At 36.8% G+C, this 72,089-nt stretch overlaps 1 long non-coding RNA gene across 2 annotated transcripts; it reads left to right on the forward strand.

The window, feature by feature from the left end:
• Positions 1–2,937: 2,937 nt before the first annotated feature.
• Positions 2,938–37,647, forward strand: LOC120099834 (uncharacterized). 2 transcript variants are annotated; one of them, XR_005499145.2, is made up of 4 exons: positions 2,938–3,000; positions 19,536–19,594; positions 34,796–34,888; positions 36,881–37,647. It is a non-coding gene; the product is annotated as an uncharacterized LOC120099834 (long non-coding RNA). The 2 variants fall into 2 exon arrangements; XR_010060335.1 differs by having other exon boundaries at positions 34,796–34,854.
• The last annotated feature ends 34,442 nt before the right edge of the window (positions 37,648–72,089 follow it).

Here is a 72,089-nt window from a genome sequence, read left to right on the forward strand (position 1 = left end):
CCATAATATCTGATGATGTAGCATAAAAACCTAGTTTTCTCCATGCTGATTAGGAATCTAGGTAGGCCCCAAGCGTTTCTTCAATGAACTTCCCTTCCTAGCCATCCATTCCTGTAAAATGTTTTTAATCCTTGATTCATCCTAAGTAAGATATAAGCAATCACCCTTGCCATAAATAAGGCAGATTGGATGAGCAAGACTATCTCCTTCAAGGATGACTGTGGAGGAGTGGGGGTGAGAGGGTGTGGGAAGGCCTGTCCTCAGAAACAGCCACACCTAATTCTCCCTGAGAAGACTGTATCTCTTTCAGCCCATCTTTATTCATTCGCTGGGAACCAGACACAATTCTGCCCTGACCTAGAGTCAGCAATCTCCTTACTGCCTGCTTATGGGAGGAGAGATACCTTGACCATTGTTCTCAACTCCTTTGTTCCCCAGCAGCGTTTGGGTACACAGGATTTTGAGAATCAGAGCACCACTCCCTGAACACTCTGTTTCTCTCCCGTGGAGAAACAGGCTGGGACCCCCTATCTTGGACTTTGTTCTACCTTGTCTGAGTCGCAAGGGTGCACTCTGGCATACCAGCAGAGAGGCAGACATGCAGTTTGACTTAATTTACTACTTTTGATTCTTAAAAATGCAATACATGCAATCCACTTTCCCCTCCCTCCATCACTGTTAGGTCTTGTCCCTCTACTTGCTATCGAGAAAGGAGCTGGCTTCCATTTCCATGAGATAGAAGCTATACCTCACAGTGCAAATATACACTAGAGCCTGAGTCTAATAGGTAAAATACCTAGGTAAAAACAAAGCAAAACTAACAAAAAAAATCAAAACGTCTTATTCTGATAAAAAGTAAAACTAAATAATCCTAATTACATATTATTTTATTCATAAATATGTGCATAACCTGAACCTCATCAGAGGTATTCTGCTTGCACTACATGGGAAATAGAGAAAGAGATGTTCCTTTGGATTGTGTGTAGAAAGTGAGACTGTAAAGTACTAGGTCCTAAGTGTGATGCGATCATCCAACTTTCCACGCAAACCTCATATATCTATATTACAAAGTAGGTAGAAAGATTGTAAAGGGCCTGAAGTGGTCAATATGTCCAATGAAAATATTTATCAAATATTCCTTCCTAGTAGTATAGGTACTCACAGAGACTGTGGCAACAAACATGAGATCTAAGGAAAGTGGTTCAAAATAGACAGAAATACCAGCACTGAGGAGGGAAATTAGACAAATTTGTCATCCCTAAGAAGAAGTTATATACAGTTGATAACTGCCGAATGTCACAGGTTACAACAACCACACTACAAAGTAGTACATATTTGCAGAGACAAAAGTCCATACATTTTCTTCCATGTTTTGTGTATACGTGTGAGTGGTTAGAATTTTATTTTATTTTGGAGTTCATAAATAACTGCTTTATTGTTAAATAAAAGAGTTAATGTTGTGGTGGTGGTAGTGGTGGTGGTGGTATTTTTCCTCCTCTCTTTCTTTATTTCCTTTTTTCTTTAACTCGTTTCTTCTTTCTTTTTATTTTTTTTATTGTTCTGGGAAGGTATACATACAGAGAGTGGGAGAAAGGGTCTTTGCAGAAAAGTAGAAGTATATCAGGGAGTTAGCTAGGCTGAAAAAGGAAAAAAAATTGATGAAAATATTTATTTGAAAATGGTGCAATACATGCACATGTGAAGTAATATATATATATATATATATATATATATACATATATGTATATGTATATGAGACATCCATATATGAGACATATGTATATAGGAGAGGAAAACACTATTTATATAGAATGCTTTTAAATTATGATGAAGCAAATATGTCCTTTATGTTCAGGATTAGTTTTATTTTAACATATATAAAGAGTCCATGTCATTAACTATATGAATACAAGGAACGACAAATCTACTATATTGTCTCCTTTTTTAGTGAAAATAGGTTCTTCTATCATACAATTCATCTAAACCATGTTCTCCTCACTCCACTCCTCTTAGCTCCATCTGCAAATTCCCTTCTCCTCCTGTTTCACTACCCATCAATTTCCTGTTCAGAAAGGGGCAGGCCACCAAAGACCAACAGGATACACGATCATCTCAAAGTACAAAGGAAAAATCTCTAAGAATTTTTAACTACTTTTGGTTTGAGGAAAATTATTGAAGAATTTCTCACAAAAATGAATTCCCATAGTGTTAAGTGGAAATACTGCATATGTAGTTTTTAAATGATTCACTATGCCTGTAATAAAAAAAAAACTAAAGGGTATCAGTTGTTGGTTTTATTGTTTATTTTTTGTTTTGATTGTCTGTTTTTCTTTTCTTTGTACATTGTCCTAGAAGTCATCCTCTGGGCATTCATTAAGGAAAGTGAATAAGTGGAATTTTTATTTCTTTTTATGTTATACAAAGTGTCAATTTATTTTTCAATTAATTGTATCATATATATTGAAAAAAACTACAATGCAGAGATGGTGGGCATATGTGTGGATAACTTTCTGCTTTGTTTGAAATGTGTGGATCCACTTCTAATATGAAATATTGAGGTATGGATACAGACATTTGATCTGGATCTTGAGGCATGAAGACATATGTCTTTAATTCATATATGGAAGTAGGAAGTTACAAACCATTATTCTGGATCTAGAGTTGAGAAGAGATGCCCTTAATCTAAATCATGCATTCTGCTGGAAGCTTATGTGGTAACACAGAAGAAGGAAGCACTTTGCCTACTTGGAATCACTTGATCATGGCTTGAATATGCTTTACTCAGGGAGTGGTAAAATTTAGAGCTGTGGCCTTGTTGGGATAAGTGTGACACTGTGAGCACAGGCTTTAAGACCTGATCCTAGCTCCCTGGAATTCAGAATTCTGCTAGCAGTATTCATATGACAATGTAGAACTTTCAGATCCTCTTTCACCATGAGTGCCTGGACACTGCCAATCTCCCACTGTGAAGATAATGGACTGAACCTCTGAACCTATAAGGTAGTCCAATTAAATGTTTTCCTTTCAAGAATTCTCTTGGCCATGGCATCTGTTCTCAGCAGTAAAACACTAACTAAGACAGCTTGCTAGCACATCCATTCATTCACTCTCATTAGGTCCTGTTTGGGAATACAGCTTATACAGAAGAACAGTTACGACTCACAGAATTATGGTACTGAGCAACCCCTAAATAACTGAACTTTCCATTCAAAGCCAGCCTTTTTTGGATCAATAGGAATTAGTAGCAGTTTATAAGAAAATCCAATAAATTCCATTTACACACACATAGAAACACAGACATATATTTGTGTATATACACTCATGTACATATGTTATATGCATATTCGCATGCACAGACACACACATATACATATACATATATGTAGTATGCATATATATATATATATTACATATTAATATGTAAATTCAAGAAATAAATTGGAAAGGATAATATCTGCAAGACAAACTTTTGATGTCTAATCTAACTCATCCAGTCTTTCTTAGTGTAACCTTAAAATAATCATGATAAAGTTTAATATACCATGAGGGTAATACTTCTACTTACTGTATGGAATCATCTCTGCTTACTTCCTAGCTTGATGCTTTCTTAAGTGTTTCTCCCATTTCCACTATTGTTTCTTGACTTAAATATTAGGAAATGCACAAGTGTCTGTGCTATTCTTCTGTCATCTCTAAACTTGTAGTGGAATAATACTTACATAGAAGTCTGTTGCTGAAGGACAGATACATGGCTACATCAGATATCATAAACACTCTCTTTCTCACTTTCTGATAGCTTTATAGAAAATGAATGGTCTATAGCAAATGTAGGAAGAATGTGACATCCAGTCAGAGAGAAAGCAAGAGCGAGATCGAGAGCTAAAGCAAGAGCGAGAGCGAAAGCGAGAGCGAGAGAGAGAGAGAGAGAGGGGGGGGATAGAGAGAGAGATGGAGAGAGAGAGAGAGGGAGGGTGGGAGGGAGGGAGGAAGGAGAGAGGGAGGGAGGGAGAGAGGAAGGAAGAGAGGCATAGGAGATTAGCCACTGAGATGCAGAAGTCAGACTATGAAACTATAGAGAGGTAACCAGCCATGTGGCAGACAAATAAAATATAAATGGGTTGAGTTATAGGCTAGACCAGTAAGGAATCTAGGTTAAGGCCTAGTCCATAATTCATTAATAAATAAGCATATAATCTGGAAATGAGGTAGACATAAAAATGTTGGTTATGTGCAACACTTTTTCTTTTGTTTATTTTGATATCAAACTAGCACCATGATTTGTCATATTTTCACATAATTTTGAACATGTATGACCTACTACCTCCTACTTGTTGCAGACATATTCTCTTTCTTCTCCTAATTTACTTGTGGTTCATTTCTGACATTCTATGTAACCATACTTTGTTGTGAAGTATCTAATGTAAGAACTCATTCAGGCTGTTTGTTATAGTAAGCTTCATAAGCATTAATAAGAGGTTAATGGAATGGTGTACTTCTTATAGAGTATTAACATACTTTTTACAGAGTAGAATTATCTTGTTCCTTTATATTACCTAGACTTTCCTTCACCTGTGTAGAACACCCTTCCAATTATTATCTTCATATTCATAATCAGGGGTCGAATTGTTTGTTTTTTTATGTGCTAGTCAATAGCTACCTAACTTCCTATGTTAGTGGTCTTTTCTTTTGCCATTTTTTAAAGTACAAAACTTACTCTCAACATTTCCTTTTGCATGCTTTTCAACTAGCAATAGAAATATTCCTGCCTGGGAGTAACACAGAGTAAATAGCTGCAATAAGTGCTTAGTACAGTCCCTATAATATCTCAGATTTACAAGTTAATTAATGATGAAAGAGGGAGATACAGCTATGACTGGAAATTTAAAAGCAAAGTATGCACATGTCACACTAATGCATAAAGGTCACAAAAGTTACCTACTGTGGATATTGACAATCGTGGAAATATAGTTCTGAAAATTGTCCGTTGAATTTGTACTAAAATAGAAGGATGGTTTTCTGAAATTTTTAAAATTCAGTTTGGACTATAAGGGCATTAAAATAGCAATGTATTCCTGCATGTATTCCCAGTTATAAGGACATCATTATATACAAGGAAATATATTCTACCTGCCAGCTTGATCACTATTATTTACATCACCACTGTTCTGTGGTCCCTAGAACATAGGGTATTCATTAATGCTAGGAATAACGTGTGTGGAATGTATCCAGTGATTTGACATCATCCAAACAAGGGTACTAGCTCTGTAGATAGTAGTGGTCTACAGAGTGAAACCTCATGGATTTCAACCTTTCTCTGTTAACATGGTTCCTGGCTATGTACTGCCCAACAGGCAGCACTGAGTGCAAACAGAACCTATATGATTACAGTGACAGGTCCACATAGTTGCTTTGTCCTCTAATCATCTGGTTTACATGAGTCAATCCTTTAGTTACTCTGTGCTTAGTTCCTTCAGTTCTGCCTCTATAAATGCGGTTGCTTTATGTCTGTGTCCTTATTTCTTTCCTCATTAAAGGATCTCTTTATACACCAATGGATTCTAAATCATTATATTCATTAATCTATTAAATCCATGGTATCTAAATGTTCATACACCATATTGTTACTGATATATGATATGAGCATGATTACATGTTAAGATACTAAGTATTATTTTTTCAGGAAAATCATCTAGCTTTTCATCAATGCAATATATTTTTCACACAGATTTAATCTCGAAAAATATAGCGAAGGATTTATAATATGGTACAAAAGGGTCTACAACTAAGTCTAGATTAAAATACTGACTTGCAGCATAATTATTTTTAAAAGTCAATTAAAGCTCTGATACCTTAATACATGTGTGTGAATGTTTACTCTATTGCCTCTATCGCTGTATGTGTGTATGTGTGTTTTCCCATGTATACAAGGTATTTTGTATATATGTATGATTAGAGTTGAAATTCTCAAAGCATGCTAAATATTCTGCAGTTTTATCTGATATTAACAGCACATACTATGACCGCTTATACTAGATATGTTCACCTACAGGATCACTGATTTTATTCCATGCCATGAACAAAAATTGAACATATTCTCATGCAAAGACTGAAATTCAGAGATTATTTTTGGGGCTGTGGATCCTTCTGTTCCCCTTATTATTAGAGTTTGGATTCCAGCCTCAAGCCTAGTATTTTCTCCTTGCAAACCATTATAGTTACTTCTTCAGAAGTCAGATATCATTTGCCTCATTTAGCTGTGTGGCCTTCTATTTGTCTTTATTTTCTTCTCAGAGATCAAAATTAATAGTTATGGGAGAGAAGAGTAACTTATCTGGCTAAATTGTTATCAGAGTGGACAGAACATAGGAGTTACAAATGAGAAGATGTGGAAAATGGGAAAAAAGAAAGGCTTTAACTGTAGAAAATGAAAAGATATATATATATATATATATATATATATATATATATATATATATATATTAGAAAAAGTGGTTCATTTAAACAATGGAATACTATTCAGTTATTAAGAACAAGGACATCATGGGTTTTGCAGGCAAAGAGATGGGACTAAAAATATCATTCGTAGTAAGGCAACTCACACTCAAAGAAGATGCATTGTATGTACTCACGAATATGTGGAGAGTAGCCAAAAATAAACAGAATAGCCAGGACAAAATCCACAGAACTCAAGAAGGTTAACAAGCTGAACGGCTCAAGTGAGAATGCTTCAATCCCACTTGTGAGGGAGAAGTAAGCAATCATGGGGTGCTGAGGCAAGGAAGGACCTGGGAAGGAGAATACAGGAACAGGGTAAAAGGGGAACATGACCAGGTAATGGCAGGGGTCAGGACAGAAGCACTGAAGACAAGCAGAATTAATGGGGACAGGCAACCTCAGGATGTAGGAGGTGAAGGCTCTCTAGAGGGTACTAGAGACTGAGGAGGTGAGAGGCTCTCAGGAATCAAAGAGCAGGACATTAGATGAAATGCCCATCCATCGGGAGAGGGAATTTGTAGAAAATCGACCTACAGTAGAAAGCCAGAGCATCTCATTGGCAAATGTCATTCTAGGAAAGTCCCTTATTTGTGTTATAACACTCATTTGAATGTCTAATCCATACTTTAAAAGTGCATAGCTTATATAAATTGCTATTATATACTTTTCCTTTTGCTGTTTAGATCCTGTCTTAGTTATAACTTATTCTCATTGTGAGAGATTAACTCTCATATTACTGTTGTCTTTTGAAAGTTTCTAATGTTAGGTAAATGTGTGTATAAGAGTGGTTATACTCAATTATGTGAAGTATTGAGTGAGAAATCCAATTTTCATATGCTCTCCACTTGTCTGCTGATTGTGGAAAAGACTTCTGTCTATGAGAAATATGATGTTTTTGAACACACACACACACACACACACACACACACACACACACACACACGGTAAGTCTCCTTTTGACCGAGTCAATATATTCTTTAATTGTACTGAAATTTCTACTATTACAGAGTGAAACAGAACTTAATCTATTCAGTCAATTTTTCTAACACTGAACAATATCCTGGGTCCCTAGAAATATTTTTTCTTACATTTTTCACTTCTCATGTGTAATAATATGTTAATCTTGGACCTCATATAGTTGACAAGATCAGCAGAGTACTATCTGCTCATTCATAGTAGTCATCCTTCTTGAGTTTTATGTGCAGAACTTTCTCTAACTAATAACTCAATCCACACCCTATTGAATTCTAGCCCCGTGTCACTTTGAACTTAAAGCAAAATTGCTATTATTTATTTTCAGTATTTCAGAGAACTTTGGGACTACTTCAGGCTGGAGGGCCTGAAATGTGAAGAGAAAGAGTGAATGAAAGTGACACAGATAACTGTGTGCAGACATGAAATCTCTATGGTTGTGTTCATTTTTAACATCTTTGTTTTTATTATAAAATTTATATAATTAGGCGTATGCTTTAAAATCTTTTAGTTTATTCTAATAAACATGAAATATGATGGCACCATCACCTCTTAACAAATTTTACAACAGGATATGAGCCAATTGAATCCAAGTTAACAGGAGAGAAAAAAAAAGATGTGCTACAATGGTCATGAGAAAATCAAGCAGGTTTGTTACAGCAATGCACAGATACAGAGGAATGGCCAAAACCGCTGCTATTGAAACGTAAATAAGGAAATGGCCATCACTTACCTGAAATAAAGTTGTCCTCTCAATCTGATCTAAGGCCAGCTTGCCTACTACATAGCTACACAGATTTTAGAGAGAATAAAATCTGAGCATATATTTGAAGAAGTAATCACCCTAGAAGAATGTTGTTCTCTGCCAAGTGGTCTCTTCCTATTTTTATAAAATATAATTTTGTATTATATAACCCTTTCTGAAAAATAATGAACATTTTGTTTGAATTTACCACAGCTCCCTAAGGTTGACCAAATCTATGAGGATTTCAGAAAGGGTACTATGGGTTAAGGAATGGTTTTCTTTCTCTCTCTCTCTCTTTCTTTCTTTCTTTCTTTCTTTCTTTCTTCCTTCCTTCCTTCCTTCCTTCCTTTCCTTCCTTCCTTCCTTCCTTCCTTCCTTCTTTCTTTCTTTTACTAAAATCACTTTGTTGACATCTATTGCTTCAGTTTGACCATTTGAAATTATATATTCAGACTTCAATCTTATTCTCATACTAGCACAGATGCCTTCAAATTCTGCTTGGACTGTTAACTTGATTCCCATGTAATACGTTCAGATGGTTTATTGTTTCTTTTTCTTAAGTTTGAGCTTCAGAGGGGCAGACATGCCTAGGAAACCAAATGAGACTACTCTCTCCCCGACACTCTTTCCTCTGATTCTAAAGGAAAATGCCTAGTGCCATCTGGCCCCCCTGCTCACAGGGATCCAGGAGAAGGAGGGGCAGGCCCTTCTGGTTGCTGCCCCCACAGAGCAGAAACCCAGCCCCAAGAAACAACCTCAGTTCTGAGACCAGAGGTAAGACCAACTTTTCTGCTCCAAGTGACCTGCCTGGTGGACTCAGGGCATACAAGGGCAAAATTCTTCTGGGACCTGACACTTCCAGTTTCTAGCTGGTTCCTGAACCTCGCTGATCCAGGCCCACAACTCCCTGTTCCCAAACCCCATGGGAGAGAGAGAGCTCATCGCCCAGACATGTGACCAATGGAGACTGCAGGGCAGGAGAGACTGCCACTTTTGCATACCTTGGCCCACATACCTGGCCAAAGAGGAAACTGTATAAGGAGTCTAGGCACAGGAAGATAGGGGCAGTAAAGCTGCAGGAGGCCTTTGGTCCAGACTGCACCTGGATACGAAGGGAATCGTTCAAACAGCTCCCTGCAACCAAATCCTGTGGGAGGGAGAGTTAGACGTTCAGAGGGGCAGATACGCCTGGGAAACCAGAGGAGACTACTCTCTGCCTACATTCTGACTCTAGAGGAAAACAGCTAGTACCATCAAGGGTACCTGTACACAGGGACCCAGAAGAAGGGGCTGGCCCTTCTGGTTGCTGCCCTCACAAAGAGCAGAAAACTAGCCTAGAGGAGGGACTTCAGGCCTGAGACCAGAGATAAAACCAACTTTTCTGCTCCAAGTGTCCTGTAAGGGGGACTTAGGACACATGCCCACAGGAATAGCTGAAAGGCATTGGACAGGAATGAGAACCCAAAAGCAGAACACTCTGTTCCTATAACTGGCTGAAAGAAAACAGGAAAACAGGTCTACACCACTCCTGACACAGAGGCCTATAGGATGGTCAAGACACTGTCAGAAATAGCTAAACAAGGTAACACCAGAGACAACCTGATGGTGAGAAGCAAGCGCAGGAAACCAAGCAATAGGAACCAAGACTACATGGCATCATCAGAGCCCAATTCTCCCACCAAAGAAAATACTGGATATCCAAACACAACAGAAAAGCAAGATTTCTATTTAAAATCACATTTTTGATAATAATGGAGAACTTTAAGAAAGACATAAAGAACTCCCTTAAAGAAATGCAGGAAAACACAAGTAAACAAGTAGAAGCCCTTAGAGAGGAAACACAAAAATCCCCCCAAAAATTACAGGAAAACACAATCAAACAGGTGAAGGAATTGAAAATTGAATTCGAAACAATAAAGAGATAGGAGAGAGAATCTCAGGAGCAGAAGATTCCATAGAAAGCATTGACACAACTGTCAAAGATAATGTAAAACAGAAAAAGCTACTGGTACAAAACCTACAGGAAATCCAGGAAACAACAAGAAGATCAAACCTAAGGATAATAGGTATAGAAGACAGTGAAGTTTCCCAACTCAAAGGACCAGTAAATATCTTCAACAAAATCATAGAAGAACACTTCTCTATACTAAAGGAAGAGATGCCCATAAACATCCAAGAAGCCTACAGAACTCCAAATAGATTGGACCAGAAAAGAAACTCCTCTTGTCACATAATAGTCAAAACACCAAATGCACAAAACAAAGAAAGAATATTAAAAGCAGTAAGGGAAAAAGGTCAAGTAACATATAAAGGCAGACCTATCAGAATCACACCAGACTTCTCACCAGAGACTATGAAGGCCAGAAGATCCTGGACTGATGTCATACAGACACTAAGAGAACACAAATGCCAGCCCAGGTTACTGTATCCAGCAAAACTCTCAATTAACACAGATGGAGAAACCAAGATTTTCCATGACAAAACCAAATTTACACAATATCTTTCTACAAATCCAGCCATACAAAGGATAATAAATGGTAAATCCCAATACAAGTAGGCAAGCTACAGCCTAGAAAAAGCAAGAAACTAATCGTTTTGCAACAAAAAAAAGAGAGAGAAGACAAGCACACAAACATACTCTCACCTCCAAAAACCAAGATAACAGGTATCAACAATCACTATTCCTTAATATTTCTCAACATCTATGGACTCAATTCCCCAATAAAAAGACACAGATTAACAAACTCAGGAAAGGGAATAGCATTTGAAATGTAAAAATGAAATGCCCAATTTATATAAAGATGGAAAAAGACAAACATTTTTATGAATTTTAATTTTATGTATATGTTTGTGTTTTTTATGTTTTGTTTTGTTTTGTTTTGTTTTGTATATAGGTAGGTTTGTGTACCTCATGTATTTTGTGACTGAATAGGTTATAAAAAGACAATAGAACTTTTTCATCCTGAGAAAAGATGGCTTTTTTTATTCAGATCAAGCTCTCAAACTTTATTTCTGGGAAGTGGCTTACAAAGACAAGCAAGCAAGTGGGAAGGACATGCAGAGCCCAAGACCAATTTCATGATGGTCAGCATCACCCCAACCTCCGTCATTGTTTTTTGGTTCCTGTAACCCTAAACCATAAATTGCAGGTTTACTGATGAGAACAGATAACTTGCTAGGTTTCTCAGAGTGTGTAAGTCGACTTGACATTCCTGAAACATACCTGAAACAGAGGGTATATAAGTGGGGTTGGCTCCTGACATATGTATCCAAAGTTTTTAGACCCAAGGATTTCAAAGACATGAATTAGTGCATATAGCATCTGCAAATTATATCCTCCATTTGGTGTCAGACATACATGGGCAATTGCCAGCCTTTGTTACTGTTAGTCTAACACTAACTGGTAGATTAAGCTAGACCCAGGGTGTCACAAATGGCTCCTGGAGTTCAGGTGTACTCAGTCCCTTAGCTGATTTGATTTAAACAAAATACTGAATTTCGAGAATCTATGTCTAATACATTTTGTATTTGTATTCTCTACATTTCATGGTTTTTAGTTATTTTCTAATTAAGATGGAAATTTCACTTCACCCTAAAGTTAATGAAGTTCAGATGTAAATTAGTTGTTACCTAAAATACAACCTACACTTTGGTCAGCCTTGATGATAGGACTGTCGTGACAGCTTGCTGCTAAGGCCTGAGCAAGATTTATATGAGCAAGTGAATAGCGTAATATTTTTCTCCAGGGAATAGCTGAGGTTTTGGGCTTGAACAACAGAAAGTTATGGGGTATTTATGTACAGAAAGATAATCTGCAATGTATGTTTACAACCATCCTAGTAGCCACATAAATTCACAGGCTTACAATATCAAAAGTGAAGTTTGAGCTTTTGTCCTCTTCAGTTTGGTGCTATTATTTCATACGGAAAGAAAACATTTTTTCCTTTTGATTCCCTCAGTGTTTTATCACACAGCATTATCTCATATGGAGTTCCCACAGACTGCTGTACTGTCTAGGGCACAGTGCACACAGATGGCATGTAAATGCTCCTTAGCTTAGTTTGACACACATCTCAGCCTTCATGCCTCTCTCTTCATGAAAAGTAAATTGTAGAATGTGGGATTTGTATCTAAAACATCACCAGAAACCTTTCTGAGAGTTGGGGCACTATTGACTGTGTGCCGAAGCCTCCTAAGTTGTCTAACTGGGCATAGTGGGTATCCACATCTTTGCATCCCCCATTCTTAAAACATGAAATAAGCCACAAAGGAAGTTTTTACACCATGGAAATTTGCAAATTCTACCAACAAGGCTTTCAAAGACTTTCCCCTCAAACCATTGATTGTTAAAGATTTGTAATACATACTTTTTCTCCATCTTTACTAAATTGGGTATTTCTTATTTATATTTCAATTGTTATTAACTTTCCCGTTTTCCAGGCAAACATCCCTCTAACCCCTACCCCTCCCCTACTACATGGGTGTACCACTCCCCATCCTCTTCCCATTACCGCCCTCCCCACAACAAACCCTTTCACTTGGGGTTCAGTCTTGGCAAGACCATGGGCTTCCCCTTCCACTGGTGCACTTACTAGGCTATTCATTGCTACCTATGCAGCTGGAGCCCAGGGTCAGTCCATGTATTATCTTTGTGTAGTGGCTTAGTCCCTGGAAGCTCTGAATGTTGGCATTGTTGTTCATATGGGGTCTCAAGCCCCTTCAAGCTCTTTCAGGCCTTTCTCTGATTCCTTCAACGGGTGTCCCTTTCTCAGGTCAGTGGTTTGCTACTGGCATCACCTATGTATTTGCCATATTCTGGCTATGTCTCTCAGAGGAGATCTACATCCGATACCTGTCAGCCTGCACTTCTTTGCTTCATCAATCTAGATTTGTGGCTGGATATGTTTGGGACACATGTGGGGCAGGCTCTGAATGGGTGTTCCTTCAGCCTCTGTTCTAATCTTTGCCTCCCTATTCCCTCCCAAGGATATTCTTGTTCCCCTTTTTTTAGACAGAGTGAAGCAATCACATTTCGGTCATCCTTCTTGAGTTTCATGTGCTCTGTCCATCTAGGATAATGTAAGCATTTGGACTAATATCCATTTATCAATGAATGCATACCATTGGTGTTTTTCTGTGATTGGGTTACCTCACTCAGGATGATATTTTCCAGTTCCATCCATTTGTTTATGAATTTCATAAAGTCATTGTTTTTGATAGTGAAGTAGTATTCCATTGTGTAGATGTACCATATTTTCTGCATCCATTCCTCTGTTGAAGGGCATCTGGGTTCTTTCCAGCTTCTGGCTATTATAAATAAGGCTGCTATGAACATAGTGGAGCATGTGTCTTTGTTATATGTTGGAGCATCTTTTGGGTATATGCCCCAAAGAGGTATACCTGGGTCCTCAAGTAGTGCAATGTCCAATTTTCTGAGGAACCTCGAGACTGATTTCCAGAATGGTTGTACCAGTCTGCAATCCCACCAACAATGGAGGAGTGTTCCTCTTTCTCCACATCCTCGCCAGCATCTGCTGTTGCCAGAGTTTTTGATTTTAACCATTCTGACTGGTGTGAGGTGGATTCTCAGGGTTGTTAGGATTGGCTTTTCTGTTATTACCAAAGATGTTTAACATTTCTTTAGGTGCTTCTCAGGCATATGGCATTGCTCAGCTGTGAATTAAAAGATGGCTTTTAAATTATCATACATGTATATGGAATTGATCCTGGAAATTTTAAGTGTTCTTAGTTGCTGAGCCACATCTCCAACAATTGCCTTTTTTTGTTTGTTTGTTTGTTTTATCTTTTACTTCTATTTATTTTTTATTTTTTCTTTAAAACTATTTATTAATTTATTTACATACATCTTAGAGTATTTACTACATCCTAAATTTTCCCACTCCAAGTCATCCCCTTACAGAGTCCATCCCCCATTCAACCTTCTCCTCTGAGAGTGTGGGGTATCTCTCTAATGTAGCAAATCAAATTTCTGCAAGATTAGACACATTCTTGCCCACTATGGAAAGACAAGGGAGCCCTGTTGGATAATGTGCCACAGTCAGGATACAGTTTTAGAGAGACCCTGTATTCCTGTTGTTGAGAGAACAATATGGAGACTGAGCTGTATGTTTGATCCATATGGGACAGGGGCCTTTTTCCAGCTGGTGTATGTACTTTGGTCGGGGGCTCAGTCTCTGAGAGCTCCCTGGGGTTAGATAAATGCGGGTGGGAGGAATTTGGTGTGGGGAGAAACAGATGAGAAGCACAGAGGGCCAATGAAATAAGTGGAAATCAATAGCAGCCAGGATGATAGTGTGTGGATAATCTCTAGGAAGTCCCAGAGACCTGGGATGGGTAAAGCTCCCAGGAGTAAACGCAGTGACCTTACTCAAAATGCCCAATATTGGGGATATTGAACCTGAAGTGGCAACCTTCTATAACCAGGCAGGATCTCCAGTAGAGAGGTAAGGACACTAACCCATCCATAAATGATTGGACCCAAAAGTTTTTTTTTTTCTGTCTAAAAGAAATGCAGAGACAAAAATGGAACAAAGACTGAAGGAATGTTGAACCAATAACCAGCCCAACTTGAAACACATCCCATGGGTAAACACTATTCCCTAACCTTATTAGTGATATCCTGTTAAGCTTACAGAAGGCAGCCTAGCATAACTACACTCAGAGGTTCTACCTAGCAGCTGACTTAAACAGATGCAAATACCCACAGACAAACATTGAAATGGTCCAGAGACCATTATGGTAGTGTTGGGGGAAGATTTGAAAGCCCTGTATAGGAAGAGAACACAAGAAGAAGAAGAATATAGTCAACTAACCTGTTTCCCTGGAAGTGAAAAGTTTTTATAGGAGATTAAAACTCTGTTTTAAGATCAGTCAGTTTCTTTTTTTTTCTTTCATCTTTATTAACTTGAGTATTTCTTATTTACATATCAATTGTGATTCCCTTTCCCGGTTTCCTATCCAACATCCCCCTAACAACTCCCGCTCCCCTTCTCTTTGGTTGTTCCCTTCCCTATCCTCCCCATATTACTGCCCTCCACGCCAAAGTCATGTTCACTGGGGGTTCCGTCTTGTTAGGACCAAGTGCTTCCCCTTCCATTTTTGCTCTTAGTAGGCTATTCATTGCTACCTATGAGGTTAGAGTCCAGGGTCAGTATATGTATAGTCTTTGGGTAGTTCCTTAGTCCCTGGAAGATCTGGTTGATTGGCATTGTTGTTAATATGGGGTCTCAAGCCCCTTCAAGCTCTTTAAGTCCTTTCTCTTTATCCTTCAATGGGGGTCCTGTTCTCAGTTCAATGGTTTGCTGCTGGCATTCGCTTCTGTATTTGCTGTATTCTGGCTGTGTCTTTCAGGAGAGATCTACATCTTGTTCTTGACAACCTGCACTTCTTTGTTTCTATTTAGATTGGTGGCTGTATATGTATGGGCCACATGTGGGGCAGGTTCTGAATGGGTGTTCCTTCTGCCTTTGTTCTAAATTTTGCCTCCCTATTCCCTCTCAAGTGTATTCTTTTCCCCTTTTAAAGAAGGAATAAAGCATTTGCATTTTGGTCATCCTTCTTGAGTTTCATGTGTTCTGTACATTTAGGGTAATTTGAGCATTTGAGCTAATATCTACTTATCAATGAGTGCATACCATGTGTGTTTTTCTGTGATTGGGTTACCTCACTCAGGATGATATTTTCCAGTTCTCTCCATTTGCCTACAATTTTCACATAGTCATTGTTTTTGTTACCTGTATAATATTCCATTGTGTATATGTACCACATTTTCTCTATCCATTCCTCTGTTGAAGGGCATCTGTGTCCTTTCCCGCTTTCTAGCTATTATAAATAAGGCTGCCATGAACATAGGGGAGCATGTGTCTTTTTTATATGTTGGGACATCATTTGTTTATATGCCCAAGATAGGTATAGTTGGGTCCTCAGTTAGTTCAATATCCAATTTTCTGAGGAACCTCCAGATTGATTTCCAGAATGATTGTAGTAGTCTGCAATCTCACCAATAATGGAGGAGAATTTCTCTTTCTACACAGCCTTGCCAGCATTTGCTGTCACCTGAGTTTGATCTTAGCCATTCTCTTTGGTGTGAGGTGAAATCTCAGGGTTCGTTTTTTTGCATTTCCCTTATGACTAAAGATGTTGAACATTTCTTTAGGTGTTTCTCAGCCATTTGGAATTCCTCAGCTGTGAATTCTTTGTTTAGTTCTGAACCCCATTTTTGTTTGGTTATTTATCTCCCTTCAGTCTAACTTCTTGTGTTCATCAGCCAGTTTCTTTGGCAATCTTTTTTCAAACATTTTTATTCTTGAAGATAACTGTTTTCAGACACAGCTTTCCTATTATCTCCCTTTTACAGTAACCATTCTTCTATATTACAGAAACAATACAGACTCAAGGAGTAGATTTTTTAAAAAAAACTATAGTGCAGATCAAAACCAAGAATTCTCAATAAGGAAACATCAAAATCTGATAAACATTTAAAGAAATGTTTAATACACTTTGAAATCAGGTAAAGCAAAAGAAAACTAGTTTGTGGTTTCATTTTCCATGTTGAGAATGGCTAAGAACAAAAAAGTGAAATCACATTCTACCTGTGATGTAGAGTAAGAAAATCTCTCATACATTGTGTGTGGGAATGCAAACTTGCATTGCTACTATGAAAATCAGTGTGGCAGTTCATCAGGAAGAAAAAACTCAGTCTTTATGCTCCAGGTTAAACCAGCTTAGCAAGAAATCCAAATTGTGATTCATCCCACCACACAGACAACTTGATCAACTATGTCCATTGTTTCTCTCTTCCTAAGAGACATAAAGGCAATCAAGATGACACCTCAACTGAAAATTGATAAATTCACTACAATAAAAATTGCATATTACTCAGCCATTAAAAGCAATAGAATCATAAAATTTGCAGGCAAATTTATTGATCCTGGAAAATATTTTCATACAGGAAACTCAGATTCTGACAAAAAATATGGTATGCAACTTCTATTATGTGATTCTTAGATTGCAGTCCATGTTAACCAAGCCACAATCAAGAGAACGATGGAGGATTAATGCTTTTTGTAACCATCATCAAAGAAGTTTCCAGCTGCAGCAGATAAGAACAAATAAAGAGACCCACTGGAAGACAAGACACAAAAAGCAAAAGAGAGAAACACTAAGGTCTAAATAGGATGTGTCCATTAAAATCTACCAGGAGAGTTCAGACTAAAGGAAGCTCCAAGAATCTCAGAGATGGAGATGGAGGACACTCTGAAATCATAATCAACAAGAGCAAAGTTCATAGGAACTCACAGACCCACTGAAGTCAAATGAACTGGGCTTGTTCCTGCATGCACTAGGTTCTCTGTGCTTATATTTAGACTTACTCTGGGTATCCCCACTGCCACGTATCAAGTTTGCAAGATTATGTGCATCCTCTCCCACTGAGGCCAGTCAGGGCAGTCCTCAGATACATATATATGCTTATGGGAGTGGGGATGGGGGTAGGGGATAGGCTTCTCATTGGCCATTTAGTCTCTGCTCCGTATTTTTCTGTACATTTATTTTAGAAAGGAACAATTTTGGGTCCAAGTTTTATAGGTAGGTTGGTGTCCCCATTCTTCCAATGGAGGCAGTCTCTGTTTGCTGGAGGTGATTTCTTCAGTTTCGCTGTCCCCATATCGACTACAGCCGTGCACATCAACCCTGATATTTCTTCCTACACCAATCAGAATTGCAAGGTAAAAATTTCAAACAACAATACAAGCATGTAGAAAAAGAGCAACACTCTTCCACTGCTGTTGCAGCCTCAAACTTGTACAACCACTATGGAAATCAATCTGGCACTTTATCAGAAAATTGGGAAATGTGCTCCCTGAAGACCTAGCTATACTACTTCTGAGCATATACCCAAAAGATGTTCCACTATATCACAAGGGTGTATGATCCACTATGTTCCTTGCAGCTTTATTGCTGGAAAATTACTTTATTAGCCGGAAAATAAAAGTGATCCAAACACCCCCCAACTGAAAAATGCATACAGAAGATACGGTTCATTAACACTACAGTATACCATTCAGATGTTAAAAGAAAGGGAATCATCAATTTTGCTGGCAAATTGATTGAACTGAAAAATATCATCCTGCATGAGGTAACCCAGACCCAAAGGGACAAGTATTGTGTGTATCCAGTGATAATTAGATATTATCCAAAAGTACAGAATATCGATAATACACCTCACAAAACCAAAAGAGGTAAAGAAGAGGGAACGTCCAAGTAAGGATGCTTAAATCGAAATTAGAAAGGGAATCAAATTATTGTGGGTGTCAGAAAGAAGGAGGGAGCTGGGTTGGAGAGAAGAGTAGAAGGAGGATAGAAGGCAGGATCAGCTGTGTGGAGGGACAGGAGTGAGGCTCAGAGCACTAGGAGAATGAATGGAAATAATCACCTGCCAGTGTTGGTGATGGATGGTTGAGAGTGTTTAGGAATTCACAGAGACCTGGGATATGGGAGGTCTCCAGGAGTCAAATTGATTTTTTGATTTGATCCATTTGTCCTAGTGCTTAATTCCATGAAACACATAGCAATTCCAAGTTAGTCGTCATGAGAACTGGATTTGTGTTTTCCTTGCCCAAATCTATTAGAAACCAGTCTTTGAATAAGGAAATGTATAATGATAAAGATGATCTGTCTCCCCTCCCTATTTTCGTCTATTGTCTGTTTCTATCTATCTCATTTTGATCTCAATGTTTACACATATCTCAACACAGCAAGAACTTCGTCATATTTTTCTTTAAAATATCATTCTGTTAGGTATGCAAACTTCTTCCTCTGATGATTCTCAGTGATTTAATACCTGTATAACTGCTTGTGCTTTCTTTTTTACTTGATTCTATGGAATCTATGCTTATTATCACTTCTGACCCTAAATTGTTTGGCTCTCAGATTTCCACAAAAAGGGAAACTTCAAAAGAATATAACTTCATAGGACATGGAAGTCCTCCAGATAATAAGTGATATATACAATTGAGGAAAGATTTGTGCTGTTGCTTCAGTCTTTCTGAGCACATATTATCCCAGCTTGTATGATACAGTGGGCCTCCCTGAGTCTTCTCCAGGTCCTTGTATATATCTTAGGTGTTAATTTGTGTTTTTTGTGGGATTCCTGAGCATATCAGGTGTGTCTCTTACTCTTTTGGCTGATCTTGGAAATCATTTTCTCCTATTGGCTTGTCATGTTTAGCATATATATGAAGGCCTTTTTCTTTTGTTTTTATGATGTGTCTTGTTTATTGTGTTTGGTTGTTGTCTTTTGTAGGTGTTCTCTTTCCTGAAGTGAAATGAAGAGGTGGTAGATGAGTGGGAAGAGGTGGAGATGTGAGTAGAGAAAGAAGATAAGTCTATGTTCATGTTCATTATGTGAAAGAATTTATTTTCCATTAAGAATGGCAAGAAACATTTTTAGTTAAAAGGAGCAACTCAGACCAAACAGTACATCTGTATAAAAAGATATGACATGCCATAGAGAAGTGAGTGTTAGGAATAAAATCATGAAGGAAAAGGGTCAGGCAGTGTAGGAAACATTGTTGAAGCACGTTACAAAAATGCAGTGGTTAAATTTCTTGCAATAGTGAGATGAAATATTAGTCCAACACTACAGAGAAACAATGTTCCAAGATTCTCATCACTTGCCTGACCTCATAGAAAGGAACTGGTATACATAAAAGATAAAACACCCCATATGAACTATTATTTCCCAAGGCAAGATGACTATAAAATATGGATTGGAAAGTTAGCATTTGAAACCCTTGATGGCATAACTATGATAACAAGGAAGAGAGTCAATGTTAGACTTCATTGATACTGGTTCCCAAATCAAATTATATTCTTGTATCTAAATCTATATGATGTATAGGATCTAAAACTGAGGCAGGGCTGAAGATTTTAAATCAGAAGCAGTACTTTAGAAGCAGGAAAACATTACTTGCTCAGTAAATACAAGGAGGTATCTCAAAGAAGTAGCATAGGGGATACTTGCAAGTACCTGCCTATGCTGGGATTTCATTAGCTTTGTCACCTGCAGGATTCGAGAGAAGTCCTTCTCTGGAACATCATATTGTCAGGCTTTGGCTAGATCCACTTGAGAGCTGGACTCTAGTCAAGAGACTGGTTGTTAAAATACTGCCTTCAGAAACCTTTATAAGTTCATGTTGCCTCTGATTTGACAGTTATGTGCATTCCAATAGGGAATGGAAAAAGAATCATTCAAAAACAGAGATCTCGCACTTCGATATTAAAAATAAAAGTCTGTGGTAAGTTTGGAGATCTCTGAGGGAGCTATTGATACATATGTCACTCCATCAACCCATATTGCAGGAAAGGCAGAAGAAAGTTTGAAAGGGGAAGACAGAAGGAAATGTAATTTACTCTAGACATAGATACAAACTGATAGTAAAAAAAGCCAGGCAGTGGTCCCTCGGGGCTCACAAGCATATACCTGTTTGACTCTAGACCCTAGCTACATAGAAAAATGCCTTCATTTCTGCATGCTCTTATGACTGTGACTCTGGGCTCCAAAATTAAGCAATCTCCTAATTTACTGTTATGTGTCTGTGGCATGGTTCTTTAGTGCTATTTATAGATGCCTGAATTATAGTACATAATAATAATGTCTAGTAGACTATTGTAACTTTGATGTAACAAAGAAATGTTACCTTTAAGCCACCACACACACTGTATAGTAGAAATGGCAATTTTCTTAGAATGACACTAGAAGTTTGCTATAGTGCCTGCTAGTGTTATATGAAGAGTATCTCAACAGAGAATGTGGGCCTAAATATGGAGAGTAATCATGGACTAATAGTAAAATATAGATTTGATTCTTGGAAAATTAAGACATTTGTGAGGGGGGATCCAATATAAAACTATTGTACTCCAGCATTCTTGCATAGAAGAAATTACAGAGAACATAGAAAATCATTATAATTGTTACTTCAACCATACCCAATGCAACCATTTCAGTAACCTAAAATTAACAGGCAAATAAAAATTGCAAACATATTTAATTTCTTGAATACATTTAAAAGAAAATTTATGTGAATAGATGTTGTACATACTTACTAAATTTACGATGAGTTGCATTGGAAGGTTTACTGAGTGTATATCAATAACCACCAGATCTATTGTATTAAACAAATAATATATAAGTGGCCTATATGTAGTGCAGGGGATGTAATCTTTGGGAAAGTTGATACAGTCTTATGTGAAGGTCTTGTTCTGAATATTCTGTTTTGCCAGATATTTACTTGTTATTATCTCCATCAACATTAACTGGTGGTGATTTTAGGTGAAGAAAAACACCAGAGCAATCTAAGTCTTACTCACTAATAATAAACATACACAACAAAGTTTTCTATATTAAAATAAAGCTTCAATTCATGTACCCTAAGCTTCTGTGTATGTTTGAGTAACTGAGAACATGGACCTGTGTTCTTCTGTTGAAAGGGAGAGTAATATATGTATATATTAAATATACAGGCACGGAATATAAATAAAAAGAGATGAAATTAATTTTAAGTTAATAGAAGTGAAATTTAGTAAAAGTTGCAGAGAATAAAGAGAAGCATGAAAATCAATATATTACTGTATGAAAGATAAAATAAAATATTACTTCTGTTAAACTAGAGAGATTCAGTTCCTATATAGATAAAGATTGCCAATTATAAACATCATTGTTAAAATCATAATTAATTAATAATTGTTATAGTTAGAGGTGTTCCTATGTAAGTCATAAATAAAAATTATTATGTAATAGCAACTGAAAGTCAAATGTTAAGTGGATATAAGTAATTGTAGATTGTATTAAGACTGCTGGTGATGGTGTGATCTCTATCTTGAGAACCACGTGGTAAAAAGAGGTCACTGATTCCATAACATTAACTCTAAATTTCACAGGCAGATAAACAAAAATACAGAAGTAAAAAGGTGAAAGAATTTGGAATGAATACAGGAGCAATGAGGAGAGAGAGAAGGAAAGCTTATGGTAAAGGTATATGAGAAGGCTGACATGTAAGTGATTAACATGACCAATCAACTGCTTTCTAAAGAACATAGGGTTATTTCAATAAAACTAGTTCCTTGAAATATTTTTCCAATACTGGAAACATAAATGATTTTTCTTGAGATGAAAATTCAGACTAGTAATTCTACCACAATTAACTTTTCCTATAATTTTAACTACTTTTCTGGTTCTCTATAATTAGCTGGGTACGATAAAACAAATGACATATAAATTCAGGTTATGATGAATGAATAAATGTCACAGCAAAATATTACTAAAGGTATTGGATGATACTAGCACTGGATACAAATGTTCTATTTAGAATACTTAATTGACAAGGTGGTAGCTTTTAGTTCACACTGTAACTTCACTTACATGTTTACAATAGATCCTTTTTGGGCTTCTCAGAGTACACACAAACTCTGAGAAATAATCGTATGAGAGGCAGTTAGCAGATCATGTTAAATTCTACCTTCCAGCTAATGCCAATATTATGTGTAAGTAGACAACATTCATCACCTGGTCCTGAGCTCCCCATATACTAATATTTATTAATATCTTCTGTCTTTCACTACACCAGAACACTCTGAGCCATGACATGATTTTCTTCCATTCATATTACATGACATATTTTAAGATTTTCTAATAGTCTGCTTTCTTTGGTGTAATAATCACTTTGACCAAAATTAACATGAAGATTGATACATTTATTTTCCAAACAACCATATTGGTTTTCAAAAGGGACAGCCATGTCAGAGATGTATCACAGACACCTATGAGCAGTAATTAGAAAATAGGCATAGGTAATAATGCTGCTTAGTGGCTTGCTGACAGTGGATCAGCAATTTTAAATATTATTCGGGTACACTCATCTTGGAGGAAGACTGTCAAAGTAGGCTTAATACTCTCTTTAATCATAAAACAGAGAACACAGTTTGATCAATGCATCAAGTTGAAGATACAAACATAAATCAACAGATATACAGTAACCTAGTATTTAATACTATATCTACTTTTTACATGCTACATGAAGGAGTTGGTGGGTAGATGGGATGGGATAAATCTGTGAGATATGCCGGGTTCAGAAAGACTATATATATATATATATATATATATATATATATATAGATAGATAGATAGATAGATAGATAGATAGATAGATAGATAGATATAGATAGATATAGATATATAGATACATATAGATATAGACATAGATATAGATATTATCTGCAAAGTCAAGCATAATTAATATACTGCCAAGAGAAACACAAATGATAAATATAGTTAAGTGACTAGACACAAGAGAGAGATTATGTTAGAGAACGGAAAGAAAACTGTTATAGAGTTATGGATATATAAGGAACCTGTGAATGGAGGAATAAATTGGAATCGGGTGGGAGGAAAATAATTGAAGTAATAAATAGCTAAAATTAAGTGGCATTTGAGGAGTAGTGTAGAACCCTAATTCAGTGTAATCACCTGTATATATATATATATATATATATATATATATATATATATATACATATATATATACATATATATATATACATATGTATATATATATATATATATATATGAAATATTCCAAATGATCCAAATGGTCCCAAAAGGTCATCTCTAGTAACCAAATGAAGCTTTCACTCCTGGGACTTGGTATTTTTATTGACTGTTCGCTTAAAGATAAAATAGGTAAAATACTTCTCAAAAGATCAGTAAGAAGGGAAGAATTACATAACAAAATAAAATCAACTTCCAAACTCACATGACATACATATTTTGTTTTGCATTTAGGAGTATTTAATGTGTGTGTGTGTGTGTGTGTGTGTGTGTGTGTGTGTAATGATCATTAAAGGAAATTGTGTATTTAAACTCATATTTAAAAAATGAGTTGAACAGAAAATAGATAATCAATATAACTAAATATATAATAAAATTGATTTGTTTTAATTTCCTAAGGCTACAGGTGCTAGATGATAGAAAAGAGACAGCCTGCTATAATATGTAACTGAGAAATTCAATTATAGAAAAGAAAGGATCTCAGTGGTTGCTTGGCCACTACAGTAATTTTGGAAACAGTACTTTCTGTACCAAATCTCTAGAATCTGAAATATTGTATTCAAGGTTAACAAAAGAATACAGGGGTAGATATATTGAGAGATAAATTATCGCTTCATACATAAAGTTTCCTGACAGGAATACATTGCTTTGTTGAATAATTTGCTAATGTGGAACTCTATTACCTGACTGAAACACCACAAACCATACACAAATATATCATTAAATCTGAATTACCTGATGTTAAGCTAAAATTACTGAAGAAACTATATGTTCATATTATTGAATGGGAAAAACCAGTCTGTTGTCCAAACAGAAGTTTTCCCATTATAGACTGTGCATGAAGGTATGCTGCATGTTATTTGAGTAGGGAAAAATAACAAGATCAAATGCTACAAACTGGCACAAATATGATAGGCTGTAACACCTACATTTATTGGATATATGCTTTCCTCCATGGAAGGAAAGCTCTACTGGACACTACAAAAGTAATTAATAACCATAGATTAGATAGGTCACAGGCTAAAAACACACTTCTACCATTATGTAAAGGCAACATCAAAATAAATGACTCTTGATGACAAAATACTACACCTATATATCTTTCCTTAAACCATGTCAAAGATGCTTCTTGCACTACATGAGAAATAATAGAAGGATATTCAGTGGGGTATGTGTACTGAAAGAGAGACCTTGGAGTACTAAATCCTTACTGTAATCCTTTTGGCAAATATCTCCCTTCAAGTTTCATTTATTTGTGTGGGAATAGAGGAAGAAAGACTGTAAAGATTCTGAGGTGGTGGATAACTCCAAGGAACGAATGTTTTCTTTATACAATGCTAGAGGTACATGTAGGTAATCACAGAGAATGGATAAGCACATATAAGATTTGCATAGGTTCAAACCAAACTACTTTTGAGAAGAGAAAGCCAAAATTAGGCACCTAATAATTTAAAAAAAGTTTAATTATACACATAAATTTTATTAATTGGTTATATTAAAGAAAACAAAATATTCTCAGATTCAAAATTGATCTAAAATAAAGCACTGAGAAAAATATGTAAGAAGTGAATATTTTAATCCTAATAACGAAAATTCTCACATATCATTTTGTCTGCAAAGGGCCAGTTTTCAAGATTGAAGAAAAAAATGATGTGAATTCCTTTCACATTTCTATTTAATATCTGTTCTAAGTCTACTGTCAGGTGTACTAGGTGAGGTAATAATAAAAGAAATCTTTTACTTATTGTAGACCTTAATTAATGATACATGTATCATAGTACACCTTTGTGAAAATGATACAACCTCTTAAATATAAAAATCCTAAGAATCTCACAAACCTCTTTTTACACTATAAGGCATGCTTGACACTGCTTTGATGCATATAATCAAAGAATATATTCAGATGTATTTCTACATAAAAGGTATCACAACTATTAAATTAAAATGAAAATATGCTAAAAGAATTATCTGTCAAACTTGGTGATATCTTTTATTTGCAACTTAGAATAGCCTGAAACAGAAGGTTTATATGAGAGTTTCAGATGAAGATCTCCCTGTTCAACATAGAGACATTCAGTGACTGCTGTAGAAATTTCAATAAATTTTAACTTAAAATAATTTAATACTCATGGAATACTGGTAAGTAACAATTTATAAACTATGCCTGGGAATATATTCATGCTGTTTGTCTTTTCTGGAAGATGCACAATGAGGACTCTGTTTGTCCTATATAGGATGTAATGTCAGATCAGAAAGTAAAAAGGGTACATAATATCCATGCTTGTGAAACAATAGTTAAGGGGTTATTTATTGAATCATGGGCAAGTGTGTATGACACAAGCTCAGCTGGATTATCTAAACGCCTACAGGAATATGGGAGAAATCACCTGAGAACTGCAGACTTACACCTCCTTAACCATTGTGAAGATAGCTAAATCACCTAATTGTCTGTGGCTACTTAATGATTTACTATTTTAATAAAATTTGAAAAATTACAATATATAGCTCCACAAATTCAGTGAATAGCTAATGCAACTTTAGCAAAGTTACTGTTCTCTAATACATTCTGCTATGACAGACCCTCTGCAAATGGTGATATGGAAAGTAAAAGGTTCTTATAGAAAGATTTTATGGAAATACTTACTGGAGCATTTAAACATAGTTACATTGAAACTCCTGTCTAGGTAATAGACCATCACCATTGATGAAACAATAAAGGGTCATTAGGGGAACACAATATTATTCTACATCGTGTATAATTTCCCATAAAAAAGTACAAAATGTCAGCTATTTTTCTTGTCAATAGATATATCATTAAATTAAGAAATTTGATTTACTCCTATCAAGTGGTAGGTAAACTAAATGAAATTATTATGGTATCAGTATAAAAAATATGAATGAAATTGTGAACTTTTGCAATCTGGCATTGTGTGGGTATCCATTGCAATATCAGTTTAATAGTGACACATGAAGAACAGTATAGTAATCCCCTACTATTTTCAGACCTCTGGCTCCTGCAAATTCCCTGAAAATGTCCACTCAACTGTTCAGGTTTTTCAACATTTGCCTTGTGATAAGCACATTAAAATGTATGAAATATAAGATTTGAGTCATTTCCCTTAACAAGACACGCCATGAATATATTTATATAAATCAGCTTCTTTGTTACAGTGTAAACTCCTAGAATTTATTATTCCTTAAAACTCAAGTTTAATACAAGGGGTAAGCACCCTAAAGAAAGCTCTACTATGCAGGCAGTAGAGAAACTATCTCTGTGTCCTCGATGGCTTTATTAATGTTCCATCAAGTTCTAACCAACAGCAAATTGAAAAGTATAAACTAAAGTGTCAAATGTACCATGCGTGAGAAGAAACTTTCAATTCAAGACATGCACCTGGGGGCAGGAAATGAAGTAGAGACCATGGTATCTATACTATTGCTTACTTTATTATAAAACCTATAATGATATCCTCAAGGGGATCACCTTACACACTGCTGGCCCATATTTATGATCAAACCAAAATTCAACAGTCATTTACAGAGTATGATCAGATAAAGGCTATTCATTAATTTAGGAACCGTCTACTATATTCACCCATTTCTTGAAGTTGTTAATACAAAACCAACCTTCCCTTCCAATACATTCAATTTTTAATGTCATTCCCTTCTACCTGTTCTCCTTTTCCACCGTCATCTCTTCTTTTTCTTTTTCTTTTTTTTTTTTTGGTTTTTTTTTTCTTTTTTTCAGAGCTGGGGACCGAACCCAGGGCCTTGCGCTTCCTAGGCAAGCACTCTACCACTGAGCTAAATCCCCAACCCCCCTTCTTCTCTTCTATATCTCATACATTTCCCTTCTGACATCTACACACACAGAGGCGAACACACACACACACACACACACACACACACACACACACACACACACACACTTCCACCCATTTAACCTTACCAAACTGAGTTTCAAGTGTAGCAGGGATTACATAAATGTCTATAATACCAGGTTTCCATTATATCAAGGACAGCATATGTCTAATTTTCACAATATCTCCAATTCCAGTTAAGTCTAACCACTGGCATGTATATTATGAACAGTTTTCTAATATTTCTTTTAAAAAATTTTCTCTTAAGACAAGAGTGGATTAATTATTCTCAGAGACTCAGCTATAGCAGAATTGACAGGGGAACATGTCAGTATCTTTTGTCAACTGCTTGTACCTAATCTACTACTCCATAACTCTGTCATTTTGCTGGATACACAGTTCTTTTGTTTCTAAGTCATAGGTAGTTGTCTCCTGCTTTGGTGAGATATTCTGCTTCTTATATTACCAACATTCAGATCCTGTGCTCTTCCTCTTTTAGTCCTTCCATTGATTGAAAACCGTTGGGAAAATAAAATAGACAACAATGAGACAAAGGACAAGATTTTTTACAATAGAAATTTGAGACAGTATCTCAAAGACCTGTGAATGAATTATGACCTCCATATAGCAGAGGACTATCTCAAAATTGTCTCTCACTAGATAAGCAAATTCCTCATAGGTCTCTGAGATCTGGATTTGTTTTCTTGCAGGAACAATAATACTGACAAAATTAAAGATTAAGAGTATATATAGGACATATTTAATAAGCTTAAGTTTCAGCAAATCCTTTGAGTAGGGAGGCAACAAGGGATAACATGAACCATACATGGGGAAATTATTAGTCTTAGAAATTGTGGCATTTTGGTGATTCACTTCACTTTTGAAGGCAATGCTTTTATCAATCATAGAGTAATAAAATAGTTTTATGTGTTTAAGAGCATGTAAATATCAGATAGCAAAAAAAGGTAATGCTATATTTTTTCTGTTTACCTGTTTTTGTATGTATCTTAGACATAATAATATCCATAATGTTTTTGTCTGTTGAATGGTGTATTTTCTGTTTGATGGCAATTATTGAAGTGTGAAAGCAGTTCAGAGAAAATAGGGTTTCAGTGGACATATTTTTATTTTATATTTTATCCCTCTTCTCAATTTGCCCTCCACAAAATCCATATCCCTTTCCTCCTCCCTCAACCACCCTCTCCTACATGAGTTCTCTAGCATTCCCATATGCTAGATCTTGGAGCCACAAAAGGACTAAGTGTCAGATAAGGCAATCTACTGCTGCATATGGAAATGGAGCTGTGGGTCCATCCATATGTGTAATTTGGTTGGTGGTTTAGTCCTTGGGAAACTTGGAAGGGACTGTTTGTTTGATATTGTTGTTCCTTCTATGGGATTGCAAACCCCTTGGCTCCTTCTGTCCTTCCCCTAATTCCTCCATTGAGGCCCTGTGCTTAGCATCTGCATCTGTGTCGGTAAGGCTCAGGCAGAACCTTGCAGGAGACATCTATATCAGGCTCCTGACAGCAAGCACTTTGTCAGCAATAGTGTCTAGGTTTGGTGTGTGCAGATGGAATGGTCCCTACGTGGGGCAGCCTCTGGATGGCCTTTCCTTCCATCTCTGCTCCATTCTTTCCTCTGCATTTCCTTTTGACAGGAGGATACTGGACTATTATGTTTGAGATTGATCAGTGGCCATATTCCTTAACCAGGAGAAGAGGACAGGGCTGCAATCAGGATGTCAACTGAATGAAAAATAAATTATTGAGAAAAAAGGGAAGAAATGCTCCCTCATATAGTGATTAGTACATTTAAACAGTTTTAAGTTGATCAAGGTAACAATGTGAATGACTTCATTAATTCTTGCTATTTATGATGGGTTGACAATTATTTAAATATTAGTCTAACATTCATATAGGGAGAAAATAACATTCAGTTGAGACTATTCTCAGTTCAATTATGATACTGTCCATCTCTATTTGAATAATTGGCAAACAAAGTAGGTTTTTGTTCCCTGGCAAAAATGGAACAAATGGTTTTCATTATTTCATATTTGTCACTCATGTGCTTATATTTTTATTTGTGCATCAAATATATATTCCGGTATAGTTAGGTCTGTGAAGGGTGAACGTATCTTGCCATATCATGTGGTAATAAATTACTCTAATGTTTTTTTTTCTCTGAGTTATTGGATCCAACTTCTGTGATATTTCACAGATAGTTTATCAGGTAGCTTTAAACCCAATTTTCTCAGTAAAACTTACTTGGAGCCTGCATAGCACAGGATCACTTTTGCCAATGGTATCACATCATTACAAGGATATGTCATACGTGTCTCTTAATTCTGTGAAAGTGTAACTCACTGATTCTTTGTAACTAACATATTATGATTCCTTGTGTTGATGAGTAGCTCTTTTCTGAGAGTCCACTTTGCTATAATTTTGTGAAATGTACATAGGAATATACTCATGTTAAACAGTTTAACATATACTCAATAAAAGTAAAAAGAGTTAAATTTTCCATATTAAATATATTATGTGCAAATATGTGTTTTATATGATGAAATAAATTGTTTATATTGTTTTTATCTGATGATTTTTATAGAATTAAAAACAACCTCCCAACACATCCTTTACGATGCTTTTAGTATTGGGTATGGAAAATACAATATCTATATGTAATGCCACAGAGTGAATAGCATTATTATATAATTATTACATTCTGCATAATAAAATTAGTTAATTATACAGATTAAGCTACAGTAGATACATCTTATATCTTTAAAGATGTATACACTGAGAACTCCCTAATGCATAAAGTTGACTTCTCTTCCCTATTGTGGACATCGGCAATCACAATAGCAACAATTTGATCATAATTGTCTTTGCAGCCCCACTATAATGTAAAGATATAATAGGATCTTGAACTTTTTAAGCACTGTTTAATTTTTGTGTTCATTAAATTAGCGTGTTCTTTGTTTATTTTTCTATGATGCACTGTGTTCCAAATGTGCAAACTAATAACACAACACAGCTGTTTGCAATCATAACACTATTCCTTTCCATCATTACAGATATGTGGTCCTACAACCTAGAGTATTTATTACTGCTGTACTATGGTGATGTAGCACATGATATGACACCACTAAAACAATGAACCTTTCTTCATGGATGACCATGTTTCACAGAGTAAATTAAGTGACTTTCCAAGCTTTTCTCACATTGTCCCTAGACATAGCACATATGCACCCCAGAAGGATGCAGTGAGTATGAACAGACTGAAACAATGATGAGCATTTGTACATCTGCAGAATTTTGTTTTCCAGCTCATGTACAGTCTCTACTTTCGGTAACCATCACAGTTCCCCAAAAAGGACAGATTGATCCTTGTCTCCTTATTTCTTTACTCATGAAATCCAATCACCTTGCCTGTTTAAAACACATTGTAAATCAATAATTTATGAAAATCATGCAGTGTAAATGCTCACTCTTTGTACTGTTGTTGATAAAATGGCCACAAACTCATTTTAACTTTATTTGACTTTTTATAGTTGAAATTTGCAGTTTTTTAACAGTAAAATGTAATTTATTAGGGTTCATCCTTGCAAGATGTAATTGTATGATTTGAAACAAAACAGACACCTCAATGATTATCTATAGGTTACAGATTAAAATTGAAGACAATAGTATACTTTATATATTAATGTGATGGTGCTTCAAAATGTATGCACTTGTGTATTTGTGTCTCTGTGTGTGTTTGTATGTGTGTGTGTATATGTGTTCATATATCCACAAAATTTTGTGCATAAATATAATTAATGATATAATTATATCTGAAATTTAAAGAGAATACCATGAAATACTTTTATACTAGGCAGCACCATCTACAGGATTAGCAAGTTCATTTCCTATACTAGATAAGTAATTGAATGTTTGGAAATCAAATTACTAAAGTTTGGCATTTATTATCTTGGGCCCTGTGTGTTCTTTTGTTTCTAATATTAGTCTGGTTTTGATGTCAGCCTCATGTCATCCCTCAGTTTCTCCTGGCAAATTTTACAGTACAAGAGGCTGCATTTTAGGAGTCAGATATTACTTCCTATTTTTCTGTATGCCCTTCTAATTGTCCTTAATTTCTTCTCAGAGAAACACACCAGCGGGTGTTACAGGAGGTAGCAATAACAGTTCTATTGAATTTGTGATTGGAGTGGGAAGAGTCTAATAGTTATTCATCCCAGAGAATAGGAAAGGATATATGTCTGGGTTATAGTCGGGCCTGTGAAAAAACAAACAGATATCTTCTATTGAGTTCTTTCAGAATTAGAGTACAGGCTTTTTTTTTCCTTCAATATTTCTACAAGCATCTCATTTTATTGGAATTGATTAACTTTTCATTATAAATCGTTTATATTGATAATACTAGAAAAATGAAGAGGTATTGAGTTTTAGAGTATTTCTCCCCAAGTGTCCCAGGGCATAGTACATTAAATATGTATGGGAACAATGTTATATGGATTTTACCAATAGAAACGTCTTTGTCTTTGCCAGTCCAAATAAATGAAAAATACCTCTCAGTACTATTAGTGAATCAATTTAACAAGTGGTGGAACATTTGTACATTCAATGTTGGACAGTTATTGGTTTTGTTTTAATTTTTGGAAAAGGCCATTTTATCTCTTAAGAGTGATACAGTGATATACACCTAATATGACAGACATATCTAAGACTAACCTTGAAACTAAGAAATCTTCCTCCACTCATTAGATACAACCCTTGATGAAAAACTGCTTAATTCCTCTCCTTAATATTTACAGGCCTTATTTGTTCAAACTGTGAACATTTGATCCAAGGTATATGAAATATAATGTAAGGAAAATCTTGGAACAACCAAGATGTGTCTCGGCAAAAGAATGGATCCAGAAAATGTGGCTCATTTATGCAATAAAAGAGTATTCACCTATTTAAAAAAAAAGGACATGATGCATATTCATGGCAAATGGGTGGGGCTAAAAAATATCAATCTGAGAGAAGTAATCCAGACTCAAAATTACAGGCATGGTTTGCACTCCCTAGTAAATGTATATTAGCCAAATGTCAGAATACTCATGAAGTCACATGAACTTGGCTTGTTCCTGCCTGCACTAGGTTCTCTGTGTTTATATTTTGACTTACTCTGGGTATCCCCACTGCCACGTATCAAGTTTGTGCAAGATTATGTGCATCCTCTCCCACTGAGGCCAGTCAAGGCAGTCCTCAGATTCATATATATACGGATGGGAGTGGGGATAGGGGTAGGGGATAGGCTGCACATTAGCCATTTAGTCTCTGCTCCATATTTTTCTGTACATTTCTTTTAGAAAGGAAGAATTTTGGGTCAAAAGTATTATAGGTAGGTTGGTGTCCCCATACTTCCAATGGAGGCAGCCTCTGGTTGCTGGAGGTGATTTCTTCAGTTTCCCTGCCACCATTTTGACATCAGCCATACACATCAACCCTGATATTACATCCAACACCAATCAGAATGGCAAAGGTAAAAATTTCAAACAACAATACAAGCATGTAGAAAAAGAGCAACACTCTTCCACTGGTGGTGCAGGCTCAGACTTGTACAACCACTATGGAAGTCAATCTGGCAGTTTATCAGAAAATTGGGAAATGTGCTCCCTGAAGACCTGGCTATACTACTTCTAAGCATATACCAAAAAGATGTTCCACTATATCACAAGGGTGTATGATCCAATATGGTCATAGCAGCTTTATTACTAATAGCTGAAAATAAAAGCGATCCAAACACCCACCAACTGAAAAATGGATACAGAAGATATTTTTCATTTACACTATGGTGTACCATTCAGATATTAAAAGAAAGGGAATCATTAATTTTGCTGGAAAATTGATTGAACTGAAAAATATCATCCTGCATGAGGTAACCCAAACCCAAAGGAACATGCATTGTGTGTATTCAGTGATAATTAGATATTATCCAAAAGTACAGAATATCCATAATACACTTCACAAAACCAAAAAAAAGGTAAAGAAGAGGGAAAATCAAAGTAAGGATGTTTCAATCATAATTGGAAGGGGAATGAAATTGTCCTGGGAGTCAGAAAGAAGGAGAGAGCTGGATTGGAGAAGAGAGTAGAAGGGGGACAGAAGGCAGGATAACTGTTTGGAGGGACAGGAGTGAGGCTCAGAGCACTAGGAGAATGATGGAAATGTGCACCTGCCAGTGTTGGTGATGGATGGTTGAGCGTGTTTAGGAATTCACAGAGACCTGGGATATGGGAGGTCCACAGGAGTCAAATTGATTTTTTAATTTGATACATTCGTCCTAGTACCTTAATCCCCTGAAGCACACAGCATTTCCAAGTTAGTCGTCACGAGGACTGGATTTGTGTTTCCCTTGCCCAAATCTATTAGAAAAAAGTCTTTGAATAAGGGAATGTATAATAATAAAGATGATCTTTCTCCCCTCCCAATTTTCCTCTATTATCTATTTCTATCTATCTCATTTTGTTCTCAATGTCTACACGGATCTCAAAACAGCAAGAACTTCGTCATATTTTTCTTTAAACATATCATTCTGTTAGGTATGCAAACTTTTTCCTCTGATGATTCTCAGTGAATTAATACCTGTATAACTGCTTGTGCTTTCCTTTTTACTTGATTCTATGGAATCTATGCTTATTATCACTTCTGAACCTAAATTCTTTGGCTCTCAGATTTCCACAAAAAGAGAAACTTCAAAAGAATATAACTTAACAGGACAGGGAAGTCCTCCAGATAATAAGTGATATATACAATTGAGGAAGGATTTGTGCTGTTGCTTCAGTCTTTCTGAGCACATATTATTCCAGCTTGCATGATACAGTGGGCCTCCCTGAGTCTGCTCCATGTCCTTGTGTATATATTATAGTTGTTAGTCTGTGTTTTTGTGGGATTCCTGAGCATAGCAGGTGTGTCTCTTATTTTTTTCGCTGATCTTGGAAATCATTTCCTCCCATTGGATTTTCGTGTTTAGCATATATATGAAGGCCTTTTTCTTTTGTTTTTATGATGTGTCTTGTTTATTGTGTTTGGTTGTTGTCTTTTATAGGTGTTCTCTTTCCTGAAGTGAAATGAAGAGGTGGTGGATGAGTGGGAAGAGATGGAGCTGTGAGTGGAGAAAAGAAGATAAATCTATTACCAGGTTTACTATGTGAAAGAATTAATTTTCCATTAAGAATGGCAAGAAACGGGTTGGGGATTTAGCTCAGTGGTAGAGCGCTTGCCTAGCAAGCGCAAGGCCCTGGGTTCGGTCCCGAGCTCCGAAAAAAAGAAAAGAAAAAAAAAAAAAGAATGGCAAGAAACATTTTTAGTTAAAAGGAGAAACTCAGACAAAACAGTACTTCTGTAGAAAAAGTTATGACATGACATAGTGAAGTGAGTGGCAGGAACAAAATGATGAAGAATAAGAGTCAGGCAGAGTAGGAAACATTGTCGAGGCACGTTACAAAAATGTAATGGCTAAATTTCTTGCAATAGTGAGATGAAATATTAGTCCAACACTACAGAGAAACAATGTTCCAAGACTCTCATCACTTGCCTGGCCTCATAGAAAGGAACTGGTATACATGGAAGATAAAACACCCCATGTGAACTATTATTTCCCAAGGCAAGATGACTATAAAATATGGATTGGAAAGTTAGACTTTGAAAGCATTGATGGCAGCCCTATGATAATAGGAAGACAGTCAATGTTAGACTTCATTGATACTGGTTCCCAAATCAAATTATATTCCTCGTATGTAAATCTACAAGATGTATAGGATCTAAAACTGAGGCAGGGCTGAAGATTTTAAATCAAAAGCAGGAAAACATTGCTTGCACAGGAAATACAAGGAGGGATCTCAGAGAAGGAGCGAAGGGGATACCTGCAAGTACCTGCCAATGCTGGGATTTCATTAGCTTTGTCACCTGCAGGATTCAAGAGACGTCCTTCTCTGGAGCATCTTATACTCAGGCTTTGGCTAGATCCACTTGAGAACTGGACTCTAATCCGGAGACTGGTGTGAAAATACTGGCTTCAGAGACCTTTATTAGCTCAGGTTGCCTCTGATTTGACATTTATGTGCATTCCAATAGGGAATGGACAAAGAATCATTCAAAAACAGAGATCTCACACTTCGATATTAAAAACAAAATCTGTGGTAAGTTTGGCGATCTCTGAGGGAGCTATTGATACATATGTCACTCCATCAACCCATATTGCAGGAAAGGCAGAAGAAAGTTTGAAAGGGGAAGACAGAAGGAAATGTAATTTACTCTAGACATAGATATCAACTGATAATAAAAAGAAGCCAGCAAGTGGTGCCTCGGGGCTCTCCTGCATCTACCTTTTTTGACTCTAGATCCTGGCTACATAGAAAAATGCCTTCATTTCTACATGCTCTTATGACTGTGACTCTGGGCTCCAAAATTAAGCAATCTCCTAATTCACTATTATCTCTCAGTGGCATGGTTCTTTAGTGCTATTTGTAGATGCCTGAATCATAGTACATAATAATAATGTCTAGTAGACTATTGTAACTTTGATGTAACAAAGAAATGTTACCTTTAAGCCACCACACAAACTGTATAGTAGAAATGGCAATTTACTTAGAATGACACTAGTAGTTTGCTATAGTGCCTGCTAGTGTTATATGAAAAGTATTGCAACAGAGAATGTGGGACTAAATGGGGAGAATACTAATGGACTAATGGTAAAATATACTATTCGATCCTTGGAAAATTAAGACATGTGTGTGGGGGGATCCAATATAAAACTACTGTACTCCAGCTTTCTTGCATAGAAGGAATTCCTGAGAACATAGAAAATCATTAGACTTGTTACTTCAAACATAGCCAATGCAACCATTTCAGTAAACTAAAATTAACAGGCAAAAAAAAATATATTGCAATCATATTTAATTTCTTGAATACATTTAAAGTAATATTTCTGTGAATAGATGTTGTACATACTTACTAAAATTACAATGTGTTGTCATTGGAAGTTTTACTTATTGTATATCAATAACCACAAGATCTATTGTATTAAACAAATATTGTATAAGTGGCCTTTATATAGTGCAGTGGATGTAATCTTTGGGAAAGTTGATACAGTCTTATTTAAGCTCTTGTTCTGAATCTTCTCTTTCACCAGATATTTACTTGTTATTATCTCCATCAACATTAACCGGTGGTGATTTTAAGTGAGATAAACACCAGCGCAATCAAAGTCTTATGTACTAATAATAAACATACACAACAAAGTTTTCTATATTAAAATAAAGCTTCAATTCTTGTACCCTAACCTTCTGTGTATGTTTGGGTAACTGAGAACATAGACCTGTGTTCTTCTGTTGAAAGGGATAGTAATATATGTATATATTAATTACAAAGTCATGTAATAACAATAAAAAGAGATGAAATTAATTTTAAATTAATAGAAGTGAAATCTATGAAAAGTTGCAGAGAGTAAAGAGAAGCATGAAAATTAATATATTATTGTATGAAAGATAAAATAAAATATTACTTCTGGTAAACTAGAGAGATTCAGTTCCTATATAGTTAAGGATTGGCAATTATAAACATCATTGTTAAAATCATAATTAATTAATAATTGTTATACGTATAAGTGTATGTATATATGTCATAAATAAAAATTATTAAATAATAGCAACTGAAAATCAACTGTTAAGTGGATATAAGTAATTGTAGCTTGTACTAAGACTGCTGGTGATGGTGTGATCTCTATCTTGAGAACCACGTCGTAGAAGGAGGTCACTGATTCCATAACATTAACTCTTAATTTCACAGGCAGATAAACAAAAATACAAAAGTAAAAAAGGTGAAAGAATGTAGTAATGAATACAAGACAGGAGGAAAGAGGAGAGAGAGAATGAGAGCTTATGGTAAAGGTATATAAGAAGGGTGACATGTAAGTGATTAATATGATCCATGAACTGCTTTCTAAAGAACATAGGATTTTTTTCAATAAAAGTAGTTCCTTGAAATATTTTCCAATACTGGAAACATAAATGATTTTTCCTAAGATGCAAATTCAGACTACTCATTCTACCACAAGTAACTCTTTCTGTAATTTGAACTACTTTTCTGGTTCTCTATAATTAGCTGGTACGACAAAACAAATGACATATAAATTCAGGTTATGATGAATGAATAAATGTCACAGCAAAATATTACTAAAGATATTGAATGATACTAGCACTGGATACAAATGTTTTATTTAGTATACTTAATTGACAAGGTGGTAGCTTTTAGTTCACACTGTAACTTCACTTACATGTTTACAATAGATCCTTTTTGAGCTTCTCAGAGTACACACAAACTCTGAGAAATAATCGTATGAGAGGCAGTTAGCAGATCATGTTAAATTCTACCTTCCAGCTAATGCCATTATTATGTGTAAGTAGACAACATTCAGCACCTGGTCCTGAGCTCCCCATATACTAATATTTATTAATATCTTCTGTCTTTCACTACACCAGAACACTCTGAGCCGTGACATGATTTTCTTCCATTCATATTATATGGCATATTTCTAAGTTTTTCTATGATAGTCTACTTTCTCTAATGTAATAATCACTATGACCAAAACTAACATGAAGATTGATACATTTATTTTCCAAACAAACATATTGCCTTTCAAAAGGGACAGTCTTGTCAGAAATGTATCACAGACACACAGGATTTAGAAAATATGCAGTAGGTAATAATGCTGCTTAGTGACTTGCTGACAGTGGATCAGCAATTTTAAATATTTAAATAAATATCACTCATCTTGGAGGAAGACTGTCAAAAGTAGGCTTAATCCTCTCTTTAATCATAAAGCAGAGCACACAGGCTGATCAATGCATCAAGTTGAACAAACAAACATAAATCAATCGATATACAGTAACCTAGTATTTAATTCAATATCTACTTTTACATGCTACATGAGGGAGTTGGTGGGTGGATGGGATGGGATAAATCTGTGAGTTATGCCAGGTCCACAAAGAATATATATATATATGTATATATATATATGTATGTATATATATATATATATATATATATATATATTCATTCACTTAATCACTTATATCTTATATGTGGGTATAATCTCTACAGTCAAGCACAATTTCTATACCGACAAGAGAAAGACAAATGATAAGTATAGTTAAGTGACTAGACACTAGAGAGAGATTATGTTAGAGAACAGAAAGAAAAGTATTATATAGTTATGGATATATAAGGAACCTGTGAATGGAGGAATAAATTGGAATCGGGAAGGGGAGGAAGATAATTGAAGGAATAAATAGAGAGCTAAAATTAAGGGGCATTTGAGGAGTAGTGTAGAACCCTAATTCAGTATAATCACCTGTACTTACATACATATATATATATATATATATATATATATATATATATATATGTATTCCAATTGATCCAAATGGTCCCAAAAGGTCATCTCTAGTAACCAAATGAAGCTTTCAATCCTGGCACTTGTTTGTATTTTATTGACTGTTTACTTAAAGACAAAATAGGTAAAATACTTCTCAAAAGATCAGGAAGAAGGGAAGAATTACATAACAAAATAAAATCAACTTCCTAACGCACATGACATACATATTTTCTTTTTGAATTTAGGAATATTTATACACACAGGCAAACATCAATATATGTATGTGTGTGTGTGTCTGTGTGTGTCTCTGTGTGACTGTGTGTGTTTGTGTCTGTGTGTCTGTGTCTGTGTGTCTGTGTCTATGTGTGTCGGTTTCTGTGTGTCTGTGTTTGTGTGTGTGTGTGTGTGTGCGTGTGTGTGTGTGTGTGTCTGCTTTCAATGACTACTAAAGGAAATAGTATAATTAAACTCATATTTGAAAAAATAAGTTGAACAGAAAATAGATAATCAATGAAACTAAATATATAATTTAAAACTGATTTGTTTTAATTTCCTAAGGATACAAGTGCTAGAGGATAGAAAAGAGACAGCCTGCTATAATATGTAACTGAGAAATTAAATTATAGAAAACAAAGCATCTCAGTGGTTGCTTGGCCACTACAGTAATTTTGGAAACAGAAATTTCTGTACCAATGCTCTAGAGTCTGAAATATTGTATTCAGGTTAACAAAAGAATACAAGGGTAGATATATTGAGAGATAAATTATCTCTTCATACATGAATTTTCCTGACAGGAATAGGTTGTTTTGTTGGGTGATTTGCTAATATGGAACTCTATTACCAGACTGAAACACCACAAACCATACACAAACCTTTCGTTAACTCTGAATTACCTGATGTTAAGCTAAAATTAACAAAGAAACTATATATTCATATTATTGAATGGGAAAAACCAGTCTGTTGTCCAAACAGAAGTTTTCCCATTATAGACTGCACATGAAGATATGCTGCATGTTACTTGCGTAGGGAAAAATAACAGGATCAAAAGCTACAAACTGGCACAAATATTATGGTTTGTAACACCTACATTTATTGGATATATGCTTTCCTCCATGGAAGGAAAGCTCTACTGGACACTACAACAGTAATTAATAACCATAGATTAGATTGGTCAGAGGCTAAAAACACACTTCTATCATTATGTAAAGGCAACATGAAAATAAAATGACTCTTGATGACAAAACACTACACCCATATATCCTTCCTCAGACCATATCAAAGATGCTTCTTGCACTACATGTGAAATAATAGAAGGATATTCAGTGGGAGACTGAAAGAGAGACCTTGGATTACTAAATCCTTACTTGAATCCCTTTGGCAAATGTCTCCCTGCAAGTTTCATGGATTTGTGTGGGAATAGAGGAAGAAAGATTGTAAAGGTTCTGAGGTGGTGGATAACTCCAAGGAACCAATGTTTTCTTTATACAGCATTAGAGGTACATGCAGGCAATCACAGAGACTGGGGCAGCACATATAAGATTTGCATAGGTTCAAACCAAACTACTTTTTTTTTATTAACTTGAGTATTTCTTATATACATTTCGAGTGTTATTCCCTTTCCCGGTTTCCGGGCAAACATCCCCCTCCCCTCTCCCCTTCCTTATGGGTGTTCCCCTCCCAACCCTCCCCCCATTGCCGCCCTCCCCCCATAGACTAGTTCACTGGGGGTTCAGTCTTAGCAGGACCCAGGGCTTCCCCCATCGCAGCCTTATTTATAATAGCCAAACTACTTTTGAGAGGAGAAAGCCACAAGTATGTACCCAGTGTTAAAAAAAAAGTTTCATTATACACATAAATTTTATTAATTGGTTATATTAAAGAAAGCAAAATATTCTCAGATTCAAAATTGATATAAAATAAAGCACTGAGAAAAATATGTAGATAAGTGAATATGTTAATCCTAATAACAAAATTTCTCACACATCATTTTATCTGCAAAGTGCCAGTTTTCAAGATTGAAGGAAAAAATGTGAATTCCTTTCACATTTCTATTCAATATGTGTCCTAAGTCTACTGTCAGGTCTTCTAGGTTAGGTAATAATAAAAGGAATCTTTTACATATTGTAGACCTTAATTAATGATACATATATCATAGTACAACTTTGTGAAAATGATACAACCTCATAAATATAAAAATCCTAAGAATCTCACAAACCTCTTTTTACAATATAAGGCATGTTTGATACTGCTTTGATGCACATAATCAAAGTATATATTCAGATGTATTTCTACACAAAAGGTATCATAAATATTAACTTAAAATGAAAATATACTAAAAGAATTAACTGTCAAACTTGGTGATATCTGTATTTACAACTTAGGATAGCCTGAAACAGAAGGTCTGTATGAGAGTTTGAGAAGAAGATCTCCCTGTTTAACACAGAGACATTCAGTGACAGCTGAAGAAATTTCAATAAAAATTTAACTTAATATAATTTAAATACTCATAGACTACTGGTAAGTAAGAATTTTTAAACTATGCCTGGGAATACATTCATGCTGTTTGTCTTTTCTGAAAGATTCACAAGGAAGGGTCTGTTTGGCCTATATAGGATGTAATGTCAGTTCAGAAAGTATAAAGGGTACATAATGTCCATGCTTGTGAAACAATAGTTAATGGGGATATTTATTGAACCATGGGTAAGTGTGTATGACACAATGGCAGCTGGATTATCTAAAAGCCTATTGGAATATGGGAGAAATCACCTGAGAACTGCAGACTTATACCTCCTTAACCATTTTGAAGATAGCTAACTCACCTAATTGTGGCTACTTAACGATTTGCTATTTTCATAAAATTTGAAAAATTAAAATATCTAGGCCTACAAATTCAGTAAATAGCTAATGCAACTTTAGCAATGTTAATGCTTTCTAATACATTCTGCTATGAAAGACCCTCTGCGACTTGTGGTATGGAAAGTAAAAGTTTCTGTTAGAAAGATTTTATGCAAATATTTACTGGAGCATTTAAACATAGTTACATTGAATCTCCTGTCTAGGTAATAGACCATCACCATTGATGAAACAATAATGGGTCATTAGTGGAACACAATATTTTTCTATGTCATGTATAATTTCCCATAAAAAGTATAAAATGTCAGCTATTGTCTTGTATATATATATATATATATATATATCATTAAATTAAGAAATTTGATTTACTCCTATCAAGTGGAATGTATACTAAATAAAATTATCATGGTATCGCTATAAAATTATGAATAAAATTGTGAACTTTTGCAATCTGGCATTGTGTTTGTATATATTGCAATATCAGTTTAATAGTGACACTGGCTCCTGCAACTTCCTTGAAGATGTCCATTCAGCTGTTTAGGTTTTTCAACATTTGCCTTGTGATAAGCACATAAAAATGTATGAAATATAAGTTTTGAGTCATTTCTCTTAACGTGCCACTCCATGAATAAATTTATATAAATCAGATTCTTTGTTACTGTGTAAACTCCTAGTATGTATTATTCCTTAAAACCCATGTTTAATACAAGGGGTAAGCACCCTAAAGAAAGCTCTACTATGCAGCCAGTAGAGAAACTGTCTCTGTGTCCTCGATGGCTTTATTAATGTTCCATAAAGTTCTAAGCAACAGCAACATGAGAAGTATAAAGTTTCAAATTTATCATGCATGATAAGAAAACTTTCAATTCAAGACATGCACCTGGGGGCAGGAACTGAAGTAGAGAAATATCTCCCCTATAGCTTACTTTATTATAAAACCTATAATGATTTCCTCAAGGGGATCACCTTACACACTGCTGGCCCTCCAATATTTATGTTCAAACCAAAATTCAACAGTCATTTACAGAAGAAGATCAGATAAAGGATATTCATTAATTTAGGAACCATCTACTACATTCAACCATTTTCATGAAGTTCATAATACCAAACCAACCTTCCCTCCCAATACATTCAATTTTTAGTGTCATTCTCTTCTACCTGCTCTCCTTTCCCACCGTCTTCTCTGCTATATCTCATACATTTCCCTTCTGACATCTACACACAAAGAGATAAACACACACACACACACACACACACACACACACACACACACACACACACACACACACATACTTCCACCAATTTAACCTTACCAAACTGAGTTTCAACTGTAGCAGGGACTTCATAAATGTCTATAATACCAAGTTTCCATTATAACAAGGACAGCATATGTGTACTTTTCACAATATCTCCAATTCCAGCTAAGTCTAACCACTGGCATGCATATTATGAACTGTTTTCTAATATGTCTTTTGAAACATTTTTCTCATAAGACCAGAGTTGAATTTATTATTCTCAGAGACTCAGTTATAATACAATTGACAGGAGACCATGTCCGTATCTTTTGTCAGCTGCTTGTATCTAATCCACTACTCCATAACTCTTTCATTTTGCTGGATACATGGTTCTTTTGTCTCTAAGTCATAGTAAATAGTCTCCTGCTTTGGTGAGATATTCTGCTTCTTATATTAACCAACATTCAGATCCTGTGCTCTTCCTCTTTTAGTCCTTCCATTGATTGTAAAACAATTGGGAAAATAAAATAGACAACAGTGAGACAAAAAACAAATTTTTTACAATAGAAATATGAGACAGTATCTCAATGACCTGTGAATTTATTATGACCTCCACATAGGAGAGGACTATCTCAAAATTGTCTCTCACTATATAAGCAAATTCCTCATAGGTCTCTGAGATCTGGATTTGTTTTCTTGCAGGAACAATAATACTGACAAAATTAAAGATTAAGAGTACATATAGGACACATTTAATAAAGCTAAGTTTCAAAAAAATTCTTTGATATGGGAGGCAACAAGGGATTACATGAAGCATACGTGGGGAAATTATTAGTCTTAGAAATTATGGCATTTTGGTGATCGACTTCACTTATGAAGGCAATGATTTCATCAAGCATAGAGTAACAAAATAGTTTTCTGTTTTTAAGTGCATGTAAATATCAGATAGCAAAAAAAGGTAATGCTATATTTATTTTCTGTTTACGAGTTTTTGTATGTATCATGGACATAATAATATCCATAATGTTTTTATCTGTTGAATGGTGTATTTTCTGTTTGATGGCAATTATTGAAGTGTGAAAGCAGTTCAGAGAAAATAGGGTTTCAGTGGACATATTTTTTATTTTATATTTTATCCTACTTCTCACATTCCCCTCCACAAAATCCATATCCCTTTCCTCCTCCCTCAACTACCCTCTCCTATATGAGTGCTCTAGCATTCCCAAATGCTAGATCATAGAGCCACAAAAGGACTAAGTGTCAGATAAGGCAATCTACTGCTGCATATGGAAATGGAGCTGTGGGTCCATCCATATGTGTAATTTGGTTGGTGGTTTAGTCCTTGGGAAACTTGGAATGGTCTGTTTGTTTGATACTGTTATTCTTCCTGTGAGATTGCAAACGCCTTGGCTCCTTCAGTCCTTCTCCTAATTCCTCCATTGAGGCCCTGTGCTTAGCATCTGCATCTGTGTCAGTAAGGCTCAGGCAGAACCTTTCAGGAGACATCTATATCAGGCTCCTGTCAGCAAGTAATTCTTAACATCAGCAATTGTGTCTAGGTTTGGTTTTGCAGATGGAATGGTCCCTACGTGGGGCATCCTCTGGATGGCCTTTCCTTCCATCTCTGCTCCATTCTTTCCCCTCCATTGCCTTTGGACAGGAGCAATTCTGGACTAATATTTTTGAGATTGATCATTGGCCATATTCCTTAACCAGGAGAAGAGGACAGGGCTGCAATCAGGATGTCAACTGAATGAAAAATAAATTATTGAGAAAAAAGGAAAGAAATGTTCCCTTATATAGTGATTAGTACATTTAAATACTTTTAAGATGATCAAGGTAACAATGTGAATGACTTCATTAATTCTTTCTATTTATGATGGGTTGACAACTATTTATATATTAGTTTAACATTTATATAGGGAGAAAATAATATTAAGTCGAGACTGTTCTCAGTTTATTTATGTTACTATCCCTCTCTATTCGAATACTTGGCAAACGGAGTAGGTTTTTGTTTCCTGCCAAAAATGGAACAAATGCTTTTTATTATTTCATATTTGCCAATCATATGCTTATATTTTTATTTGTGCATCAAATATATATTCAGGTATAGTTAGGTCTGGGAAGGGTGAACATATCATGACATATCATGTGCTAATAATTTAAATTACTCTAATGGTTTTTTCTCTGAATTATTGGATCCAGCTTCTGTGATATTTCACAGATAATTTATCAGGTACCTTTAAACCCAATTTTCTCAGGAAACCTTATTTGGAGACTGCATAGCACAGGATCACTTTTGCCAATGGTATAACATCATGAAAAGTATATGCCATGTTTCTCTAAATTCTGTGAAATTGTAACTCACTGACACTTTGAAACTAACAGATTATGATTCCTTGTGATGATTTGTCGCTCTTTTCTGAGAGTCCACTTTGCCATAATTTTGTAAGATGTACATAGGAATATATTCATGTTATAGGGTTCAACATACATCCAATAAAAAATAGAGTTAAATTTTCCATGTTAAATATATGATATGCAAATATGTGTTCTATATGAGGAAATAAATTGTTTATATTGTTTTTATCTGACGATTTTTATAGAGTTAAAAACAACCTCCCAACATTTCCTTTTCTATGCATTTATTATTTTGTATGGAAAATACAACATCTATATGTAATGCCACAGAGTGAATAGCACTAGTAAATAATATATTCTGCATAATAAAATTACTTAGTTGATTATACAGAGCAAGCTACAGTAGATATATCTTTTATCTTTAAAGAATGTATACACTGAGAATTCAGGAATGCATAACGTTGACTTCTCTTCCCTATTGTGGAGATTGGCAATCACAATTGCAACATTTTGATCATAATTGTCTTTGCAGCCCCACTACAATGTAAAGATATAATAGGATCCTGAACTTTTTAAGCACTGTTTAAATTTTGTGTTCATTAAATTAGCATGTTCTTTGTGTATTTTTCTATGATGCACTGTGTTACAAATGTGCAAAATAATAATACAACACAGCTGTTTGCAATCATAACACTATTCTGTTCCAAAATAACAGATAGGTGGTCCTAGAACTTAGAGTATCCATTACTGCTGTAGTATGGTGATGTAGCACATGATATGACACCACTAAAAAATCAACCTTTCTTCATGGATGACCATGTTTCACAGAGTAAATTAAGTGACTTTCCAAGCTTTTCTAGCATTGTCCGTAGACATAGCACAGAAGCTACGTAGAAGGATGCAGTGATTATGAACAGACTGAAAAAATGATGTGCATTCGAACATCTGCAGGATTTTGATTTCCAGCTCATTTAGAGTGTCTACTTTCAGTATCCATCACAGTTCCCCCAAAAGGACAGATTGATCCTTGTCTCCTTATTTCTTTACTCATGAAATTCAATCACATTGCCTGTTTACAACACATTGTAAATCAATAATTTATGAAAATCATGCAGTGTAAATGCTCACTCTTTGTACTGTTGTTGATAAAATGGCCACAAACTCATTTTAACTTTATTTGACTTTTTATAGTTGAAATTTGCAATTTTTAACAGTAAAATGTAATTTATTAGGGTTCATCCTTGCAAGATGTAATTGTATGATTTGAGACAAAACAGACACCTGAAAGTTTATCTATAGGTTACAGATTAAAATTGAATATAATAATATACTTTACATATTAATGTGATGGGTGCTTCAAAATGTATGCACTTGTGTATTTGTGTCTGTTTATGTTTTTGTATGTGTGTGTATAAGTGTTCATATATCCACAAAAATATTGTGCATAAATGTAATTAATGATACAACTATATCTGAAATTTAAAGAAAATATCAAGAAATACTTTTATACTAGGCAGCACCATCTACAGGATTAGCAAGTTAATTTCCTAGACTGGATAAATAATTGAGTGTTTGGAAATCAAAATACTGAAGTTTGGCATTTATTTTCTTGGGCCCTCTGTGTTCTTTTGTTTCTCATATTAATCTGATTTTGATGTCACCCTCATGTCATCCCTCAGTTTCTCCTGGCAATTTTTACAGTACAAGAGGCTGCATTTCAGGACCCAGATATTACTTCCTATTTTTTGGTATGCCCTTCTAATTGTCCTTAATTTCTTCTCAGAGAAACACACCAGCGGGTATTACAGGAGGCAGCAGTAACAGTTCTATTTAATTTGTGATTGGAGTGGGAAGAGTCTAATAGTTATTCATCCCGGAGAATAGGAAAGGAACCCTTAAAGGATATATTTCTGGGTTATACTTGGGCCTGCGAAAAAACAAACAGATATCTTCTATTGAGCTCTTTCAGAATTACAGCACAGGCATTTTTCCCCTTCAATATTTCTCCAAGCATATCATTTTATTGAAATTGATAAACTTTTCATTATAAATCTTTCATATTGATAATACTAGAAAAATGAAGAGATATTGAGTTTTAGAATATTTCTCCCCAGGCATACCAGGGCGTAGTACATCAAATATCTATGGGAACAATGTTATATGGATTTTACTAATAGAAATTTCTTTGTCTGTGCCTATCCAAATAAATGAAAATACATTTAAATACTGTTAGTGAAACAAATTAACAAGTGGTGGAACATTTGCACATTCAGTGTTGGATATGTATTGGTTTTGTTTTAATTTTTGGAAAAGACCATTTTATCTCCTAATAGTGATACAGTGATGTACACCTTATACGACAGACATATCTAAGACTAACCTTGACAGTTCTATTTAATTTGTGATTGGAGTGGGAAGAGTCTAATCTTCCTTCACTCATTAGCTACAACACTTGATTAAAAACTGCTTAATTCCTCTCCTTAATATTTACATGTCTTTTTTGTTCAAACCATGAACTTTTGAACTAAGGTCTATGAAATATAATGTAAGAGGGAGGGTAGATATTAATCACCAGTTCATGTTTAAAAAGTGAGTCGCTTATTGAACAAAATTATTGCATGAATTTCAAAACCATATTCACCTATATCGAATTTTCCTAGATGTCCTATATAAACTTTGTCCCTCTTTAAAAATTCCTATAATACTATGAGCACAATTAGCACAGAATTAACATTCTTTCACCTTTTTCTTAGAAAACAGTACTGAGCACAAATCTTGCTTCAGTTTCTCTGCTTCCACAGATTTCAGACTGGACATTTCTTTACCCATGTTCCATAAAATAAAGAGCCAGTCGTTGAGAGATTATTTTTTGCTATGGTAAAAGATTTCCATCAATCCAGAAATTTGAGTGTTTAATTGTATTTTGATTATATTTACCTCTGCATATTAACCGTAATTAAGATTCATATCTACATTGATATTCCATGTGTAAAATGGAGTATCAATATTTATCTAGTTTTTCTAGGTCATCTACCCTACTAATTTAAAACATCTCAATAGTAGAGTACTAAGATTCAAGATTGAATTGGGAAACAACGCTGTGATTGTTATCATTTATCAAATTTGATCTCTGTTGTATTTTTGGTTTTCTTGAATAAAAAAATCAGAAAATACCTAAGTCTATCCTTGCTCTGAAATTTCTGTGTTGTATTCCACTTTCCCACAATTACTAACATAGAAAGAAGTACTATCTCCCAGGTTTTTCTACTTCCCCAGAAAATGGTCTCTTTGTACACACAGCAGGAGCCATAATGACTCTGTAGATTATCAGTGATACTTCTATATTAATATATACGATCCCCTGGACAGATATTAAACATCCCTCAACAAGAAAGGGCAATGCATACTACAACAAAAAAATACAGCTGTCTTGAGACTTTTCCTACAGATGATCAGTGTCTCCCACTATTGGCAGGTATTACTACCCAGCATACATAGCATTAACATAAATTCTCTCTCAAAAGAATAGAGACAAAGAACAATATAAAAATGTCCTGTCCAGTTCCTGGTTGCTGCCGCCGCGGAGAGCTCTAGGGCAGCACCCCGCGAGCAAACTTGAGCCTCGGGACCACAGGTAAGACCAACTTTTCTGCTGCAAGAGACCTGCCTGGTGATCTCGGGACACACAGAGGCAGAATTCCTCTAGGACCGGGCACCTCCTGTGTTTATCAGGAGTCCCACACCCATGGATCCCGTCCCGCAGCAGCTCTCTGCTCCCAGACACCATGGGAGAGACCCCACCGCCTGGTCAGGTGGGCACTGCTGAGGCTGCAGAGCGGAAGAGACCACCAACACTGCCCACCCCTGCCCACATCCCTGGCCCAAGAGGAAACTGTATAAGGCCTCTGGGTTCCCGTGGGGGGAGGGCCCAGGAGCTGAAGGACCTCTGCGTCTGAGACACAGCTGGAACCTGAAGGAAAAAGACCGGATAAACAGTTCTCTGCACCCAAATCCCGTGGGAGGAAGAGATAAACCCTCAGAGAGACAGACACGCCTGGGAAACCAGAAGAGACTGCACTCTGCACACACATCTCAGACACCAGAGGAAAACACAAATGCCATCTGGAACCCTGTTGCACTGAAGCTCCCGGAAACAGCTGCGCAGATCTTCCTGGTTGCTGCCGACACAGAGAGCTCGAGGGCAGCACCCCGCGAGCGAACTTGAGCCTCGGGACCACAGGTAAGACCAACTTTTCTGCTGCAAGTGACCTGTCTGGTGAACTCAAGACACAGGCACACAGGAACAGCTGAAGACCTGTAGAGAGGAAAAACTACACACCCGAAAGCAGAACACTCTGTCACCATAACAGGCTGAAAGAAAACAGGAAAACAAGTCTACAGCACTCCTGACACACAGGCTTATAGGGCAGTCTAGCCACTGTCAGAAATAGCAGAACAAAGTAACACTAGAGATAATCTGATGGAGAGAGGCAAGCGCAGGAACCCAAGCAACAGAAACCAAGACTACATGGCAACATCGGAGCCCAATTCTCCCACCAAAACAAACATGGAATATCCAAACACACCACAAAAGCAAGATCTAGTTTCAAATCATATTTGGTCATGATGCTGGAGGACTTCAAGAAAGACGTGAAGAACTCCCTTAGAGAACAAGTAGAAGCCTACAGAGACGAATCACAAAAATGCCTGAAAGAATTCCAGGAAAACACAATTAAACAAGTAGAAGCCCATAGAGAGGAGTCACAAAAATCCCTGAAAGAATTCCAGGAAATCATAAATAAACAAGTAGAAGCCCATAGAGAGGAGTCACAAAAATCCCTGAAAGAATTCCAGGAAAACACAATCAAACAGTTGAAGGAATTAAAAATGGAAATAGAAGCAATCAAGAAAGAACACATGGAAATAACCCTGGATATAGAAAACCAAAAGAAGAGACAAGGAGCTGTAGATACAAGCTTCACCAACAGAATACAGGAGATGGAAGAGAGAATCTCAGGAGCAGAAGATTCCATAGAAATCATTGACTGTCAAAGATAATGTAAAGCAAAAAAAGCTACTGGTCCAAAACATACAGGAAATCCAGGACTAAATGAGAAGATCAAACCTAAGGATAATAGGTATAGACAAGAGTGAAGACTTCCAGCTCAAAGGACCAGTAAATATCTTCAACAAAATCATAGAAGAAAACTTCCCTAACCTAAAAAAAAAGAGATACCCATAGGCATACAAGAAGCCTACAGAACTCCAAATAGATTGGACCAGAAAAGAAACACCTCCCGTCACATAATAGTCAAAACACCAAACGCACAAAATAAAGAAAGAATATTAAAAGCAGTAAGGGAAAAAGGTCAAGTAACATATAAAGGCAGACCTATCAGAATCACACCAGACTTTTTGCCAGAAACAATGAAGGCCAGAAGATCCTAGACAGATGTCATACAGACCCTAAGAGAACACAAATGCCAGCCCAGGTTACTGTATCCTGCAAAACTCCCAATTAACATAGATGGGGAAACCAAGATATTCCATGACAAAAACAAATTTACACAATATCTTTCTACAAATCCAGCACTACAAAGGATAATAAATGGTAAAGCCCAACATAAGGAGGCAAGCTATACCCTAGAAGAAGCAAGGAACTAATCATCTTGGCAACAAAACAAAGAGAAGAAAAGCACACAAACATAACCTCACATCCAAATATGAATATAACAGGAAGCAATAATCACTATTCCTTAATATCTCTCAACATCAATGGCCTCAACTCCCCAATAAAAAGACATAGATTAACAAACTGGATAAGGAACGAGGACCCTGCATTCTGCAGCCTACAGGAAACACACCTCAGAGACAAAGACAGACACTACCTCAGAATGAAAGGCTGGAAAACAATTTTCCAAGCAAATGGTCGGAAGAAGCAAGCTGGAGTAGCCATTCTAATATCAGATAAAATCAATTTTCAACTAAAAGTCATCAAAAAAGATAAGGAAGGACACTTCATATTCATCAAAGAAAAAATCCACCAAGATGAACTCTCAATCCTAAATATCTATGCCCCAATTACAAGGGCATCTACATACGTAAAAGAAACCTTACTAAAGCTCAAAACACACATTGCACCTCACACAATAATAGTGGGAGATTTCAACACCCCACTCTCATCAATGGACAGATCATGGAAACAGAAATTAAACAGAGACGTAGACAGACTAAGAGAAGTCATGAGCCAAATGGACTTAACGGATATTTATAGAACATTCTATCCTAAAGCAAAAGGATATACCTTCTTCTCAGCTCCTCATGGTACTTTCTCCAAAATTGACCATATCATTGGTCAAAAAACGGGCCTCAACAGGTACAGAAAGATAGAAATAATCCCATGCGTGCTATCGGACCACCATGGCCTAAAACTGGTCTTGAATAACGATAAGGGAAGAATGCCCACATATACGTGGAAATTGAACAATGCTCTACTCAATGATAACCTGGTAAAGGAAGAAATAAAGAAAGAAATTAAAAACTTTTTAGAATTTAATGAAAATGAAGGTACACCATACCCAATCTTATGGGACACAATGAAAGCTGTGTTAAGAGGAAAATTCATAGCGTTGAGTGCCTGCAGAAAGAAACAGGAAAGAGCATATGTCAGCAGCTTGACAGCACACCTAAAAGCTCTAGAACAAAAAGAAGCAAATACACCCAGGAGGAGTAGACGGCAGGAAATAATCAAACTCAGAGCTGAAATTAACCAAGTAGAAACAAAAAGGACCATAGAAAGAATCAACAGAACCAAAAGTTGGTTCTTTGAGAAAATCAACAAGATAGATAAACCCTTAGCCAGACTAACGAGAGGACACAGAGAGTGTGTCCAAATTAACAAAATCAGAAATGAAAAGGGAGACATAACTACAGATTCAGAGGAAATTCAAAAAATCATCAGATCTTACTATATAAGCCTATATTCAACAAAATTTGAAAATCTGCAGGAAATGGACAATTTCCTAGACAGATACCAGGTACCGAAGTTAAATCAAGAACAGATAAACCAGTTAAACAAACCCATAACTCCTAAGGAAATTGAAGCAGTCATTAAAGCTCTCCCAACCAAAAAGAGCCCAGGTCCAGATGGGTTTAGTGCAGAATTCTATCAGACCTTCATAGAAGACCTCATACCAATATTATCCAAACTATTCCACAAAATTGAAACAGATGGAGCACTACCGAAATCCTTCTATGAAGTCACAATTACTCTTATACCTAAACCACACAAAGCCCCTACGAAGAAAGAGAACTTCAGACCAATTTCCCTTATGACTATCGACACAAAAATACTCAATAAAATTCTGGCAAACCGAATCCAAGAGCACATCAAAACAATCATCCACCATGATCAAGTAGGCTTCATCCCAGGCATGCAGGGATGGTTTAATATACGGAAAACCATCAACGTGATCCATTATATAAACAAACTGAAAGAACAAAACCACATGATCATTTCATTAGATGCTGAGAAAGCATTTGACATAATTCAACACCCCTTCATGATAAAAGTCCTGGAAAGAATAGGAATTCAAGGCCCATACCTAAACATAGTAAAAGCCATATACAGCAAACCAGTTGCTAACATTAAACTAAATGGAGAGAAACTTGAATCAATCCCACTAAAATCAGGGACTAGACAAGGCTGCCCACTCTCTCCCTACTTATTCAATATAGTTCTTGAAGTTCTAGCCAGAGCAATCAGACAACAAAAGGAAGTCAAGGGGATACAGATCGGAAAAGAAGAAGTCAAAATATCACTATTTGCAGATGATATGATAGTATATTTAAGTGATCCCAAAAGTTCCACCAGAGAACTACTAAAGCTGATAAACAACTTCAGCAAAGTGGCTGGGTATAAAATTAACTCAAATAAATCAGTAGCCTTCCTCTACACAAAAGAGAAACAAGCCGAGAAAGAAATTAGGGAAACGACACCCTTCATAATAGACCCAAGTAATATAAAGTACTTAGGTGTGACTTTAACCAAGCAAGTAAAAGATCTGTACAATAAGAACTTAAAGACACTGAAGAGAGAAATTGAAGAAGACCTCAGAAGATGGAAAGATCTCCCATGCTCATGGATTGGCAGGATTAATATAGTAAAAATGGCCATTTTACCAAAAGTGATCTACAGATTCAATGCAATCCCCATCGAAATACCAATCCAATTCTTCAAAGAGTTAGACAGAACAATTTGCAAATTCATCTGGAATAACAAAAAACCCAGGATAGCTAAAACTATCCTCAACAATAAAAGGACTTCAGGGGGAATCACTATCCCTGAACTCAAGCAGTATTACAGAGCAATAGTGATAAAAACTGCATGGTATTAGTACAGAGACAGACAGATAGACCAATTGAATAGAATTGAAGACCCAGAAATGAACCCACACACCTATGGTCACTTGATTTTTGACAAAGGAGTCAACCATCCAATGGAAAAAAAGATAGCATTTTCAGCAAATGGTGCTGGTTCAACTGGAGGTCAACATGTAGGAGAATGCAGATCGATCCATGCTTATCACCCTGTACAAAGTTTAAGTCCAAGTGGATCAAGGACCTCCACATCAAACCAGACACACTCAAACTAATAGAAGAAAAACTAGGGAAGCATCTGGAACACATGGGCACTGGAAAAAATTTCCTGAACAAAACACCAATGGCTTATGCTCTAAGATAAGAATCAACTAATGGGATCTCATAAAACTGCAAAGCTTCTGTAAGGCAAAGGACACTGTGGTCAGGACAAAACGGCAACCAACAGATTGGGAAAAGATCTTTGCCAATCCTACAACAGATAGAGGCCTTATATCCAAAATATACAAAGAACTGAAGAAGTTAGACCGCAGGAAGTCAAATAACCCTATTAAAAATGGGGTTCAGAGCTAAACAAACAATTCACAGCTGAGGAATGCTGAATGGCTGAGAAACACCTAAAGAAATGTTCAACATCTTTAGTCATAAGAGAAATGCAAATCAAAACAAACCTGAGATTTCACCTCACACCAGTGAGAATGGCTAAGTTCAAAAACTCAGGTGACAGTAGATGCTGGCGAGGATGCGGAGAAAGAGGAACACTTCTCCATTGTTGGTGGGATTGTAGACTGGTACAACCATTCTGGAAATCAGTCTGGAGGTTCCTCAGATAATTGGACATTGAACTAACTGCCTGAGGATTCAGCTATACCTCTTTTGGGCATATACCCAAAAGATGCCCCAACATATAAAAAAGACACGTGCTCCACTATGTTCATCGCAGCCTTATTTATAATAGCCAGAAGCTGGAAAGAACCCAGCTGCCATTCAACAGAGGAATGGATACAGAATATGTGGTACATGTACACAATGGAATATTACACAGCTATCAAAAACAATGACTTTATGAAATTCGTAGGCAAATGGTTGGAACTGGAAAATATCATTCTGAGTGAGCTAACCCAATCACAGAAAGACATACATGGTATGCACTCATTTATAAGTGGCTATTAGCCCAAATGCTTGAATTACCCTAGACGCCTAGAACAAATGAAACTCAAGACAGATGATCAAAATGTGAATGTTTCACGCCTTCTTTAAAAGGGGAACAAGAATACCCTTGGCAGGGAATAGAGAGGCAAAGATTAAAACAGAGACTGAAGTAACACCCTTTCAGAGCCTGCCCCACATGTGGCCCATACATATACAGCCACCCAATTAGACAAGATGGATGAAGCAAAGAAGTGCAGACCGACAGGAGCCGGATGTAGATCGCTCCTGAGAGACACAGCCAGAATACAGCAAATACAGAGGCGAATGCCAGCAGCAAACAACTGAACTGAGAATAGGACCCCCGTTGAAGGAATCAGAGAAAGAAATGGAAGAGTTTGAAGGGGTTCGAGACCCCATATGTACAACAATGTCAAGCAACCAGAGATTCCAGGGACTAAGCCACTACCTAAAGACTATACATGGACTGACCCTGGACTCTGACCTCATAGGTAGCAATGAATATCCTAGTAAGAGCACCAGTGGAAGGGGAAGCCCTGGGTCCTGCTAATACTGAACCCCCAGTGAACTAGATTGTTGGGGAGAGGGCGGCAAAGGGGGGAGGATGGAAAGGGGAACACTCATAAAGAAGGGGAGGGGGGAGGGGGATGTTTGCCTGGAAACCGGGAAAGGGAATAACACTCGAAATGTATATAAGAAATACTCAAGTTAATAAAAAAAATGTCCTGTGCATATCAGCTCCACATTCAACATTTCTTCAGCTGCATGACACATTTCCTACCTCAAGGACAATATCAATTCTCTTCTCAGACTCATTATCAAGTTTGTCATTACCTACCAATTATTGTAAGTGCTCCTAAAATTCCACCTTCTTTTTGTGAAATATAAATGGTGTCTAAATTCACATTATAACACCTGCAGGCAAGGAAGTGGAGAAAGAGGAACACTCCTCTATAGGGAGTCGAATTATAAACTGGTACAACCACTCTGGATATTAATCTGCTGATTCCTCAGAAAATAGGAAATAGCTGAAACTGAAGACCCAGTTGTAGTGTTCCTAGGCATATACCCCAAAAAAGAGTCCATCATCCAAAAAGGAGACATGCTCCACTATGTTCATAGCAGCCTAATATTAAGGAGAATCTTGAAAAAACCTAGATGTCTCTCAGCCAAAAAATGAATCCAGAAAATGTGGCTCATTTATGCAATGTAATAGTATTCAGCTATTAAAAAGAAGGACATGATGTATTTTGTTCTCAGGTGGGTGGGGCTAAAAATATCAATTTGAGAAAAGTAATCCAGACCCAGAATTACAGGCATGGTATGCACTCTCTGTTAAATGTATATTAGCCAATATGTCAGAATACCCATGATGAAACACACCGACCATGTTTAACAAGAATTAAGACGCAAGCAAGATTCTTCAATCTCACTCAGAAGCAGGAAAAATAATCATGGGTTGCAGAGGAAGGGAGGGACTTGACTAGGAGAATATAGAGGAGGGGAAAGGGACAGGGTTGGATAGGGTTTGGGGAGACAGGAGAATGAATGCAAATATTCAGCTGGCAATGTTGGGAATTGGGTGAATCTCTAGAATGTCCCAGAGACCTGGGATGTGAAAGGCTTCCAGGACTCAGGACAATGCCCAACAGTGGGAAAAATAGAAACTGAAGAAACAACCTCCAGTGGACAGAGGCCCCCAAATAGAGGGATGGAGTCATTAACCTACCTTTAACATTTTTGAGCAAGAATTGTTTCTTCTAAAAAAAATAAGGAAAAAATGGAGCAAAGACTGAAGAAAGAGCCATCCAGTGACTGACCCAACTTGGGATTTATTCCACTGGCAGACAACAAACTCTGACACTATAAATGATGCCATGTTGTGCTTGCAGACAGGAGCCTAGCATGACTATCCTCTGTTAGGATGCACCAACAACATACTGAGCCGACACAGATATTTATAGTTAAGCATAGGACTGAGATTGGGGACCCCTATGGAAGAGTTAGGGGAAGGCTTGAAGGAAGTGAAGGGGATGACAACGCCAAAGAAATTACAACAGCATCAACTAAACTGGATGCCTGGGAGCACCCAGAGACTAAACTACCAACCAAAGAGCATACATGGGCTGGCACATGCCCCCCCTCATCACTTATGTAGCAGAGGACTGCCTTATCTGGCCACAGTGGAAGGAGATTCACCTAATCCTGTAGAGACTTGATGCCCCAGGGAAGGGGATGCCTGGGGGAGCACCTTCTTAGAGGCAAATGGATGTGGGAATGATATAAAGAACTCTAAAAGGAGATACAGGGGCAAAGTGTAAATAAATAAAAATAGTATTTTTAAAAGACAATGAATTGGCTATTAACATCTGCCTATCTTATTTTTTTGTACAGAACCATGAGATGAAGTATTCAAGTTTTGATAAAGTAGTACCTCAAATGATAGAAGTCACAGGGAGGGTGAAAACTCAACTAGGATACTACTTCTAAAGTCATACTGGGATGACATATATAAATTTCGGGATGGTTGTAATGAACTCAAGAATCATGTGGAATGAAGAATCCATGGCATATGTGCATATCTGTAAGGATACTGCTTAGCGTTATGATACTATGATTTCTTAATGCAGGAGAAGCCCAAGTTATAAAAATAAGACAAGAGATATGCTCACCAATGATATCATGGGTAGAAACACACCGTGTGAAAAAGGAAGAAAGTGAGGTTAGACACTAGGTCTCATTCATTAACTTGGCGTAGCAAGAATTTAGAAGGAGAAATCCAAGTGCTCAGAACAAAGCAGTCTGATTTCAGTTCTCAATAAATTAACCCATTCCTGTTCTTTTCCCCCTGTAGACTGTGTGACTAGACCTAGATCTATTCATTTCTCTGTTGAATTTGTTGGATGCCTTAAAAATATTTCTGATTCTAATGCCAATAAACTTTAAAAAAACCCTAATATTTTCTGGCCTGTGTAAGAGGAACTATGAAAACATATACAATAAGTGTTCATTTTGATGCTTTTCTCCTCAAACTCATAATTTGTAAGCAAGCAAATGATGGATGAAATAAGGAGAAAATAGCCTAAAACAAGCCATCTCACAGATGCTCTCGGCAGGGTCAAACTGAGTCCATGGAACCAACTTTCCCTTGATGTGCCTTGTTTGTCTGTTGATCATAAATTATACGTGAATATAATGCAAGATGTCTGTTTTCTAAACTAGGGTAGGTAATTTGTAAAGGCATTAACTATAGTACTGTAATTACCTATGTGAAACTAGATCACTCCTTTGCTCCCATACCATTTTGATTTATGTTCAATATGTTTAAGTCTGACCCAAGGCTCTGATTCTAAGTTCTGAAACCTGATAACCTAGGTAATACCCAGTCCCCTGCATTTAATTCATCACTCCACCATTGTGTCAATGAGAATGGACAATACTACAACCCACCTTGTTTTGTGATCTTGCCTCTAAAAAGGCTGTGTAATTTCTCTTCAGGGTCAGAGTTCACCTTCTGATTCTGTTCTGTTTCTCTACTTTATAGCAGTGGCCTGAGTAACTCATCTTAAATATGTATTAAAATGAACTTTCAAAGATATAGTTAGCTCCCTACAGAGTCTATGCTGTTGTTCCTGAGGGACAGGTTTTGTTGCCTAACTGAAATAGAGATATTGCTTTGTGGGACTCTTGTGTCTGCTGGGGTTATTCTGATATTTTGGACACCAACATGTGGAGTGGTGGATATTGTTATACAGAGAAAGTTAGTATTAAGATTCAATGAAGCTCTAGCTTTTCCAACAACCCACTCAGGCTATCAGATTCTCTTTATTTTTGGTCATTACTGGTAGCACATATCTACCACTTAGTCCTGAGCTATTGCAAATTCACTGAGCTTTGGAATTTTGGTCATATTAGTATTAGAGTCACAAGCCTGGGAAAACTGGTAAGTCTCCACTAGCCAAAGTAAATTTATGTTCCCTCAAAGTGACTCAATACTGCAGAGAAAAGCCAGGGTTTCATGTGTGCAGTAAAGCAGTCTACCACTGAGGCAAATAGTCACTAAAGTTATTTTTCTTAACATATTCTTGTCTTACTCCCTACTATCAGATGAGCCTAGTAACATTGGCAAGGCTAGAAGAGGTATTTGCCTTTATTATGGGACAGACAAAGACTACAGCACAGAAGGATCACATGTATAGACAAGTAATCTAGAAAACACAGCTATTACCTGCCAAACAGGCAAGCTGATTAGAACCTGCTTTTAACCCCTGCTCCATATATCTTATATGGTACTACAAGGGATAAGAAGTCACAGATATCCAACAGTGAAACAGAATATCCCTACTCTCTTAACCTTTACAGAGGTGGAATACAGAGGTAGAAACTCACAAGGGGTTTCACTGTATTAGTCATGGTGGTATCTCTCTGCTCACTCAGAAAAAGCCCTCATGGCACTCATGATTGCATGACAGCCAAAACCACATCCATGTCTTTCTGCATAATTGTCAATAAGGAGTAGTAAAATGAATATAAATTCTCTAATATTATTGATATGAATTGCTACAGATAGTAACTCATGGGATGTTGGTCAAGTAGATATTTGCTGAGGTCATTTCCTGGGAAGTCCAGATTATTAATCTTGGAGAAAGCAAAATTCACAAGTCTTTTTGGAGTGTTAGTAAAGGATAGAATTGCTGTGAATCCTTAAATCTGCTGAGTGACCATTGGTAAGATGTTTCAATACTTACTTTGGCCCACCCATATTCAATAGTATCCCTGTTCAGAAACTTCCTGATAGACGTTCTCTTAATTCCGCCTAGAAATATCTTCCAGGAAAAGCAATACTAAATATCACCATGTTAACATCTGAACATTTGACAATTTCAAGGTCTCTACCTACTCCACATTCATCAAAGTGATTCAGGCACTGAACCCATGGGCTTTTAACACAGTGTTCAGCTCACAACAGAAATTAGATTCAACCTTTGAGTGGGTCTGGTTAACCTTGTCTCTCATACATATTAAAAATGGGCATAGTGATTTCTTTATTGAAAGCTATTATATAACAAAAGCCTTTGAGTAAGGCTGTGCTGAATAATAAAGATATTGCTCTTTCCTTATTTTTTTCTTTTTTATTTCTATTTTTCTTATATCCATCTCTATATCTACCTCCATGGCAATATAGACTATACTTTACCAAAATTGGCTATCCATGTATCACTCTGTGAGTCAAGTAAATATCTTCCTCTGATACTTCTATGTGTGTAATACTTGCAGATTTTTTTCTATTATATCTCAGTTGACTGTCAGGTAAAATCCTCAATTCTTTCCCTCTCAAGTGGTCCATGGGAAGGGTAATATGGAGAGGATGAAACTGCATAGGACATACAAACATTCAAATAATGTATATTACATGAAATTGAAAAAGTTTGTGATTTCAAGGAACTACATTAAACAAACAGTATAACTGAATAAACATACCAGAAGTATCATAGAGATGTGATTGGTGAGAGGAGAATGGTCATGAAGAGATAATTGTCAGACAGTGGAGATTCACTGCAAAGATTGAGAAGAATATCTGGTAGATAATTTTGTTTTGAGGGGAATTAAAAATACTAATTGGATACCACAGGCAATTGTGCAATACTTTGACTGACATCATAGAAAGAAATGAACAGCTGGAAAAGCAAGAACAAACTACTATTATCTGCCAAAGCATCATGACAATATAATCCCTACAGTACTACACCAATGGAACTCTGAGCATCTGAGACTCTTAAAGGCAGACAGATGATATAATATATATCTAATATTGTATATTTTTTCCAAGTAGGCCTTGAAAGACAGGGAAGATAGTGGTCTGGAAATGTTAAAGGTTGGTCTCTCAGGCTACATGAGTGGGCCCAGTAAGAACTATCCTTCTGAGAGCAGTTCTTCATAGCGGGTCCTCCAAGGGAGTGTAGGAACAGAACACACATGGTATCTGTCAAAAACTGACCACCAAAATTTATAATCCTCCTTTCAGGTGATGAAGGACCCCAAGAGTGAAAAAAAGTTGAAAATTTTAAAGGAGAAAAGGTAGCTTCACTGGGAGAAACATATGATCTGGATAAGAAACAGGAGCCAGTAAGTCAGAGCAGGAGCAGAGGAATCTCAGGAAGTCCCTGCTTATGCTACATCTCCACTGTCTGAGTCTCCTGCAGGAGCAGTCTTCCTTTCTGGAGCAGGTTATAGTCAGGTTTTGGCCAGATCAGGTACCAGAAGATTAGTGGACTCTAGCCAGATGTCTAACAGGAAAAAAACCCTAAGGCCGGAGACTGGGGGTGATTTTATTACTCCCTTTGCTTCTGTTTAGAGGAGTGTGTACATGCAAATACAGAATGGATTAAGAACCAATCAGGAGAGAGATTTGAAGTGGGAGAATACAAAGCAGAGCCTGCAGTAACCTTGGAGATCTCCATTAGAGCTGCTGATTCATTTATCTCTGCCTCCTCCCTCTGTGTTGCTGCAGAAGCAAGGAAAGTGAAAAAGGAAGTCAGGAAAACAAAACAAAAAGTGTAATTTACCCCAAGCTCTTGCTCCAATTAACAATACAGAATACCAGCAAATGATGATGGGGCCTTATAATGCCAGGGGGTACTTAGGAATATAGTGTGCCTATCTAGAAAAAAAATTAAAACCTATGTTTCTTTTTGAACTCTTCTGATTATGACTCTAGGGTATGAAGTGCAGCTGGCTGCTGTCTCCATGATTGTACATTAGGTTTGAATGCAGGTGTCTTTCTTTCATTTTTTTCTTTCTTAGTTGCAGATGACAGTCAAAATTTTTTATTTGATATTGATATATGAAATTGTATATTGAAAAAGCACTCCATTTCCTTACACTATATTTCATTTCCAATCACAGCTATTACTATTACATCAGAAGTTAATATGTGTACTGTCTCTTTAATAAATCTGAGTTCATTTAAGGCACTTGTCTGTACATGGATATGGCACCATCTACTGGAAAATTTGTAGTCTCTCAAGTAAGGATCCCTGAGAAAAATCTGACTCTTTTCCTCCATCAAATATTAAATAGCAAAAGGCAGATTTATACCACTGGTGATTCGTGAGTTCTGTTTCTAGCAACTGGGGTTTTGCCTGGATGTGCATAATAGAGTAATTATGCATACAGTCTCAGATGATGGAAATTCTTGCTTGCTACTGAGTATAGATATTCACCATACACTGATTCAATGTCAGTGTGCATTATTTTTAGATAATATTTAAGCAAGGAATGGATTTTGCCAAACATTCTAACATAGCTGGTTCTCAAAACTCAAAGATTTTTGTGTCCCTAGCTCATGACATGGAATTACATGCTATTATATTTATGCTTGTTTTTAATATGAATATTCTAGAAATAAATCTCATGTGTCTGCTTCACCATTGGACACCACCCCCTGCTGGCTGATGTGGGGCTCAGGACTTCCACCACTTGAGTTCCTGCTGCAGCTAGTGCACATGCAGACTCCTGCGTTAGCCACTGCCCTCTGTGTTTCACCATATGTTGCCTGCTCTTGCCACATGTGTCACTTAGACATGCCCTCATCAGCCTCTCAGTCCCTCTTCTCCTGACACCAGACTGTAGCTATAATTACTGCACAAATACCAGCACATTGGTAGATGTATTCCAGTTGGCAAGGAGAACCCAAAATTTCCAAAATAGGCCTTGGCCAGCCTTTCGGGGGAAAAGGGAACCCCCTTAGCTAAAATACACGATAGGACTTCAATCATTGGGTGGAGATTCCCCTGGAAGAGGTTCCTTGCTTCCCTCCTACTCCAGACTTTCACAGATGATCATAAAATGCCAGGCCTGGGTAGGAATGCTTTCTGGTGTGTCTGGGAGCTGTCATTTATGGCCTATAGGAGTCTAAGTGATGACTCAGATGCCTGGCCTCAAGTAGTGCTACTGTTACCACCAGTAAATCCTCCTGGGATGCCAGTCAGTATTACTCAGTAACTTTCCTTAGTAAGCTATTCATTGTCTTCAAACATCCCTTCAAGATTTTGTTTTCTAGAGAATTTCAAAACTCTAAAACTAATGCCTCTCCTGAGGACTAAATACTAGAAAGATCTAGTATTCATTAGGTAATGGTTCAAATTGCCCCATAATAGCATGCTAAATTCCTCAATTTTAGGGGACCTTCACAATTACTGCTAGCAGTCTGGTAAATGGAAGGTTCCTTATGCCGAAACATTCATATACATTTGGTCTAACCCCTCTCTGATTTTCACTTACTGTGGCATCCTGCTGAGTTAACCTGTGCCCAGGGTACTGGCTGGTCAGTCCAGCAGGTCTCTCCATCACTGTGATACCCTGCATGCAACTTCCTGCCAAGAAAAGCACCTTCTTCAAGCACAGGCTGGTGAGTGGTGACTAACTCGACCTCTATGTGCTTTCTTTATCTGAGAACTTGACTTTCCATGATGTACATATGATCTCAGGGGAGTGTTCTTGACCTTAGAGCTACCTGTGCTGACCCTGGGGATGGATCCTTTCACTGACTCTCATTCTAAGACCTTTTCCCCTTGGTGAGATTATTCCTCCATTTTTTTGAGACAGTTTCTCTCTGATGAAAATGCCAGGCTGGGCCTGGGTAAACTGATTTCTGGCTCAAGAGCACCAGCTCTGAGTGTAGCCCCAGCACTATCATGGGAAATTAATACTACTAGTCTTATTCAAGGTCCTTCCATCTTTGTTGCCCCGTGAGAAGCAGGTGTGGCCCCATCCTTTGTGTCTGCCAGAGACTCTGTCTGTGAGACCTGCTTTCCCACACATATGCAAACCCTATACTTTGCACACTTGCTTCTATGTTCTGCCTGCTGCAGACCCTGGTTCACAGCAGCAGGATAAACAAGTCTGTCCCTTGCATCTGATAAGGATTCTTCTTGCTAAGACCTTTGTTCAAGCAAGATCTCTGTCTGTCAAGGACTTTGCTCCTGTGCTTAATCTGCCACAGCCTCAAGAAAAACAGCTTTCACATTTTGTTTTCCAGCATGCTCCCACCACCACCCAATTGGATCTGAGGTAGTACCGGCCCATGATCCCCAAAGGAATTATTCTTCCATAGGTAGATTCATAACCGCTCTCCTGGACAGTCTTTAAAGGACAGTTTTAAAACCAGTGTATTTTAAAAACTGCAAGAGGTGATCTAGGAAAAACGGTATAACCTGTCCCAATTTTTAGAATGACTTACAAAGGCTTTATTACAATAAACTTATTCCGGCCTTGAGAACTCAGAATGTAAGCAACTTCTGATAACCTTTCTTCTCCCAGAGCTACCCGAACATAAAAGACAAACTTAAAAAAACTAGATAGGGGGCTTTAAACTCTACAGAAGATTTTGTTTTGGCCTTTTCGATGTACCATGGGAGAGATAAGAAGGCTTGCACACTAATACTATATGCTGGGAAAGGCTGTCTGACCAGCCTCAGCTTAATCTATTGCTGTGGGACTCCTGGTCTTCTAAGACTAAGAGAACACCAGGCTTCTGCTACAGATGTGGTCAACAAAGTCACTGGGCAAAGGCTTGCCCTAACTTCTGCAAGCCAAGGGGCTACCTTTTAGGTGCCATCAAGGTGGCCATTGAGCTGCCAATTACCCTCATGTTGTGCAGGACACGGGGACATCATATACAAATAACCCTACAGTGGATCTCCTAGGCTTGGCTATGGCCGACTGACAAGGCCTGAGTTCCCTGGACCTGACCACTGCCATCACCAGCAAGGAGCCCTGGGTAACTATCATGGTATGTGGGCAGCCTAACTCCTTCCTTTTGGACACAGGGGCCATTTACTCTTTCCTAATGGAGTTTGGTAGATCCATGTCTCTCTCATGTTTCCCTATTGTCAGGGTAGGAGACAACCTAACCTTCCTCACCAAACCCCACTGGTTAGTTACATTTTCAGGAATGTACCTCTCAACTGTTTTGTAGTGCCAACATGCCCTGTCTCCTAATTGGGAAGGGATTTTCTAGCTAAGTTGGGAGTCTATTTCCTTTGTTCCACACATTTGCCTAAACCCAAGCTTGTCAGCAGCTCTTCTGCTCCTTAAAGTCAGCCAACCTACTAACATCAACAAGTTGCTTGCTTTACCAGATTCTCAAGTAGACCCCCAAATCTCGGGCAATCCAGAACCCCTTTGTTGCTAAACAGTCTTTCCAAAAAGGACTTGGAAACTGCTTTCTCTGTCTTTTTTTCATGACTGTTTTAAGACATCCAGGACGTGTTCTGTAGGACAAATTGTTCCTTCTTCTCCACAGAAAGCTTATCTTAAAGACTATTCATGTTGTTAACTTATATTATCTCTTTTGTAAAGTTATAAGCTACAGGAAACCCACTCAGACCTACCTCTCATATACCAAATGAGTACATCTGACTGAAGTTCCCATTTATAACCTATTCCGAAGGATTCCTCTGGATTTCAACTGTACATGTATGAAAAAATTCTTTTCTTCCAAACACACTTGATCTTATTCTTCACCTATAATAAATATATATGTGTGTTCCAGCATCTCGTTAATTCCAAGTGTTTACTACACCCAGGATATCTCTCCAGAGAAGCCACCTTCATAAGTTCCAAAATCCTCTCATAGACACAAACACCCCTATTGGTCCTGTTCCTTCTGACCTAACCTCAGATCATTCCACAGATGCTTGCCAACAAGGAAACAGCCAACACTTAAGATTTGATAAACATCCCATATCCATTTTTTTAGCAGGAAATAGAGATCACAACTACCCTATTCCTGCTCCACCATTGTCTTTCTAATTTTTCTTTAAAAAAAAAAACAAAACAGGGGAATGTTGGTATTCTGTCTAAGCTCCATCCCCACAGCTACCTGGCAACAGCCATGTATGCTCCACTCCAGAGTTGCCTGGCAACAGCCAGCTGTCCCAGACTATAAATGGGGTTGCTTGACCCCTCCTCTTCCTCTTGCTCTTGATCTCTTGTACTCTTGCTCTTGCTCTTCTGTGCTCATGTGCCCCTCTTTGTCCCTGTTCTTTATCTCCCCATCTCCTTCCTCCCCACACATTCTCTTACTTGTTCCCTGTTTTATTCTCCTTGTCTCATCAAACCTCTACACGTGGATCCATGTTGGTTTGGTGTGTTCTGTCTGGACATGGGCCAAGATTTTCACTCCCAACACACATTGCTGTCCATGCTATGGGACAATATATTATTCTTCTTTCCTAGTTCTGATTCTGTCATTTGTACTCCACCAGTTTAACTTATTTCTAGAAACTGGATGGAAATTTTATGTAACAGGCAAGTGACTGTGCTGTTTCCCTTTGATCCCCACACATATGATGGTACAAGAGTAGCACACTGTGTTCTCCTGTATATTCCATCTCAGACTTATTCAAAATCCCCACATTTTTTAATTTTATTTTCCTACAAGTTCTATTTAAGTATATTTTATAATTTTATGGTCTTTAAGACTGTTTGCTATATCAATCATACTGTAACCTTTCTACTCCAGACCACCATGGTATATTAAAATAAACATTACCAAAAAAAGTACTTCAAAATTTCAGTGCAAACTTCATATTTTTACCCATGTTATCAAGTTTTAAATTTTGTCAAATCTGAGTTCTTGCAAGATTATTAGTGGCTTAGTGCTCAAAGAAAATATCAATTTTTCATTAGATCTTTGGGATTACTACAGCCCTATATTATAGCCAGGAAGAAAATTGGTGAGTGCCCAATGCAGCAAATCTAGCTATTATACATGTCTTTTAATATGAAAATTCTTTAAAGAAACTCTTCTACTGCTAATTTTCCTGATACAGCAAAACATTAAATATGTTTTAAATATCTAGCCTTATACTCACAAACAAGCCTCGTTATCGACCTTAGCAAAATCTTCAGTTTGAATCAAACAAATACCATTATAGTATTGCATAACTTGTAGAGTTTCAAAGACCAAATGATAGTGCTGTTTCTAACCCGATTCATGAATTCAGAAAACTCATGATTATTTCAAGAATGTGACAGCAGTTCGAAAAAGCATACATAGATTATAAGACCAGAGTAAAAAAGATATCTGATTTGAAAAAGGGGTTTCTATATACTAAAAGAAAGCTACAAAATAGATATTAGCCAAAAAAGTTCAGAATACCCTTGGTACAATCCATGTAACTCAAAAGGCTTAACAGCTGAAGAGCCCAAGTGAAGATGCCTCAATTCTACATGAGAGGTAGAAGAAAGCAATCCCAGGACAGGGAGAGAGGGATCTTGGTGGGAAAGAGGAAAGGGAGGAGAAGAGAGGAACATGATCAGGTACTGGGTGGGAAGAACAGGACTGAAGTCCTGAATTCTAATAGAAAGAATGGAAACAGGGAACCTCAGGAGGTGGGAGTGGTGTTCCTAGAATACCAAACATCTATGAGGTGAGAGACTCTAAGGACTGAAAGCAAGTCACTTTAGGTAAAATATCCTACAGTTGGGAAACAGAACTAGTAGAGCCCACCTCTAGTAGAAATACTGGGCCTCATGGGAAGGATGTGATTGCCATCCTACAGTCAAAACTCTGACCCAGAATTGTTCCTGTCTGAAAATTCTTCAGGAACAAAAATGGCGGAGAGCTTTAGGAAAAGGGGGTCCAGCAACAGGCCCAAATTAGGACTCAGGTCAAAGAGAGGCATCAAGGCCTGACATTATATCTGAGGATATGGTATGCTCACAAAAAAGAGCCTATAATGACTGCCCTCCCAAAGACACAACAAGCAGCTGAAAGAGTCAAAAGCAAATGTTTAGACCCAACAAATGGACAGAAGCTGCTGAAGCCTGTGGTTAAATTAGGGAAAAGCTGGAAGAAGCTGATTTTTTAAGATCATTTTCTGATAAATCAGTTTTCTAAAACTGATGGAGATATTTCTCAAGAGCTCACATTTAGCTGAAAATCTAATGGCAAATGATATATGCTAAAAGAGAGTGAATTCTTCTTTTTCAAGAATATGATATCTGATATGCTATTCATTGCCAATAAGTTTGCATTATACATAGCTATGATCGCCACATATTTTACACAGCTTGAAGTTGTTTTGTGTACATTTATATCTTTAGGAAACATAGTCATTAATAAGAAATGGAAATCTTTTTGATAATAGATGGAAAAGAAATATTATGGGCAGATGTTAGGAGAAGGAAAGGAGGAAATAAAGTGCAGAGTATTCTTGTATAAAACTCAAACATAAATCAAAGTAGCACCTCCTCTCTCTGTCTCTGACTCTCTATCTCTCTGTCTCTATCTCTCTCTCTGTATCTGTCTCTCTCTGTCTCTGTCTCTCTCTCTCCATGTGTGTGTGTGTGTGTGTGTGTGTGTGTGTGTGTGTGTGTGTGTAAATTAGTGGAAACACCTTATATTTGGAGAGATATAGTTACACAAATATGTATCATATAACATGAAGTGAAATCTCCAGTGAAAGCAACTAATTGTTTTGATGAATTGTTGACTAAATTGGTTTCATCATTTGCCAACCAAGCATCACCCAGCACTGTCAAAGCTATGGTTAATTCTCCACATTGTACGGCTCTATTGTATAAGATATTACTATCTTTATCATGAAAAAGAAGAAATATATCCAGTATCAGATTTGAAGCTTCACCACTACTGACTCCATTTAATATGGATGAAAGGTAAGCTGCATGTTACTAGAGGAGAAAACAAATCAATATCACCTATCAAGTCTTCAATATGCGCTAGTAAGAAGTATTCAAGATACATTGTTGCCATACTTACTTGTTATCAGAGAAATCTGTTGATCAAGTAGAACCTGACACCAGACAAAAGAACTGGTAAGGTTGAAGTAGATTAAAAAAAAAAAACCCAAGGAACCATATAATTGAGAATGGCAGGTTTTGTAATCAACACCTGGCCAAGCCTTACCTATCCTGGAACACATAACCCTGACTATCAATGAGATGACCATGATATCTGATGATGTAGCATAAAAACCTAGATTTCTCCATGCTGATTAGGAATCTAGATAGACACCAAGTGTTTGTTCAATGACCTTCCCTTCCTGGCCATCCATTCCTGTAAAATATTTTTAATCCCTGATTCACCCTAAGTAAGACATACACATTCACACTTGCCATAAATAAAGAAGTTTGGATGAGCAAGACTATCTCCTTCATCAAGGATGACTGGGGAGCAGTGGGGGTGAGAGGGTGTGGGGAGGCCTGTCCTCAGAAACAGCCACACCTAATTCTCCCTGAGAAGACTGTACCTCTTTCAGCCCATCTTTATTCACTCGCTGGGAACCAGACACAATTCGGCCCTGACCTAGATTCAGCAATCTCCTTACTGCCTGCTTATGGGAGGAGAGGTACCTTGACCACAGTTCTCAACTCCTTTGTTCCCCAGCAGCGTTTGGGTGCACAGGATTTTGAGAATCAGAGCACCACTCCCTGAACACTGTTTCTCTCCCATGGAGAAACAGGCTGGGACCCCCTATCTTGGACTTTGTTCTACCTTCTCTGAGTCGCATGGCTGCACTCTGGCATACCAGCAGAGAGGCAGACATGCAGTCTGACTTAATTTACTACTTTTGAGTCTTAAAAATGCAATACATCCAATCCATTTTCCCCTCTCTCCATCACTGTTAGGACTACTCCCTCTATCTGCTACTGAGAAAGGAGCTGGCTTCCATTTCATGAGATAGAAGCCATACCTCACAGTGCTAATATGGACACAAACCTGAGTCTAATAGGTAAAATACCTAGGTAAAAACAAAACAAAAAACAAAAAACAAAAAAATCAAAACGTCTTATTCTGATAAAAAGTAAAACTAAATAATCCTAATTACATATTATTTTATCCATAAATCTGTACTTAACTTGAAACTCATCAGAGGTATTCTGCTGGCACTAGATGGGAAATAGAAAAAGATATGTTCTGGTGGACTGTGTGTAGAAAATGAGAGTTTCTAAAGTACTAGGATCTAAGTGTGATGCGGTCATCCAATCTTTCCACTTAAACCTCATATTGCAAAGGAGGTAGAAAGATTTTAAAAGGCCCGAAGTGGTCAATATGTCCAATGAAAAATATTTATCAAATATAACTTCCTAGCAGTATAGGTACTCAAAGAGTCTGTGGCAACAAACATGAGATCTAAAGAAAGTGGTTCAAAATAGACGGAAATACCAGCACTGAGGAGGGAAATTAGACAAATTTGTCATCCCTAAGAAGAAGTTATATACAGTTGATATCTGCCGAATGTCACTGGATATAACAACCACACTACAAAGCAGTACATATTTCCAGAGACAAAAGTCCATACATTTTCTTTCATGTTTTGTGTATATGTGTGAGTGGTTAGAACTTTATTTTATTTTGGAGTTCATAAAAACTGATTTATTGTTAAGTAAAGTAGTTCCTGTTGTGGTGGCGGTAGTGGTGGTGGTGGTAGGATTTTCCTCCTTCTCTCTTTCTTTATTTCTCTTTTTCTTTATCTCTGTTCTTCTTTCTTTTTTTTAAATTGTTTCTGGAAGGTATACTGACAGCGAGTGAGAGAAAGGGACTTTGCAGAAAAGTGGAATTATTATCTTGACTTAGTTAGGCTGAAAAAGGGAAAAAAATCTGATGACAATATATATTTGAAATATGAGATAAAATTATTTACATTAAATGATTTTACATTATGATAAAGCAAATATTACCTTTATATGTAGGATTAGTTTTATTTTAACATATATAAAGAGTCCATGGAATGAACTACATGAATACAAGGAACGACAAATCTACAACATCGTCTCCTATTTTAGTGAAAATAGGTCCTTCTATCATACAATTCCTCTAAACCATGTTCTCCACCCTCCACTCCTGTTAGCTCCATCTGCCAATTCCCTTCTCCTCCAGTTTCAATACCCGTCAATTTCCTGTTCAGAAAGGGGCAGGCCACCAAAGACCGAAGATCAACATGATACATGATCATCGCAAAGTACAAAGGAAAAATCTCTAAAAAATTTAACCATTTTTGGTTTGAGAAAAATTATTCAAATATTTCTCTCAAAAAATGAATTTCCATAATGTTAAGTGGATATATTGCATATATGGTTTTTAAATGATTCCCCATGCTTGTAATAAAAAATTTAAAGGGTATCTGTTGTTAGTTTGAATGTTTGTTTTTTTTTTTTTTTCTTTTCTTTGTACATTATCCTAGAAGGCATCCTCTGGGCATTCATTAAAGAAAGTGAATAAGTGGAATTTTTATTTTTTTTTATTTTATACATAGTGTCAATTTACTTTTCAATTAATTTTATCATATATATTGAAAAAACTACAATGCAGAGATGTGGGCATACATGTGAATAACTTTCTACTTTGTTTGAAATGTGTGAATCCACTTCTAATATGAAATATTGAGGTATGGATACAGACATTTGATCTGGATCTTGAGGTAGGAAGACATATGTCTTTAATTCAGATATGGAAGTAGGAAGTTACAAACCATTATTCTGGATCTAGAGTTGAGAAGAGATGCCCTTAATCTAAATCATGCATTCTGCTGGAAGCTTATGTGGTAACACAGAAGAAGGAAGCACTTTGCCTACTTGGAATCACTTGATCATGGCTTGAATATGCTTTACTCAGGGAGTGGTACAATTTAGAGCTGTGGCCTTGTTGGGATAAGTGTGACACTGTGAGCACAGGCTTTAAGACCTGATCCTATCTCCCTGGAAGTCAGATTCTGCTAGCAGTATTCATATGACCATGTAGAACTCTCATATCCTCTTTCACCATGAGTGCCTGGACACTGCCAATCTCCCACCATGAAGATAATGGACTGAACCTCTGAACCTGTCAGCCAGCCCTAATTAAATGTTTTCCTTTCAAGAATTCCCTTGGCCATGGCATCTGTTCACAGCAGTAAAACACTAACTAAGACAGGTTACTAGGACATCCAGTCCTTAAC

This window comes from Rattus norvegicus, chromosome 1, assembly GCF_036323735.1.
Source record: "Rattus norvegicus strain BN/NHsdMcwi chromosome 1, GRCr8, whole genome shotgun sequence".
Lineage (NCBI taxonomy): Eukaryota > Metazoa > Chordata > Mammalia > Rodentia > Muridae > Rattus > Rattus norvegicus.